The 72,089-nt window shown below is 27.6% G+C and overlaps 2 protein-coding genes across 2 annotated transcripts; one reads left to right on the top strand and one right to left on the bottom strand.

Annotated features, from left to right (window-relative positions):
• Nucleotides 1-36,288: 36,288 nt before the first annotated feature.
• Nucleotides 36,289-71,091, top strand: LOC145835137 (general transcription and DNA repair factor IIH helicase/translocase subunit XPB-like). Its single transcript, XM_082942683.1, has 14 exons — nucleotides 36,289-36,429; nucleotides 37,250-37,443; nucleotides 39,491-39,653; nucleotides 41,434-41,556; nucleotides 44,673-44,825; nucleotides 45,378-45,539; nucleotides 45,898-46,061; nucleotides 46,503-46,704; nucleotides 47,486-47,641; nucleotides 48,120-48,308; nucleotides 48,475-48,630; nucleotides 62,889-63,125; nucleotides 69,890-70,051; nucleotides 70,441-71,091. Exons 1-14 carry the CDS (start codon nucleotides 36,316-36,318, stop codon nucleotides 70,561-70,563), a joined length of 2,298 nt encoding a protein of 765 aa, XP_082798809.1. The 5' UTR covers nucleotides 36,289-36,315; the 3' UTR covers nucleotides 70,564-71,091.
• Nucleotides 51,189-61,309, bottom strand: LOC145834464 (uncharacterized). The gene is made up of 16 exons (XM_082941899.1): nucleotides 61,199-61,309; nucleotides 60,256-60,445; nucleotides 58,080-58,261; nucleotides 57,706-57,854; nucleotides 57,319-57,484; nucleotides 56,957-57,054; nucleotides 56,507-56,729; nucleotides 55,613-55,803; nucleotides 55,459-55,546; nucleotides 54,990-55,118; nucleotides 54,593-54,736; nucleotides 54,289-54,415; nucleotides 53,944-54,086; nucleotides 53,782-53,853; nucleotides 52,780-52,852; nucleotides 51,189-52,037 (listed from the first exon to the last, which is right to left on the bottom strand). The coding sequence occupies exons 1-16, from the start codon at nucleotides 61,278-61,280 to the stop codon at nucleotides 51,536-51,538; spliced, it is 2,559 nt and encodes an 852-aa protein (XP_082798025.1). The 5' UTR covers nucleotides 61,281-61,309; the 3' UTR covers nucleotides 51,189-51,535.
• Nucleotides 71,092-72,089: the final 998 nt, after the last annotated feature.

Here is a 72,089-nt window from a genome sequence, read left to right as displayed (position 1 = left end):
CACAACGCATAAGCATTTCAAAAATAAAGCTCCGCTATAGCATGAAAAATTCTCAAGCTTTATATTTGCTTAAATAAAAGTTTTAAATTTAAGTGTCAACTACAGTTTTTTTTGTGCTACTTTATACTTTTATACGTAGTTTCTTATCATGGTTGATAATCATTTTAAATTAAACATTACTATAATACTGCAAAATTGAAAAAAAAAATTGTTACTTTTTTTTATAAGAATTTTAAAGTAAATTTTTTTATAAGCAGTTTAAAAAATACTTGGAAAAGTTTAAAAATAAGACACACTTAAACAACAAACGTAAGTTATCTCTAGTGATACTACTAACGCATTTGCAGTTTAAAAAATACCTTTGATATCGACTATTTAAGTTGCAATAAAAAATGGAAGAGATATTTTAAAATTAAAACAAATTTGTATAACCTGGAGTTCTTGTGTCATATATAACAAAGTCTGAAACAAACTTAAGATAAAGATTTAAATAAAAGTACAGTAACTACTACTTAAGTTATAAACTAAATTTAGTTTTTTTCTTAAAACAAAAACGATACTACAAAAAGGTATATATGTATTTATTGAAAAGTTATCATTTATTTTTACTTTAATTTAGTATAGTTTACAATATAAACAACAACTCCATTTTAAGATATTAGAACAAGTAGAATGTCACCATAATGCAAATCGCATCATCGGTATGTTAACTCCCTCGAAAGTTGAAGTATTTCAAGATTTGACAGTAAAAATAAAACACAGTGTGCAAATACCAGGTTAGTTCAGTTTTTGTAAAAACTTATCAAAGTTACAATAAAGTTTTTAAAAACCAATAACAATCATATATTCACACAAGTTTAAGGTTTTAGAATAAAGTCTGTTAAGATATAGTTTTGTTTAAATAAAAGAAAATTATTTTTATTTTTCAATCATACAGATTTTTCAAGTAGTGAAGATGAAATTATTGAAAGTCGTGTGCCTAAAATAACTTATAGAAATGGTATAAAAGACTTTTTTTTAATCAAGTTAGATCAAAATAAATTCATTGCAAATTTATCTTTAGGTAAAAATTTTTCTAAAAGACAATGCTTTCCAATAAAAGAAGAAACTGAAGACCAACTTAAATATCTTCAGTCAGAAATTTCCGTAGACACTTTTGCAGATTGTGAGAAAGCTTACATTCCTTACGAAACTGTAAGTGTTCGAATTATATTTTTGTAGTTTTATTTATCTAAACTGCTAAAAGACTACTCTAAAATACTTATCTTTTTTGAATAAAACATGCGTAAATTGTGTTACGTTATTGCCATTTAAAAAATAAGTTAGAAAATATTATAACATTTGCAAGTTATCATTAAAATCGTTGTACATTGAAATAAAGTACGAAAAATGTACAGAATGACAAAGCATCGTATGTTCCGACAAAGGCCACAGACATTTTTCAAACTTGTTTGTTATTAATGGAGACGTTCTACTGCAGCCAAAAAAATTCAATTGACGAGAAAAGCTTGATAAAAGTTTTGGACCAAGCTAAAAATACCCGCTTGTACTTTTACGAAAGGCTTCCCGCCGATTTTCTCTATGGTGAAAAGAATCTAAAAATAGTAAGTAGTATACTATAGTAATTTTTACCGCTTTTTTTAAGCAGTTTTTTAAAACATTTTTCAATGTTTACTACATTATTGGTTTTAACAATTTATATCAATCTTTTTTAACTAGATTCATTTTATTTTAAGGTCACGACGATTTTAGACGGCTTAGATGAAAATCCCGACTACAGGCCAACAATCAGTGGTGTCGTTGCTGGATTCAATTGTAGTTCAGTAGAAATCGACCAAATTATTGAACATTATGAACGAAACAAGTTTCAAGATGGCAAAAGCGGTAATGAAAAGTGATTATCAGCTGGTAATATATCGTTGTGAAAACTCTGTATAAAGTTTAAAACAATATGGTATTTTATGTTTTAAGCTCTTGTTTTTGTGCAGTTAATAATTTTGTTATATAGTGTTTTTTGATCATAAACCGTTAAAAGATGATCAAAATTTTAATTATTAGTCTACACAGCTTTTGCTCGATTAAATGCTTACATTATTTTGTTTTAAATTTTTTTTTAATGAATAGCTTTTAACTTAACAGTTTTAATTTTTTTAGTAAAACTAAACCTACATAAACAATAGTAAATACTTTTTTTCTTAATTAATGGTAAGTTTTATGAATGAACAAAGTTTACAAACAATATGTACTAAACTAATTAAGTTTATTGTTTAAATTTTTTTTTATTATTATCATAATAACACTTTATTTATAGTTTCTTTAAAATTTTCTGTTAAAACAGTGTTATTTAAAACAAAGTATGTCATCTGTTTATCATTTACAAACATTATTACAAATAAAAACTCCAATAAACTTTTTTCCGAAAACTCCACTTCAAAACTTAAATTACTCGTAATACAGGTTTTATGCATGCTTTTTAATTTTTGTAACTATAATTTTCTTAAAGTTAAGTTTTTTTTTTTTTTTTCTAAATTATTCAAGAAAAATTTCCAAATTTTGGTAACTATTACAAGCACAAAACTACTTAAACTTACAATATTCAAGTCACAATAAAATTTAGCTTGATTAAAATGCATCTTAACTTAAGCCCACTTATTATTATTAACCTTATTCTTATTTATTTGTGTTGTTCTTTGATTTTTAAATTTAACTAGAATTTAAACTTTGCCAAAAATTCAAACTTAGTACCATAATTTAACTTGTTTTGTTTTAAGGTAAAAATTTGTTTTAACTGTAAGCTTTCATATAAAGCATTTGAGCGGGAATTTTAATTTTAATAACGATTAAAAGCACAAGATTGTTCAAATTTTCAATAATTACGTCACCATTAAAATAAGCTACACCAATTTCAATTAAATTTTAAGCTCATTTCATTAACTACACTTTTGCTTAAGCAATGTTTAGTCTCTAAATTATCTAGAAGAAAAAAGAAAGCTACATACAGCTTTGATTATTATTATTATTGTTGTTATATTGATTTTAAAACTTAGCTAAAAAATTTAAACTTCTACTAAAACTCAGTCTTAATATTAAAATTTGATTTGTTTAGTTTCTTAAGTAAAAAAATTTTCAGTAATAATTTGTTTTTATTTTAATTTAATTGTTTAAATGCTATTTTCCATGACTGTCACATATCTTTTTTTAGATTTATTTAAGCACTGACGAGGTCTTTGACCAAAACTTAGTTTGCAAAATAAATTTTTGAAAGAATAAATATATTAATTCTCCTCCAGCAGTTGAGATCTCTCTATTTGTTTTCTTAAAACCAAAACATACAATATAAACTTTTCTTATTAAAATTGTGCTATGTAGTAAATTGTTTAAATTTCAAAGTAGGCATTAATTTGTTTTGCAGTTTGAGAGAATTTACTAAAAAAGAAAAAAAAGTGCAAAACGTTTTTTTCTTATAACTATGACTTTTTTAAATTTTGAAGCTAGTATTAATGTAATATTTTGTTTCGTATGTTTTTTATAAAATTACTAGAAAGAACTTAGTCTCCGTTATCAGCGACTTGTTACTTTATACATATTACTATCGAAATTATATAGTAATATATATTATACTGGTACGTTTTTAAATAAGTATCTTAAGCAGCTAATAGCTTACTATGTGCAAATAAGTAAAATAAGTTTTCAAAAAAAAAACTGCTTTATAAAACTACAAATAAATAACAAAACTTTTTCAACTAAATTAATCTGCAGTTCTTTTAAATATGTTAAACTGACATACTAGTTCTTTTCAAAGATTTAAAACTGAAATAAGCAGCTGCCTAAAGTTTCTAAACTTAATCTTTATCTGAGTTTTATTAGAACTTTTTAACTTTGTTTACTCAGAACTTTTTAACTATGTACTTATATGCTTCTAAACAATAAGAAGGACCATTGTTAAGATACTTATAGTATTAGAAAAATAAGAACAGTGTTTAAAATACTTAATTATTACAATGAATAAAGACTATAAAGTTATAATATAATAAGCATTATAGACTGGTATTAAATGAAAACAATGCAGGTTTTATACTTAAACTTTGTAACTATGGTGCTTATTTGTACAGTAATCTGTTACATTGTTGTTTTTTAATTAAGTAGATAATCCTTAGTTAAGCAGTTAAGTATAAACTTATGAGCTACATTAAAAGAAATTATTTTTAGTTAAATTAAACATGTAAGTTTATTGTATTAGAAATTATGTAAGAGTATGTAATGTTGAAGTATTACCAAAACTTTATGTAGAGTACAATGTAACTGTTTTTTCAAATAAGTAATATAGCTTGTTTATAACAAATAAGTTATTTCTTAAAGTATTATTTTTTACGATACATTTCTCTATACTTAAAACGAACTTTATACTAACAAACAACAGATTGTTAAAATATTTAAAATAAAAAAGTGTTTTTAATTTACGTAAACAAAACTAGAAGTAATAAAAGCCTCTTTGATTAGTTATATGTTTTTATAAATTTATCAAAAAAAATATTGTGCAATACCTTGTAAAATATAAAACTTATTAAAGACTGATATTACAGAATACAGTTTGAAAACTTTGTCTTAAATATATTGGATCAAAGTTTAAAAATGTACACTTGTAATAATGTAAAGTAACAAACTATACTTTAAAAAACCGTGCCCTGTATTAGTTTTTTTTAATTAAATAGCTGTCATTAAAGTTGTAAATGCAATTTTTTACACAAAAAAAGTTTTGGTCAAGTTAGTTACTACCATATTAAATGAAAATCAAAAAAAGTAGTTGTTATAAAAAGTTCTTAAAAGTCTAATTAAAGTTCTTACTCAATGTAAAAAATAGTAGCTAACTCAAAAATATGAATTAATGATTACATTTAGTACTTTTAAGAAAAATTTGAAAATATTAATTTTTGTTTTGTTTGTTTTTATACTTACAAATCAATTTAATCCACGTTTCTTAAACTTTACACAGCCAATCATTAAATTTAATATTTTTGTGCAAGCAATAATATAAACTTTTTTTTATGTTAGCAAATGTTGCAGTGGTTTTAGTTGTTGAGTCGTGTAAAGAATGCTATTGCTTGTTTAGAAGAGTCAATAACTATAAAAATAACTTTAAACATGACTCAAACGTTCCGTTCACCCTAAAAATAACTTATATGCAAAAAAATATTCACATGCGTTACATTGAAAACACTGACTTTTATAAATTTGTGCAGTCATTGTACTTACTAAATAGTGTGCCGGAAATACAACTGAGCCATATTCTCCGCCGGCTAATATTTACTTAACAAGTTAACCTGCAAAAATTTTTTAATGGTAATTACCCGCCCTACAAATTAATAACTATTAATTTTACAAATTCTGAAGCATAATGTTAAACATTTTTTCAAACTATCTTTGTAAAATGATATTAACTAAAAATTACTAAAAAATTATAAAAATGAATCTTTTTATCTTTTTTTTTTGGTACAAATATTATTTCTTTATTAAGAACTTAAAAAAATAAAATTATAGTTTTACTTTATATACCTAGAAAGTTAAAAAACCTATAAGTTTTCTACAACTGTAGTTACTTTTATACGCATTTTTTACAAGATTGCTAACCGTAAATTTTTAATCTGGTATTAAAGTGATAATGTGTTTTATTTAATTTCATTAATTACGTAAATACCATCCAGTTATAAAACGAGTAACTTATATTTTTTGCTTTTGTTTTTATAAAATTTTAAAACAGTATATAGTTAAATAACTACTCGAAGTATCTGAATGTAAGTATAGTAATCTACCAAAAATTGCATTTGTTAAATTTTTGTTTAGAGATTGATGTAAATATATAAAACCTTCAGAGGTAAACTCTTCAACAAAGATTTTAGTTTGTTTTTTAATAATCAAGATCATTAATCAAGATAAAAGAGAATATACATGCGTCTCTACGCTTTATTTTTTGGGTCGTTACTGTAGAATAAAATTACAATTTAAACAATTTTTTATTTAACTAAAACAGTAAACATTATGTAAGGAAAGACATTTACTTGATTTTAGATACCATTTAATTGCAAATAACAACGCTTTTTCCAAAAAAAAGGTTATTAAGCACTACTTTCAAAATTTAACTAATTTCTTTTTGAAATCAAAACACAAATAAAGTTAAAAACAATCATTATAAAAACAATCAAGTTAATAATTAAAAATAAAAATTCTAATAAAAAACAAAAGTTGACTATTTAAAAACGTTAAAAGTACTTCTAGATCAGTGGTGGACAGGCAATTGGTGCTCGCGGGCCAAATTTCAAGTTTCAAAATCTTCGAGGGGCCGAAGTTTTAGCTTTCGTCACACTTTAATAATCTTTAGATTTTAGTTTTAGTAACACACAATAGAACATCATTTTAGTTTTATTCAACGTCTTACTTTTATTTACTTTATTAATTTAAATGACTTTTAGCTATACAGAGAAGGCTTTTTAAAATTTTAGATATTTATTAAACTAAAGCTTACTTTAACTAATATACTTTAGTCTTAATAATCAATTTACTACTTTTAAAACCTAATATATTTAACACTACGTGGCAAACCTATAACAAAATATTAATGCTCTATAAACTAATGAAAGACAAAAGCATGATTTTTTTAAACTTCTAATAATCAATCAATTGAAAACCGATTTTGTTGATTTCATTAAGTATAAGTAGTAAAATAGCCTAAATCTTTCAAAAAAACTTCAAACTAGTATAAGCTGGTCTGAGTTTTGCAAGATTTAACACAAATCTGAAAATTTCTAAGTTTATAAAAATATTAAAACTATTATTATATACTAAATCTTATAAATCGTTCAAATTGACAGAAATCTTTTTCACATGATAATACAGAAAAAACAAGCCAAAAATGTTAAAAGTTTTATTAGTTTTAACCATAGAAATAGTAGTTTTGTTATATTTTTTTATTTATCATCTTTTTTTATTGGTTTATTTTGTGAAAGCGTGCTTTTCCTGTCCGGTAACCTGGGCGTACGTAAAATAAATAGATATTTAGATATCTTTTAATTTTAATTTTAATCATTAGACAAAATATCAGCACAAAATAGGCCATCAACACTGTGTTATTACATTTTCTTATTCTTAGTAAAGCTAGTCTCGTAAACTTTTATTACAAAGAAAGGCATTGTTAAGTAAAGCGTTGTTCTGTAAAATAAATTTTAAACGTAGAATAGTAAATTTAAGTTGCTTTTAAAGTTTAAGACGATCAGGACTTACACTATTTTAAGGCAAAGGAAAACTAGTTTTAGTGAGTAAAACCTAGCTTGAATCAGCCTGGGTTTATTAAAGTACTTTAAAAAAAGTTTTCAGGCTTAAATGCAGTTGCCTTTAAAGCCAGTGTGCGTATTTTATACTTATATGTATTAGATTAATACGACTAATATAAATATTATTTTAATAAAAATAATCTCTACGACTTAAAGTTTTACATAAAATTAAACCGTTACTGTAAATTGAAAAATATATACATCCTAAGTTTTATTTGCCAAATTTCAAAGCAAAAAAGTCAGCCTGATAATTAAAACCTAGTCGGAAATTTTAGAATTAAAAAAGAATTCAACTGATTTTTATAAATCAAGTAGTGCCATTATAAAACTCTTAAATTAGGCATAAGTATTTATGCAACAATTGTCGCATATAAAAAAAGAAAACAAACTCTGAGGTCCTATATTTTCGGTCCTATACAGTTTGCACTGGGGTGGTTTTAAGAAAATCGAATGAAAGTCGATGAGATGAGAGTTTCTTTATATCATCTAAAATTTTACATAGGGTCTTTTTGTGGTATTTACCCCTAAAAAGTTAGCTGAAAATTCAAAGGTTCCGCCACCATATTTACAAGCTCCTTAGTGTGCATAAGAATTAATATTAAGTGCACAAAAAACTTATGTAAAAAAAATCAAAAAAATTCAAAATAAAATAAAAACAAGCAATTTTACCTTATGTCTTTTTATTATGATAGTTTAAATGCTTCTTTGTAGTTTTAATTATAATAGCATTATAGCATTATTTACAGATGATGCCAAAATCTTTAGTCAGTCAAATACTTTATTACAACTATCTTTAGATAATATTTACATATGGTTAAAAACTAGAAAGCTAAACTTAAATCCTAGCAAATGTAAAATTCTAACCATTAACAAAAAAAATCTTCTCCAACTGACCTCTTAATCAATAACATCAAGTTACCAGAAGTTAAAGTTTTTAAAGATTTGGGAATTTATATTCCACAGATTTAAAATGGAATGAACATATCAACTATTTATATAAGATTGCAAAAACTACATATTATCAAATATTAAAAAGTTTTAAAACTAATTCTGCTTCAATTCTGACAAAATTATTTAAAACATACGCTCGCCCTAAACTTGAGTTTAGTACCCAAATTTGGTCACCCCATTTAAAAAAGGATATTAATAAAATTGAATCTGTGCAAAGGAGTTTTACCCGTCATATTTGTAGTCGTTGCAACATATCTAACACATCATATAATGATAGAATGATTAAATTTGGCTTGAAATCACTGGAATATAGAAGATGGGAATTTGATCTATTAACTCTTTACAAATTATCAATGGCAAATATAAAAGTTTTTTTAACCAGTTTTTTAATTTTTCCCAAAATAAATATCAACTAAGAGGAAATAGTTTGAAAATTAAATGTAAACATGATTTTCAAAACAGTCAGCGGCAAGGCGCATTTTTTCACAGAACAAAAGCTATGTGGAACAGACTACCTCAGGATATAGTATCTTGTGAGGGGGTAGAACAATTTCGTTTAAAGCTAAAAAGATTTGATTTAAATACAATAAATACCAGTAAAATTCACTAATTTTCCACTATAAACAAAAGAAAAAATATTCGTTTCCCTACGCCTCCCCCCTACATACTATTAGTTTACTTATTTATTTTGCAATTATGAATCTTGTTTTATAAGCGATGATTTTAGACAAACTTCTTTATTGTGTGTACTAAGTGGTATATAGGTTTGAAGTTTTTAAATAGAATTTTTAATTTAGTTCGTTTGTATATCATATTGTGTTTAACTTTGTGTTTTCATTTAAATTATGTTTTTATATATATATGTAATTTATCTTAAAGTTTTGAATATAAGTTTATTTTCTTTTTCTCTTTTTGTGCGTCCTGTTTAAGTGGCTCAGGTTTTGATGCCTGAGTCCAACATTGCACAATAAACAATATAATAATAATAATAATAATAATAACACATAATGGAAATATCTCTTATAAAAACTTAGGTATAAATTAGATGCTAAAAAATTACATGCTCGTCCTGGATAAGACGTTAAAAGTATCCTTGGTGTGCGACTCGATAACCGAGAGGTTCTTCGTGCACCAGCTCCTAGGACTAAATATTTTGATTGTCATTTTGTTTTCGTCTAATAATAAAAAACAAAACATCTAAGTTTTAAAGAAATCAAATTTTAGGTTATTACTGTGCATTACTTTTTTTACGAAATAGTAGACTTTCGCATTTAGTTAGTTTATTTAACATTTATTTTATACATAACTTACTGAATCCCAAAACTATTAAAACTTATCTTTAGTTTACCAGTTCCTTTGAAAAGAAGAAAGTTGTTATCTAAACGAGAAATAATACTGTAAGAAAGCTAATCTGTAGTTTTCACTTTTTTAAGCCTAAGCAGTAATTTTTTCTTATGGGTTTTAAACGTTTTCCAGTGACTTAACAGAACAAATAATCAATTACATTATTTTACTAAAAAGAAATCGACTTAAAAGAAGTTTTGTACGGCGGGCCACATTTAGATGGCCGCAGATTTTTTTTCGAGGACCGCATTCCATTTAAAACAAAATGTGCTCGCGGGCCGCATATTTACCCTTTGCGGGCCAGAGTTGGCCCGCAGTTTACCCGTAGTTTGCCGACCCCTGCTCTATATCCTTAATCAGGACCCAGTGGATATTTAAGTTTTCGTTTGAATTTTTTAACCATAATTGCCTTAATTGCTAATAGATTACTTTGTTTTTAACAAAATTTAACTACTTTAAAACAATTAAAAACATTATCGTAGTTTTGACAAACTTGCATTGTTCATTATAAGAAATACTGCACTACTAACAAAAGGCTAGTTTCTAAAAAACAAAGAAACAAGTAGAATAAAGACCTTCTTTCAAGATACGGGTATCCAATAAAGTTTATATTTAACAAAATTGAAAAAAATATAAAAATTAGATGTTAAATCTAAACCAAACACTCAAAACCTTTACATTGTTCAATACAAGAAATACTGCATTACTAACAAAAGGCTAGGGTCTAAAAAACTACAGTATAAAGTAATAAGTAGAATAAAGGATCCTCTCTTAAGAAACGGTTAGTAAAAGAAATTAAAAAAAAATAAAATAAAAAGTTAAATCTAAACCATACACTGAAAACCATCATTATTCAATAGTAACTTACATTAATATAATTTCAGAAAAATTTAGCATAAATATAACAAAAACATTTAAGACAATTTATATTGATATTAAAGTTGCCTTCAGAATAGCCAAAGTTGGAAACTATTTCTCATTGAAAGATCAAATTAATAAATTTTACAGAATTTGCTTTGTTAATAAGTTTCAATGTCCAGGTGCTAATTTTATAATCAAGAGAATATAAGTATAAAATAAGTCTCAAGATTCGTGTTTTAAAGTCCTACTAGATTAAGTTTGTATTTCTGTTTAAAAGTTAACGGAATTAAGTTTATTTTTATTTAAAGTATTTAAAATTGCTTTAACTTAAAAAAAAAAAAAGTGCTTATCTACTTTATTTTAAGTAAGAATAAAACTATGATTAAAGTGATTCGTAGTACGTTATTATATTGTTCTAGGTAAAACTTCAAATAAAAGCATTTTACGATAAAACATCATTAAAAAATCATTACATTTTATTCTAAAATAGTTTGCATTTAAAAGCAAATTTTATTTTTAGTTTATCTATATATTTCTAATCAAAATTAGAAGCGTGCAAAAGTGAAGCTCCGTACAAAATTGACCTATTGTTTATAATTTTCGCAGTGCATAAATATTTCCGTAAAAATCAACGCAATGAAAAAGTGACCCTCTGTGCAAAATTGTCACTATGCAAATGTTACTCCGTGCAAAAAAGTCCCCTTGTGCTAAAGTGACACTCGTGCAAAAGAGTCACGGTGCAAAATTATCCACTCATTCAAAAGTGACCCTGCGTTCAAAAGAGTCGCCGTAGTGTCCCCTTGTGCAAAAGTGACACCAACAAATAGTAAAAAGAGGGATTTAACGTTTCTTGTTTTAGATTCAAAAACTGTTTTTTTATCTAGAAAACTGTAAAAAAAATTGTAGTTTATATTGACAAACAACAATATCAATTTCATCTGAAAAGCATCATGAGAAGCTAAAAAAACATACTTTATTTTTATTATTTACAGTGTCGGCTGCTTTTTATTTGTTATGGCAAGTTTTCCTTGAAAATTTTTCTCGCGGGCGTCAGTGTGTAGAAAAGTTTTTCTACAAGTATTCAAAATAAGACCCTATGAATTCTATATATAATTTTCTAAAATACTTTATTAATTTTGTACAAAAGTAATGATAATCAAAATACTGCAGAATTAGAAGTAGTAGCTTTTAATAAACGCCTATAGTAATAGTTCAAGTTAAATAAATTGCTCAAACAAGTTTTATTTTTATATAACGATTAGTTGCTTTTTAAAAAAGTACTAATTTTTTTTACAACAACCAAACACCGCAATCAAATATTATCTGTGATCTTATACCAGCACAACATTAGTTTTCTATTTTGTTAATATTTATCTGTTTCACTTTTGTTTTAACAAACTTTAGTAATTTTGTGAAATTAATGCTTAACATATCCAAGTATTTTTAAATATCCAGTTCACATTTTAGGAACTAGTATTTCATGCACTTAGCAGTTTTCCAAAGCAATTAAAGATATTATCAAAGATAACTTTTCGAATCATTTGAAATTGGAATCACACAATAAAAACAATTTGAATTATTATTGTTTATTGATCGGCAAAAAAAAGCGCTAAAAATGTTTGGTCCCAGGACCTGGTGTACGAAAACTTGTTTAGGTTATCGAGTCGCACACCACGTATAACTTTGAACAACTTTTCCAGGACTTTAATTATGATCACCAGTTTATAACAAAACAAAATTAGATATAAGTTATATGAACTTTCTGAAGAAATTTATGAAAACAAACTTAAGAAAAAACTTATTTTTATCATAAAACTTTAGATTTGATTTATTTTTCAACTACTCGAATCAAAGAAATTTACAATTAAACAGCAAATGATTAGCTATATATAATTAACCTCATGTAGAAGTTAGTTACCAATAATAATAATAAACACCAATAATAAACTTACAGTACTACTGTAATAAATAGGTACGTTTAACTTTCTTTAGTCAATTTTTTCAAAGATTTTTAATTACAAGACGAAACTAAAATACTAAAACAGGTTTCCCTAAAACAGGCCATTTAAGAAAATTAGAGAGCTATAAGCTGCAAAGGGGTCAAAAGGGAGGGCGTAAGTAATAAAGGGACCGTGAGGCGATAATTTGAAACTTACACTAAATATTCTGGAGTTGATGATGATGAGCAAAAAAAAAGGTCTTATCTTATTTAAGTGTAGTTTTTTGACAAATCTTGTCGGAATGGCTATGGCTTTTATATTTCTTTAAAAGCAGCCTTATGAAAAAAGAGGTATGGGAAACCCTGGTCTAAAATGTTTATTTAAGAGAATAAGCCCTTACTATGTGGAAACTGCCTTTTTAACAGCATTAGTAATCTACTAACTAGCTAAAGTTATAAACTAATTATGGTCTGATTAATAATTAATAAAAATTATATAAGATATCACTTTAAAAGAACAATAACAAACGTTATATCATTCTATATACGTATCTTACATTCAATCAAACTACTGCTTTTTTAGCCTGATTGTACATTATAAATAAAGATGTACCGGGCTCACTATCCGGGTCCGGATCCGGCCGGATATTGCCATTTTGTCTGATATCCGGATCTGGCCGGATCTTGATATTAAAAAAAGTTTCAGATCAAGTTCCGGCCGGATCTTGATTTGAAAAAAAAATCCGGATTCGGTTCCGACAGATTCTAATTTTGAAAAAAAAGTCCGGATCCGTGTCCGACCGGATCCTAATTTGAAAAAAAGTCCGGATCTGGGTCCGGTACATCACTAATTATAAACGGCTATTTACTCTATACAAACAAGTAATCTCATTGGTACAACGATTTGAAAAGTGATCATTGAATGTTTTGTAAGTTTTGACACATTTCAAAACGTATCATATTTAATTGAAATAGTATATAAACTTTTGTATATTTACTTATTAACGTTTATCAATAACTTTATAATGGCTATATCTAATAACTATATCTAATGGCTATGTCTACAACATACAGTACTATTACATTATCGATTATGTTTTTACTGTTCATAACTTTTATTCATGACAAATTTCATTTGATTTAATTGACTAATGCAAAAAATTAGTCACCGGATTTCAAAAGTTATTTTATAATTTAAATATATATAATAAAATATGTTACAAGGTTTAAAAACTTTCTTACAATCGATATCTTGTTGTTTCTATGTTTTTACAGTTTTCATAAAAATTTAGATTTAAGCAATTTTTAACAGTCTGATAAGGTTATCATTTGTTTAAAACGTATAATTATACCATACTATCATCGTAAATGATTAAATCAGTTTCAGTTTTACTACAATTTTAGTAACGTTTAAGAACAACTTATCTTTTCTTTGAATATTTAAGAAAACATAATCTTACAAAGTTTTATACGTAAAATCAGTCGTGCACAAACAAATTTATGAAAGGTTGATAAAAACTAACATTGGTGAAAGTTAAAAATGTTTTATTTTTTCAATATTGGTGTAAACCAATAGTTATTCAAGTTCAACTTGCAGTAATATTAAAAACCAAGCACTGAACAAAAGCAACTTTTTTACATATCTTAAGCACTAAAAACTTAAATACTTTTGTCAAGTTAATAAAAAAGTTCTATATTTATATAATATAATTTATAAGATGGAACTAAAATGTTTTTGCGTTTTTCTACTTATTTCAACAATTTTATAATGTATACTAAAAAAAAATATTGTGTTTATTTTTGTTTCAGTAATAAAAATGCTTAATGTATAGAATAGGGCTTCACAAAGTGGGCCAAGTGGCACCTTAGGGGGCCATGACAGATACTCAGCAGGCCATTAGCAGCAAAGAGTGTTATGTGCACTTAAGGAGCTACAGGGGAGCAATGAGGTCATAATTTTAAACTTACACTAGATACTCTTGAGTTGTTGATGAAAAGAAAAAAAAGGTCTTAGGTGCTTTTAGTGGTAGTTTTATGAGTAATCTTGTTGAAGGGGTCCATAGCTTTTTTAATTTAATTAATGGAGACCATAAAAAGTTTCGGAAATCCTGGTCTAGAATGTATAAGATGTTTTGTTCATTTTAACAGTTTACTATGCACAAGGATCAAGGCAAACTTAAACAGTCGTAAATACATATTTATAAACTATTGGTATTAGTTAAAAGTTATTAACAAACTTTTTACGTGTAAATTAGTCATTAAAGTATATTAAATTATATATTTTGTTGTTAAAATTTCGAACTACATATTTAAATAGATTTTTAAGAAGTTTTGGTATATATTTATTATTTAAGGGTTTTAAAGTTTTAGTTAGGTAAATTATAAATTAGAATTAGTTTAGCTACGAAATCAAATAAAACAGCTAAAACACAAAATATCAGAAGTAAAAAGTTATATACTAAGAACATTTGACCATATAAATCAAAACAAAACTATTCAAAATATGTACAAATGCATTATTAAATTGTTAAAAAAAAATCTAAGTTTATTTATCTATTATATTTTTTATTGTTGTCGTTGAAGACTTTCTTAAACTTACGTGTTTTACTTTTATGACATAATGTACATAAAAAATTTGAAAATTATTTGTCAAAGTTTGTTGCAATTTATAACAGACGCAGTGTATAATGTTTATAATAAACTTAAAGTAAGTTTTTATTCTTTTTTAAATGCAATTTTATTCTACGGATACAAAAACAGTAAATAAATATGATTGAAGTTATCTAAAGCATTTTAAATTTGAATTAGCAAGTTTTTATTACGGCCATCATCAACAAAGTTGAGATGCTTCGCACCATTGTAATGATATTAACATTTAATTTTCTTATTTTAAAGCGTGTGAATAAATACGGAATTTTCTGTAACAATAATATTAATGATATGCTTTCTCAAAACAATTATACCAATTCCCAAAACAACTCAAGGGAGTTAATTTCATTCCGACGCGTATATATCGGCGTTTTGTCTTTCAAATACGCGTTAAAGTTAGTTGCAAAGTTATTACGCGGTACGATCAAGTAACGTTTTACTTCAATTATTGAGAATCAAGAAAACGTCTACATAGCGGAGTTGATGTTAGTATTTATGTAACTTTACGATTGTTGATACTTTTTATAGATTTTATTTGTGTCGTGATTTAATAGTTTCTTTCTTCAGAACTAAGAATTATTATTGAAAATAAAGTAAATTGCATTTATTCAAAGTGTGTTTTATTCATAACTTAGGAAATAGTTTTGTAACTTATACTGTTAGTATATTATTTACTTCTCGTAAGTATAGCAGTTAGTAAGTTACTGGAGACCACGTAGTTAAGACAAAAACATAAACATCATTAAAATAACCCATTTGGTTAAACCATCAATAACAGATAATGTATTTTACTATACGACTATCAGCAACAGTTACCAAAACAACCTATGACCGGTTTTGTCCTTATTAGGACTCACCAGACAGGCATAATCGCGAGAAACCGCTGCTGAGAGCTAAACCAAGCGGGCGTAAATGCATATGCACTGAAGCGACCGCTTGTGGGTAAAGTCCGAAAAATTGACGCATCCTAATCGTTCACAGCCCAACGTCTCAAACATTGTCAGCTTATTGTGAGATTTTAGTCTATGCTCGTTTGTTAGTTTTAACCAGTATTTATTACGGCCATCACCAACAAAGATGCTTCGCTCCATCGATAACAGATACTGGACTTTACCACACGTAATTTTTTTTCGTAAATGTTTAATTTGATCAGTCTAAACAAGCAATTATAGCAAAAAACTTAAAGGTTTACTTTTATAAATGGAATATTCATAGTTTTATAGTGTGTAAATAAAAAAGGTATCTGTGTGATTAAAACTTTTATCAAGAAGTTTCAAAATCACAACTTATACGACTTTAATTGGCCAATACAAAAACCTAAAATTTACAAGGTTGTAAACCAGAAAAGATGTTGTATTAGAATGAAAAAATGATACCTAGGTTCTAAAAAATAAATGTAAACAATTTGCTTTGAACATTGTCTTAATATTAAATGCTGAATAAAAATTGATGAGTAATGTTTAAAATAAAACTGTCATCTAACTTTAAGTATTAAGTAAAATATTTTGCTGTTGTTTTTTTCCAAATAACATTTTTAAACAGATCTTTTTGCCAAAGAATAACTTTTCAAATATGCCATTAAATACCGACTAGTTATAAGAACAATGTTTTACTTTATATTAGATTTTACAATAACTATTATTTTGGCATAGTTTTAAATAAGTAAAACAAGTTTATTTCAAATATTCAAAAATATTTACTTAGACTTTTTAATTTTATAGAAAAACTATTTTAAACTAAAAAAACAAGGTTGTTGCAGTTCATATATGAGCCAAAGTTTAGAAAATATACGAATTGTTTTATACAATAACTAAAATAAGTTAAAAATAAAACTATATTTGTAAGATAACATTTTTTAATCAGTATTTAGTTGTATTCCATTAATTATTTTATTTAAACAAAAAGACCTTGTTGAAAATAGGCTCGAATAAACTGTTTTTATTTCACTATGAAAATATATCATTTTTAGTTATTTAAAGTATTGATTGTTATCAACAATTCAGGTGCTTTAAAGTAAAAAAAAAAAAACTAAAACGATTATCAATTTACAATAAAAAAATACATTTCATAAGTAGGCAATATAATTGTTGTTTTAGTTGAATTTTCACAATTTAAAACACATTCTTATTAAACTTGATGTAATGGAAATTACGAAAACTAGGTCAAATGTTAAATATTCAGCCATGAGAAATTTTTTGTAATTACTTTTATTCCAGACATATGTTTGTCAAACTAACACTTTATCTTATAAAAGCTGTTTCGGTTTTCTTAAAAAACTCAAATGTTTCATTTTTGATTTACAAGAGCAAAAATATTTTATTGTGTATGTAAAAAAGTTTGTTGACGTGTTTTATTTAACATTTTTCCAAAACTTTTGTTGTTTTATATTTAGCCAGTATGATTTAGGAAATTATTTAGTAACTTAAAAAGAAAACCTTACTCATAAAATAAACTAACAACTGTGTGTAAAACAAACGACTTTACAAAATTTAAAAAGTTGAAACAAATATTTTTGCTAAGCTAACGTTTTAGGTTAAGTTTGTTTTAAATTTTGAATTTTTTGTTTTATGCTTAGAGTTTTTCGTTTTTCAGCTATCTATAAGTAGTTTACGAAATATTAAAAAAGTAAAAGTTTTAAACAAAAGTTAGTTTGTTCTACTGCACAAACACCCTTTATCAAAATTGAACTCCGTTTGAAAGGTAAGTCGAACGTTATAAACAAAAGTTTTTATTCTAAACTTTATTTTCCTTTACGTAACGTATAACACTAGTTCATATAAAAACTAAAAGTTTTTTTTTTGGTTATGTTGAGTAACTTTTTGTATTAACCAATTTTAATGCTAAAATATGTCTTGCATTTTTAAAGTACTTTCAGACAGAAATTACGTTTCGGTATTGCTATTATTTACGCAATAAAGAGCTAAATAAAAATTTGAAATATATTGAACTTATGCACTTAAATTTTCAACTAAAAGTAAATATAATAGCTAAAGCATGTAATACAAACTTTTATTTTAGTTTTAACAATTTGTATATAGATAACCGTGTTAGACTAAAACTTTTAAATAACTGATTTTAGGATTAAAACGATCTTCTGCACATAATTAAAGCTATGTTAAAGTTTAATTTAATTATTTTCAAGCTTATGGTTACCAATTTTATAATCTTGCTGTCGTCTTTTAATACAATTAGTCTTATGTGTTAAAGATGAATTCTTTTACCACATTGCGTAGAACAAAAGCAAACACTTTGTGCTTGATAAGTAAACAGGTGATCGAAAATACTTAATTAAGATTGAATACTCAAGTGTTGATTTTTTTACAAACTTAAATGTCGCGTTTTATTTTGGTAATAAATACATTTTTTTTAATTGCTGTGCTATCGCTTTGATACATTTAGTAAAATGAAATGTTAGTAAAAAACTCAAATATTTTAATTAATACCATGAAGTTGTCTTAATAAAAGTTATTAAAGTTCTATTCAAGCTTGACTTATTATTCTTACAAAAACATATTTAAGTACCTTTAAACAGAAGCTAAATTAACTTTATACTGCAAAAGTTTGGTTCCTAGACTAACGTAAAAAGGTCTATGTTTATATTAAATGTACTACATTAGTTGAATTTTTAACTAATTGATTTAATTTTATTTGTTTTACAATGTTTTCCATTTTTTTTTTCATTACCCTAAAATATACTAACTATAAAACGTCGTTTAAATTGTAAAATGTGCAAATAAAGTAGAAAGTGTTTAAGTTAACAAAACTTGTTAAATGAATAAAGGCTAATTTTAGCCTCTATTTAGTATTTTAAATTTACCCATTTACCCTATACTTTTAAAAACTTAAACGTAGTTCTTATGACACTGGTGTTACTTAAGTATATAGTATCAAACTAAAATAAAATTAAAAAAAAAATATTAGAAAATTAATTCATGTGGTTGTAGGTAGAATGTATTATTTCAAAAAATCTAAAAACAACTGTAGTACACACAGTTCGTTAAAAATATTAAAAATTTAGAAAAGAGCATTAAAAAATATCAAATATCGAAAATACTTTATTTCAGAAACATAAAAGAAAATAAACACAAACTTAAAAAAAAAAAGTTAACTTCGATTTTGAACAAAAATAAAATCAACATATTTTTTAAATTTAAGTAGAATAATACTCTTTAAGAAAAACTATTTTCAATTTTTCCATATCTTTCTTCTCCTTTCACGTTTAACTCACTTCCTGCGGTTTTACTTCTTTTTATTTTCAACATAAACATGATACCAGCTATAACAATGATCAAATTTCCACATGTAAACAAAACACCGTAGCTCATATTGTAAACAAGACTTTTCTCAGTAAGAGGCTCGGCACAGACACTCTGCGTGCTTGGCTTCAAGCAGATATACCTTCTTTTAGAATTTCCATAATCCTTAACAATGGCCATTTTATTTGCTAAAGGAAAAATTGTTGCAGAGTTTATGTCCTTCGTTTCATGCCCTCGTTTCAAGTATAACGGTCCATGCTCGGTATCGTTCCAAATTACGTTATTTGTGAACAAGCGGGTCTCAATTCCGGCATAATTTTTCCTAACATCAAGCCCTATGTGGTACTTTAAGTAAACACGATGAAATTCGCACGTTCCGTTTCTTGAATCCGCGATGCTCAGCAAGGCATCGTAATCAAACTTGTTGGTCACAGGCGCCAGTATCTGCTGTTTCTTGGCACACGCCACTTTCGCTTGATTATAAGTTAGGTCGCCATCGTAATAAGTAAACACTCCCGTCGGAGTTGTCACACTAGTTTCGCATGTAGGCATTATTTATAGATAAACAGTTCTGTTAAAAAAAATTATTGAAAATAATAAACTGAAGTTTTACTTTCAGGTAAGCTGCTCAAGTGAAAGGCTTCAAAAATGAAGAAAGTTTTACGCTTTTTCTTGATCTATTTTTTTGTCTACCAATGTGAGTTTAAACGTTATTAATTTTAGATATATACAAAACAGACTTTTATTAATTGTTGTTTTTAATAACTCAACGTGCATAAGGTACTTAATAAAAACAAGAAACTTTAGTATCAGCTCGAAAACAATATTTATTTGGCGAGTGTCACAAAAACACCTTGTGCAAAGTTTTAGCATAATAAAAAATATTTTTAAAGGCTGCTTTCGATTTTGTGAAAAAAACCCCAATGTAAACTAAATTGGAACTAAAAATGCTTCCTTAGAGTTGTAAGGTGATAAATTTTAAACATGTGCAAATTATCACATAAACATATCTAGAAGAATTTAAACGTTTTGAAAAAGTTTTACGGAGATTATGCTTGTTAAAAAAAATAAATAAACCAGCAAATAATGATAAAAAACTAGTTAAATTGAGAAATGGTTTTTTCTGATATTATCCAAATAAAAACAAGTTTTCTAGCTAAAAACTAAAAGGTCGCATTTTTTATAAGCATCCTTATGTACATTCAGGAAAAATATTATTTAAGAAATGGTTTAATAACAAAAAAAGATAAAAAAATATCTGATATGTTGTAGCATTGGATTGTGGTACACTTAACTTATTAGTACTACCCATCATAATTAAATCCTACCTTATTTAATTAGTATCTAATAAATACTAAATTCTTTTTAAGACTACTTTATATAAATCAGACAATACAGTTTGGAGTGATGAATCTTTTATATAAAGAAGAACCACAAAACAATACAAACAAAATATTAAAAATATAAATTATTATGATAAACACTTTAAGAACTGGAAGCTATTTAAAACTATTTCAAGACTTAAAACAATAAACTAAAAATTAAATAAACTTTTAGTAAACAAGAAACTTTAAAAATTTAAAAAACTAACAAACTATAAACCTGGCTTAAATATTTAAACAGTTAAACACTAGATGAAATATTCACTTTTAAAACAAAAGAATACTTACAATTAACATTCACAAAACAAGTTCAATATATGTTGTTGCTTCAAGCTGCACACCATAACTAAACTCTGCTTACATGAAACTGCCTGTCACGCCTTGACGTCCCGTTGCATCAGTATTTAGTTTAAAACATTACATCAGATGATTCTCATTGGCTCGTGCAATGAAGCGTATCTAACTCTAAATATTCTTCAAAACAATGACAATGCAAGGAATTTTTCACTGTCATTACAAAATACTAATTTAAACTATTTAAAATGCAGTATCAAATATTTTTAACTTTTTAAAACACTTATACTTAAATGAGAACTTTTAATAGTAAAAACTTTAAATATATTACAAAATGAACTTTAAAAAACATTATGCATATATATTTTTTAGTACTATATAAGCTAAGTTTTATTTTAACAATGTAGCAGTGTAGCTGTACTTAATTAAGTTATAATAACTATATTTGTACCAGTAAAACTTTAAGCCTTAAAAACAATCTGATTTAACTGTTAACTAAAATTTTAAATAGTATAACATAGTTCATTTATAAATTTGATATAAAAACTTAATACGTTATTTTATTTTATAGTACTATGTATTAATTTTAATCTTTAAATAATAAAAAGGAATTTAATTTATCTTATCATAGATATTATTTTAATTCATAAGTAACACTAACATCATTACTAGCTTAAATATAAAGTATTTCATGAGTAAACTAAAACTCTAAATATATTTTGAATTGTGCTGATAATAAACTTTAGTATAAACATAAACTTGAAATGTAAAAAAAAGTCTAAATAGTTTATTAAAAAAAATATATATGAAGGAAAAAAACATTTTTATGAGTAATCATTATCAATTTTTTGTACCTGAATTATCTAATGTTAATTTAGTCATAATAACAATATTTGATAAATATTAAATAGTCTTAATGACAGGATTATGTTGATATTGACCGATTTTTTTCTTCTCAGACTTGTTAAGTTTTATAAATACAACTTTTTTGAAAAGTAAATAATTTTTAACTTTTACTTTTATTGAAATAAACCTGTTTATTTACTCTATTGTTAAAATTATAAAATAAAAATAAAATGCTATGTTATTAACTTTAACATATTTCCTTCTAAAGAAAAAGCAAAATAGAAAACTCTAGTATATTCTACCAAGTTGTAACTACAGGTAATAGTTTAACGCTTAATGATTGCAACAAAATAGTCGACGGTAAGGAAGTTAAAGTCTTGGAAAACAGGAATAAAACATCGTACTCATGTTTGAATCCAAACTTCAAATTAGTTAATTTAGAAGAAAAGAAATATGCTGAGATGAAAAAATGTTTTTATGAAATTGATGATGCAAATGATACAGATACAGCAAGAAAAATCGAGGTTTTTGTAGACAGCAAAATGTGCAACAAAAACTGTTTAAAATGTCGACGATTCTACGACATTGAATATAAATACTTTGACACAATTTGCGAAGATAATAATATCATAAACTATCACCTTTGCGTAGGACCATTTAAGAACGCTTTTAAAGAAAATGACATTGTTAAAAGAAAGAGCTTTGTTTCATTACTAATTGTAATAATTTCAGTATTGACTATGATGGCGTCTACATTGCTTTGTTATCATAAATTCAGAAGGAATAAAAACCCCAACATGGTTAGTAAAATAGTCTAAAAATACTTAACTATGATTTAAAAATTACAGAGTAGTTAATTTAGTTACAAATAAAGAATAGTAATCTAAATCAGTACTTTTTAAATAGACTTGCGAAGTCGAAAGCTCTTTCAATCAAAATGATGGTAGAAACTCTATTGAAGAAGAAACATTATTAATCAACATCAATGAAGAAGTAGAAGAAAAACAACAACAACAACAACATCAGCAACCGTGTACTTCTCGATCAGTTATTAATAAAGATTTTCCATCCCAAGAAAGCTTTGATGTTGAAAAAAACGCTGAAAAATATGATAGAGATAGTAGTAGTTAGTGGTGTTTTAGCAACTTTTTTCTACCGTATATAACAAAAGTTTTTAACCAAATTATATGTAATATATTTATTCTTTCAAAAATTTATTTTACAAACTAAGTTTCGGTCAAAGACCTCTTCAGTGCTTAAATAAATCTAAAAAAAGATATGTGACAGTCATGGAAAATAGCAATTGAACAATTAAATTAAGATAAAAACAAAATATTACTGAAAATTTTTACTTAAGAAACTAAACAAATCAAATTTTAATATTAAGACTGAGTTTTAGTAGAAGTTTAAATTTTTAGCTAAGTTTTAAAATCAATATAATCAAATTATATGTAATATTATATTAGTGATTTATTAAAAATTAAAGTTCAATCTTTGAATAAACCAATACTAAACCATGTGTTACAGTTTAGATAAAGTATATACTAAAAAATTAATAAATGTTTTTAAATCACAGGTTTTAGAAAATGTTTAAACTCAATGAATTTGAAAGATTTTTTGGAGAATAACACGTGTCTTAGAAGTGCATGTCACCTAGCCAGCCAGGTATGTACAGTTTTTATTATTTGTTAAGCAAAATTTAAAAAAAAGTAAGTGTTTTTTACAGTAATTGAGTCTAAATTTCATTACAATTTACAAAACTATTCTAAAAATAATTTTAAAATTTTAATGGTTTCATTAAACTCAAAAAGTTTACAATAAGTGCATAATCTTTGAAAAAAATAAAATTTCGCTACAGTAGGATAACTCAATGGTTAAAACTGCTTAAATTTTTAAACTGGTTAAATAAAAACTTTAATATTTACTACAGTTTTGCTTGTGCAAATTTTATATTTTGTATGTAACTTCTTATAACAGATGAAGATTTAAAAATTGTCATTTAACTGTTTTAAGCATAAACCATTACTATAAAACTATTTTGAAATACTTGAAATTTTATATCCTGTTTTTCATTAAATAAGATTAAACTTTTCCATATGCAATTTAAAAAATGCTTTAAATAGTTGGAAGTAACGAACAGTTAAAACGTTAATAAAAGTAAGTTTCCTCTACTGTTATTGTTAACCCATCTATAATAAAAAAACCTTTTGACATTGACTGTTTTAGTTGCATTAAAAGTTTGACAAAACATTTTAAAACAAAATTTGTTTTGTATATTCTGAATTATGTCATATATATTATTGTGTGAAACGAACTTAACAGTTTGAATAAATTTTTCATAATGACTAGTTAAGTTATGAACTCAATTTAGTTTTTTCTTAAGAATTAACTTTAAGATACTTCAAAAAGAGGTACATCTGAATTTATTAAAAAACAATAAACTATTCTTTCATTAAGTCTAGTTTTATATCAACACAATACAAATCCATTTTAAGATATTAGAACAAGTAGAATGTCACCATAATGCAAATCGCATAATCGGTATATTAACTCCCTCGAAAATTGAAGTATTTCGAGATTTGACAGTAAGAATAAAACACAGTGTGCAAATACCAGGTTAGTTCAGAATTTTGTGTTAATTGAATGTATAATAAGTATAATATGTAACAAAAAAATTAAACTAAAATCCAAGTTTAGAATAAAAAGTGTTTAGCAACATATATATATATATAAAACAACTTATTATGTTAATTTCTTAATCTTACAGATGTTTCAAGTAGTGAAGATGAAACTATTGAAAGTCTTGTGCCTATAATAACTCGTAGAATTGGTATGAAAAACTTTATACTTTTACGAAAACACACTTGATGGCATTAAAATAAATTTATAGCAACTTTTTCTTCAGGTAATAAATACAATAAAAGACAATGCTTTAGAATAAAAGAAGAAACAAAAGAACAATTAGACTTCATTAATACAAAAATTTTAGTCGAAGATTTTGCAGATTGTGAAAAAGCTTACATTCCTTATGAAACTGTAAGTTTACAAACTACACTTGTATTTGTTTAAATATACTAATCGGTGTACAAATATTTAAGTTTTTTGAAAAAATATTTTTAGATTGTAAAAAGTTATTTGCAATTAAGAAACTATGACAAAAAGTATAACAGAAAACTTGTAAGTTATCATAATTAACATTATTTTTTGAAAGTTTAATGTAAAATATATGAAAATTTTATAGAATGACAAAGCATCGTATGTTCCGACAAAGGCCACAGACATTTTTCAAACTTGTTTGTTATTAGTGGAGACGTTCTACTGCAACCAAAAAAATAAAGTTTCAATTGACGAGAAGAGCTTGATAAAAGTTTTGGACCAAGCTAGAAATACTCGCTTGTACTTTTACAAAAAGCTTCCCGCCGATTTTCTCTATGGTGAAAATAATCTAAAAATAGTAAGTAGTATACCATAGTAATTTTTACCGCTTTTTTTAAGCAGTTTTTTAAAACATTTTTCAATGTTTACTACTTTATTGGTTTTAACAATTTATATCAATCTTTTTTAACTAGATTCATTTTATTTTAAGGTCACGACGATTTTAGACGGCTTAGATGAAAATCCCGACTACAGGCCAACAATCAGTGGTGTCGTTGCAGGATTCAATTGTAGTTCAGTAGAAATCGACCAAATTATTGAACATTATGAACGAAACAAGTTTCAAGATGGCAAAAGCGGTAATGAACAGTGATTACCAGCTGGTAAAATATCGTTGTGAAAACTCTGTATAAAGTTTAAAACAATATGGTATTTTATGTTTTAAGCTCTTTTTTTTTGTGCAGTTAATAATTTTATTATATAGTGTTTTTTGATCATAAACCGTTAAAAGATGATCGAAATTTTAATTTTTAGCCTACACAGCTTTTGCTCGATTAAATGCTTACATTATTTTGTTTTAAATTTTTTTTTAATGAATAGCTTTTAACTTAACAGTTTAATTTTTTTAGTAAAACTAAATCTACATAAATAATAGTAAATACTTTTTTTTCCTAATTAATGGTAAGTTTTATGAATGAACAAAGTTTACAAACAATGTGTACGAAACTAATTAATTTAATTGTTTAAATTTTTTTTATTATTATCATAATAACAATTTATTTATAGTTTCTTTAAAATTTTCTGTCAAAACAGTGTTATTTAAAACAAAGTATGTCAACTGTTTATCATTTACAAACATGTATACAAATAAAAACTCCAATAAACTTTTCTTATTAAAATTGTGCCATGTAGTAAATTGTTTAAATTTTAAAGTAGGCATTAATTTGTTTTACAGTCTGAGAGAATTTACTAAAAAAGAAAAAAATGCAAAACGTTTTTTTCTTATAACTATGACTTTTTTAAATTTTGAAGCTAGTATTAATGTAATATTTTGTTTCGTATATTTTTTATAAAATTACTAGAAAGAACTCAGTCTCCGTTATCTGCGACTTGTTACTTTATACATATTACTATCGAAGTTATATAGTAATATCTATTATACTGGTACGTTTTTAAATAAGTATCTTAAGCAGGTAATAGCTTACTATGTGCAAATAAGTAAAATAAGTTTTTTCAACTGTCAAAAAAAAAAACTGCTTTATAAAACTACAAATAAATAACAAAACTCTTTGAACTAAATTAATCTACAGTTCTTTTAAATATGTTAAACTGACTTACTACTTCTTTTCAAAGATTTAAAACTGAAATAAGCAGCTACCTAAAGTTTTTTAACTTAAATTTTATCTAAGTTTTATTGGAATTTTTTAACTTTGTTTACTCAAAACTTTTTAACTATATACTTATATGCTTCTAAACAATAATAATAACCATTGTTAACATACTTATAGTATTAGAAAAATAAGAACAGTGTCTAAGATACTTAATTATTACAATGAATAAAGACTAAAAAGTACATGTAATAAGCATTATAGACTGGTATTAAATGAAAAAAATGCTAGTTTTATACTTAAACTTTGTAACTATGGCGCTCATTTGTACAGTAATCTGTTACATTGTTGTTTTTTAATTAAATAGATAATCCTTAGCTAAACATTTAAGTATAAACTTATGAGCTACATTAAAACAAATTATTTTCAGTTAAATTAAACATGTAAGTTTATTGTATAAGAAATTATGTAAGAGTACGTATTGTTGAAGCATTACCAAAACTTTATGTAGAGTACGATACAGCTACTATTTAAGTAAGTGATATACAGTACACTACCGCTTAAGTACGCAAATTGAACCCGACCAAAAAGTGCGTACTTTTTAAAGACATATAATAATATGAACTTTAGTTGTTTGTTTTCTTTCTTACAACTAGCCACCAAATAATTAAGCCAAATAAACAAGTCTTTTTATTTTAAATAACATTTAATACATAATTCTAATCTGCAAAACTTTTTATTAGATTTAAAAAAAAAAGAATTTGTCTATAAAAAGTTTCTACATAATTAATACATACTATTAATATAGAAAGTCAATGTAAGTCAATGGTATAAAAAAGAATATTAAGCCATATTTTGTTTTGTTAGAAGTAAAATACCAAACTACATTGTGTTTACCAAACATTTTGAAAACATCAATGTTTGTACATTTTAATAAAGTTATGACTTAACTATGTTGTATTTGTAGGTTGTTTTAGCTTTTTCATCTAGATTTATTAATTTAATAGCATTACAGCTCAAATATCATTATTCTTCTGACTTTTCTGCAACCATTACATAAGTATTTAGTTTATTAACATATAGCAACAGGACTGTCACAATTGGTTACTTAGACTACTCAGGATTACTCACCCTAGTTTAAAATTTGTGAAATTCTTAGGCTAACTCAGCAGGTTGGCCATTCTACCTTTCTTGATAAGTGCGTACTTAAGGCGTGATGCGTACCAAAAAAAGTGCGTACTTAAGCGGTAGTCTACTGTAGTTTGTTTATCACAGAAAATATTTTCTTCTACGAATCTTTTCTCCATACTTGTTAAATTAACAAGCAATAAATTGTTAAAACACTAAAACTAAAAAAAAGTATACTTTAAATTTATGTAAACAAAATTAGAACTAATAAAAGCCTCCTTGTTTAGTTATACTTTTTTATAGATTTAACAAAAGAACAGTTGTGCAATACCTTTGAAAATATATAACTTGTTAAAAACTGATATTATGGAAGATAGTTTGAAAACTTTGTGTTAAATATATTGGATTAAAGTTTAAACATGTACACTTGTAATAATGTAAAGTAACAAACTGTACTTTAAAAATCGTAGCCGGTATTATTTTTTTAAATCAAACAACTGTTATTAAAGTTTTAAATGCAATTTTTTACACAAAAAAAGTTTTGGTCAAGTTACTTGCTACAATACTAAACAAAAAATTAAAAAAATAGATGTTACACATAATTGTTAAAATGCAAGGTTGATAAAGTTAAACCCTCCAAGTAAGTCTAATTTAAGGTCTTACTTAATGTAAAAAATAGTAACTAACTCAAAAATATAACAAATGATTACATTTAGTATATTTAAGAAAAGCTTGAAAATATTTTTTTTGTTTCGTTTGTTTTTATACTTACAAATCAATTTAATCCTTGTTCTTAAACTTTACACAGCCAATCATTAAACTTAATATTTTTGTGCAAGCAATATTATAAACTTTTTTTTATGTTAGAAAATATTGCAGTGGTTTTAGTTTTTGAATTGTGTAAAAAATGCTATTGCTTGTTTAGAAGAGTCAATAAAAATAAAACGAAGTTTTGATATGACTTAAACGTTACGTTCACCCTAAAATAACTTATATGCAAAAAATATTCAAAGGTTTAGCATTGAAAGCACTGACTTTTATAAAATTTGTACAGTCATTTTAATCACTAAATAGTGTGCCGGAAATACAATATGGCTACATTCTACGCCTTCTAATACTTTTTTAACAAGTTCAACCTGCAAAATGTTTTTTCTGGTAATTCTCACCCGCCCTTTGAATTGACGTTATAAATAACTTTTAATAACAGTAAATTTCAAAAAAATTGGAGCATAATGTTGAACATTTTATCAAATTATCATTGAATAATTTAATTGACTAAAAAGAATTAAAAACATTGTTAAAATTCATCAAATTATCTTTCCATTTGCACAAATATTATTTTTTTATTACGAATAAAAAAAATTACTTATAATGTTTTTTTATATCCCTTGAAGGTTGAAAAACCTATAAATTTTCTACAACTGTAGTTACTTTTATACGTATTTTTTTTAAAGATTGCTAACCGTAAAAATTTTAATCTGCTAAAAAAGTAATGATATCCTTTATTTTATTTTATGAAGTAAAGAATAACAACCATTAATAAAACGAGTAATTTATATTGTTTGCTTTTGTTTGGATGAAGTTTAAAAAAAGTATATAGTTTCATAACTACTCGAAGTATCTAAAAATAAGTATTGTAAAAAAATTGTATTTGTTAAGTTTTTAGTTAGAGATTTTAAAATTTAGGTATAGAGTTAAGATATATAGACTTTAGAGTTGAATTCTTCAACAATGGTTGTAAGTTTGTTTTATAATATTAAAGATCAATAACCAAGATAAAAAAGACGGTTGGGTGTCACTTTTGCACGAGCGTTTTTTTTTCACAAAGGGTGTTTTTTGCACGAGGGGATATTTTTGCACGGCGTCACTTTTGCACCCAGGGTCACTCATGCACGAATGGACAATTTTGCACGGCGACTTTTTTGCACAAGCGTCACTTTAGCACGAAAGGACACTTTTGCACGAAGACACTTTTGCACAAGTTGAAAAAAAATTGTTTTATTTACTTGAATTATTTTTTTACTTTCTCCACTACCCCTAACTAAACCTTCGTTTGGTAAATTTCATTTTACTTTTTTTATAAATATTTAAAAAAAAATTTTTCCTGTTTCTTTTTTGGATAATTTTTATTTGGTATATATATATATATTTTCTCTATTACTGTTATCCCTACGGTCGGTCAGTTTTTTTTTCTTTTTTGTTATTTTTATTAGTTTCTTTATTTTTTTCTAGTTTTCATTTAATTTTTTTATCTTGTTTTTTAATTTTGTTATCAATATTACCACTAACCCTTACCCTCGATTGATAACTTTTATTTTCATTATTTAATCTTTTTTTCTTTTCTATCTTGGTTTTTTTAAATAATTTATTTTCTTTTTCTCTTTCTTTTTTTACTCTCGTGCAAAAGTGACCCTTCGTGTAAAAGTGACCCTCCGTTCAAAAGTGTCCCCTCGTGCTAAAGTGACCCTAGTGCAAAAGTGACGCTTGTTCAAAAGTAACCCGTTCCAAAAAAAATATATATATATATATATATGCGTCTCTACGTTTTATTTTTGTGTCGTTACTATAAAATAAAATATGTCATTCAAACAATTTTCAATTAAATTCAAACAGTAAAAACATTGTGTAAGGAAAACATTTACTTGATATTAGATACCATTTAATTGTAAATAACAACGCTTTTACAATAAAAAAATTGTTCTTCACACAATCATTATAAAAATAATTAAATAAATATTAAAAATTAAAAAAGCTAGTTAGAACAAAAATTCATTTTGTAAGTGTAACTCTAGATCCTTTATCAGGACCCAATGGATGATTAAGTTTTCACTGAATTTTTTAACCATAATTGCCTTAACTGCTAATAGATTACTATGTGTTTTAAAAAATTTGATTACATCAAAACAATCAAAAATATTATTGTAATTTTGACAAAATTTACATTGTTCAATATAAGAAAATACTGCACTACTAACAAAAGGCTACTGTCTAAAAAACAAAAGTAACAAATAGAATAAAGGCCTTCTTTCAAGAAACGGTTATCCAATAAAGTTTATAGTTAACGAAATTAAAAAAAAAAACAAAAATTAAATGGTAAATCTAAAACAAACACTCAAAACCATGATTATTTAACAGTACCTTAAATTAAAAAGGTTTCAGAAAAATTAAGCAGAAATATAACAAAAACGTTTGAGACAATTGATATTGATACTAAAGTAGCCTTTAGAACAACCAAAGTTGGAGACTATTTCTCATTGAAAGATCAAATCAATATATTTTACAGAAATTGCCTTGTTTATAGGTTTCAATGTCCAGGTGACCTGGATACCCAATATATTTGAGTACCGGAGCAACAACTGTTTGAAAGAGTTAAATATATAAGTGTACAGTACATTACCGTATATAAAAAATGATTTATTGGCACAGAAAACTAAATTTAAAAAATAAAATGTACATTTTGAAGATTTTTTTTTTCTTATGTCGTACTCTTATTATGTTTGAAATGTTGAAGCCTAGTGAAAAACAATTCTAAATGAAAACTATGCTTAAATTACACTATACCTAACTTAAGTAAAAGTTAAAAATGTGAAAATGAGCATCTGTGTACTTGGTGTGCATAGGAATTAATTAAAAGTGCACATTGCACACAAATTTATTTTTAGAATTTACATGTGTTCTGATTAAAAACTATTTTACTTTATGTCATATACTTATTTCGTTTGAAATGTTTCTGTAAACATTATAATTGAAATTAAAAAGACAATTATAGTACAAATAATGCATAGATTACACTTATTCTAACTCAAGTATTAGTTTGAAAATCGGTTCAAAAAATAAGTATGTATATGTTTATTGGTGTGCATAATAACCAATTTAAAATGCAAAGACGAAACTTGTTCCAAATTGTTTCGATTCGTGGTCGTTCAATGCGGTCTAGTAGAGCTAATTTACTTTATTTTTTTGAGCATTAAAACAAAAAAATAATAAATAAAAATTAAGTTATTTACACATATTAAACAAATAATAATAAATAAATTTTTACATTTAACATTGAATAGCTTAAATAAAAAAATGTACTTAAAAGCAAAGCTGTCAGATTATAACGAACATAAAACCACAATCGTTCTTTTTTAATTTATTCTAAATTTACTCTAAAAACAGTTTAAAGTTTGTCTAATTTTCAGAACTCCTTTTTTTAATAGTTTTTAAATTTTTTTTTACTATATTAATGATTAAAAAAAGACTGATTAAAAAATACAGTACTTAAAAAAAGTTTATTTATTTTTAAATATTGTTTATCTTCATAGGAGAATTTCTAGATGTTATAATTTAATATTTGTTGTGGTGAAAAGAGAAGTCTGTTTGCTGCATTTGTGCCTTATTATTGGTTGTTTATACCCTTATTTATTGAAGGTTGAATTTATACATATTCACTCAACCATAACCCATAGCTAACTTAATAGCTGTTTTAGTTGTATAAATGAGCAATATCAAACTGTTTGCTGTTAGTACAGTAGTTAATAAAGTTACACTTTAAGTGATCAGGCTTATTACTAAGTTTTTAATTGACTAAAAATAGGTTTAAGCCTTTAAAAACCATGTGGATATACTAGAATAACTGTTCTGCACTCAGCTTAACCCTGTTCATAGCAAATACTTCTCACTTAATTATCACAGATGGTTCACTGTGTTCACAAAAGTTATTTGAAAGCAAACTTAAAAACTAAAAGAAGAAGAAAGTACCTAAAAGCAGGGGAAAATCAATAGCTGGTCAAGTCAATAGTTTTCTAAATAATTTTCTTATTGGAAGATAGTTTTGATTCAAAACTAGACCCTTAATTTTAATAAAGTTTTGTGTATATATGAAATTTAAACTGCTATGTAATAATTTTGCCAATAAAAACATAGTTCAAAAAGAGTACTGTTTTAGACCATTATTTTACCTTATCAAGTTTTAAACTTGATCTTTGAAATATTTATGACACCATAACATAAAAATATCAGTTTTATAGATCATTATAACCCTATTAAGATATTGGTTTACTAAAATTAAAAAACTTGTAAGGTTATATTATATTCTAGATCCACAATATTACCGTATTTCAATTCTAACCTCTATATTAGTAAGTTAGAGTTGAAGCTACAAACATTTTATAAACTAGGCACATCAAATGAATTACTTTATATTATTGTAAACCACCAAAAACAAAACACAAATTTAAAAACTTTATAAATACATTATATTGAGTCAAAACCTTAACGCATAAGTTAATTCTAAGAGGAATAGTATTTAAAGAACGTATAAACTAAAATGTGAATCAACTACTTGAACTTGAAATCAAAGAACACTTATGAAATGTAAACATTGTTAAAATAAAAGCTTTATATTGAACAATAATTAAGTTCTATTTCTGTAACTACATAATTGTGCTAGAACTTTCCTTTAAGTATAAAAATTAAGATTACTAATACTTACAAACTAAAATTATATTTAAATTCCTGTTTGATAAAAATAAAAATGAAATTATTAGTATCACTCAAGTTAGTATCATTAGAAACTTTAAAAACACATTAGTTTTATACCCCTGTTATAAAAATATCCTGTAAAATTTTCCAAATCTAGTTAAACAACTACTGTCCCACAAAGCCTCAGTAACCTAAATATTATTTGTAGAGATAACTTTTAAAAGTATAATAAGTTTAAAATTAGTAACAATTCATACAAGTAATTTTAGATAAGAAAGAAGCAAATTAAAAAATAAATCTGAACTTTATGGCAGACAAAACTTATTCTAATAATTTGTACTATGTTTTTGTTTTCCACTTGTGGATGTTTTTGAATATTTTGTTGGAACCCTCTGCTTTATAATCACTCTGAATTGTCGAGTTTAAAATGTTGTGCTCCATTAGCACCATATTTTATGCTAAATTAATATTTAGTAATGTTTTGTATTTGTGCAAGGGAATCACAAAAACATGATTTTAAAAATGTTAAAAATTGTGTTGTGGTGCCCAAAGTAGATTATGGTTTTCATTGTAAGAGGGTTGCCACACACTCAGAGAAACTCAGACAAGTTTTATCTTTTTTAAAGAACTCAGGCTGACTTGTAACTTATAAAAAAAAAACAATTAAAAAAAAGTTTTTTTTTTGTATTTTTCTTATAAAATTTTTATTTTATAATTTTGTTAAATTTGTTCTCACAGAATTTTTTAAATATTGCAAGGAATATTTCCTAAAAGTATGAATTAGTTATCTCAAAAAATGTAGGAGAAGATATATTTTTAGTGACTTCTAGTTATTTGCAGTATTAGTTTGGGCCTCCCATAAGGAACCTATTGTAGTCTTCAACTTTGACTGGCTATATCTCAAAAAATATTTTGAGTTTTAAAAATCTGTAAAAAGCAACTTGTAAGTTACTTAAAACTCAATAAAATAAGACTAAATTGTTAAAAAGGTTATTTACCTCTCCTATGCCCTTACGTTACTGTTGTTATTTTGGTATTTTTAGGTATTCAAGCTCTATTAAGGACATATTTGGGGTTAAATATTTAAGAAATAAAAGTTAACATTGGTTCTTACATGAAGTCTTTAAATATAAACAACAAACCAGTTTATAAAGAATTTAGAGCTTTATTTCAATTTTAAAATGTTGTAATTTTTGTAGAAAGATTTAATACTAACATATGGACCGTAAAAGTTTAAAGAAGACAAGTTGAAAATGAATAGATTATTAGTGAAATTGTTTTTCACGTTTTTGGTTTGCCTTTTCTGTTAAGAACTTAGTTAGCTCACATAATTTGATCGCTTATATCTCAAAAGTTGTTTTGAGTTTTGTTTTGCTGTTAAAACTTCTGATAAACAAAGTAAAACTTCACAAAACAAAATCATCTTGTAAAAAATAAGGTTAACCCCTATGCCCTTAATAGTATTTTTATTTTCAGCTTTTTACTCTTACTACTTTTAAATTGATATTCTCATAAACTTAAGCTGACTTTTTTTTTCAAGAGTGATAGCCCAGTGACCATTATTTGTATCAATCAGTTTAAAAAGGGTACTTACTGCTTGCTGTTTAGAAAAAAGTTGAAAAAAAGTTGTTTTGTTCGTTAAAAGTTTTATGTTTGTTTTTAACTTCTTTTAACCTTTTTAATTTCAAGTTTTTAAATGTTATTTCAAAGCTTAAAAAGATTAAGGACATAGGGGGGCCACCTTGTTTTTTACAAAATGATTTTGTTTTGTGAAGTTTTATTTTTCAGGAAGTGTTCCTTAATATAGTGTTCCAACAGAGTTTTCTAAATATATCAAGGAACACTTCCTGAAATTTTGAGGTAGTTATCTCAAAAAACGTAGGAGAAAATAGATTTTTAGTGAAAAAGTCTTTTTTTGACGTTTTAGTTTGTGCCTCCCATAAGAAACCTAGTGTTGCCTCTGACTTTGACAGGCTATAACTCAAAAATTATTTTGAATTTTTTTAATCTGTAAAAAGCATCTTGTAGCTTAGTAAAAACTATATAAAATAAAATCAAATTGCGAAAAAAGTGTTAACCCCCCTATGCCCTTTAACTGAATAAATTGTCTATAGCTTAGTGATTCTTTTCTACTTAATGTGCATTGATTTTAGTTATAAGGAAAGACAACATTTTTTTAAGTTGCATCAGGGTTGCTTCTTTGTTTATCGTTTATTTAGGAGTAGTTAAAAATATAAATAAAAGTAGAACAAGCCAATTTTTGTACAGTTTTTAATGATAGATTTAAATAGGATTGCCAAAAAAAACCAGAAACACCCGGAGTTTGACAATTTAGGTAAATTTACCTGGAAAAACTTTAAATTTGACAAACTAAAAAAAACCCCCCTATGCCCTTTAACTGAATAAATTGTCTATAGCTTAGTGATTCTTTTCTACTTAATGTGCATTGATTTTAGTTATAAGGAAAGAAAACATTTTTTTAAGTTGCATCAGGGTTGCTTCTTTGTTTATCGTTTATTTAGGAGTAGTTAAAAATATAAATAAAAGTAGAACAAGCCAATTTTTGTACAGTTTTTAATGATAGATTTAAATAGGATTGCCAAAAAAAACCAGAAACACCCGGAGTTTGACAATTTAGGTAAATTTACCTGGAAAAACTTTAAATTTGACAAACTAAAAAAATCTGGAATATAAAACAAAATAATTTAACCCTAGGATATTAAACAATTTTTAGTTATTAAGCTTAGATTAGACACAAACATATAAAATACATGAATATATTTTTGTATTAGTTCAGATTTTTTATAATAAAACACAGATAAAGTAGGATTACATAATCTTTTCAATATTTTTTACCATTTTAGGACAGTTTTTTACCTTATATAATGTTATACCAAATATGAACATACAACTTGTACTTTCAAAAACCTTTAAGGAATTTAGAAAACCTTGATAAAATTTTCAAAATGTCTTTGAAAACCCTGTTTAAAGTTTACATTTTAAGTGTTATGTAGGTGTTTTTAACTTTTACTGTTTTACAATTTAATATTTTACATATATATTTTGGATTACAAAATCTACTATTTAAGACTTTTAATCCAAGCTACTTGTTTGTTTTTATATCAATATTTAAAATGTTTGAGATTTTAATTAGTAGTTTGTTAAAGCACAATGACGGGCAGAAGCAAGTCGAGGAAGCGCAAGCATCAAGAAGTGGAGGAAGAAAACTACTCCGATGAAGAAGAGGTTGCCACTGAAATTCTGCCCCAAGCAGCTTCAAAACAAGTTAGTTATATATTACTTTATTTACTTTATGTAGTTTTATAAAACCAGTGAGTTTAAAATATCTGTTACTTTTGGTTGTATAAGCTATACTTATGATAAAAAAAATTGTTCATATTCAGTTTAAAAAGACCTCTTTTTTTAAAGTTTTGTGTTGTTGTTTATTTTAAAGGTTGTTGTTTCAATATTAATATTTTTTGTTTAGATACTATCATTTATGTAAATCAAAATTAAATTATCAACAGTGTAAATATTTTCGAGTTTTATTTTTGTATTCATTTAAAGTATCATCTGAACTGTATACTTTATAATTTTTATTTTTTAAAAGTTTTATTAAAAGAGTTAAACTAGTGTAAGCAAATACAACAAAAACACATATGTATTTTATCTTTCAAGTTCTTTTTTAATAAAGTCTATACACTAAATTTTATCTCAGTAATACAGATCCTTTATTTTGATCTTAAATTGTCTATTAAGAAAAGTTGTTTTAGTTTTAATTTTTAAAGTTATTTTATACAAAAATTGTTGTTAAATATTTTTAGTTTTTTACTTCAAAAAATACACAAGACTCAAATTTCTTAACAATATTTATTTCATGCTTAACTCATCATTAGTTTTTTAAACATTTCTTTGTTTTTTTTGTTTATAATTTTTGAGCTTTTTAATAAACATAAAATAAAATTAAAGAAATAACCTAAAGCTTTTTATAAGTTTTAAATTTAAAGCACTAACAAATTTACTTTTTACAGCTGTATTCGGTATAAGTTTTCATTTTAATGGCAATAATTTACAACAGCTGTAAACTGATTAAAACAATTTACAGATTCTTGAGGAAGATGTAGTAGACACGGGGTTTGGTAAGGACTACAGACAAAACCTCCAGCTGAAACCCGACAACAAGATCAGACCCATATTTGTCTGCCCCGACGCCAACATTTTCCTGGAAGCTTTTTCTCCCATATACCAGAAAGCAAGAGACTTTCTCATTGCCATTGCAGAACCCGTATGCCGACCTGAGTGAGTATAATTTTACAATTACAAAAAATCAGTTTTCTGTTAATACAATATCTTGTTCGTACAGCAACTACTTTTAAGTTTTTAGTGTTTTATTTGTTATTAACTACTTTGTCTCTTCACTTGCTTAAAAAAAGATATAGTTAAAAATTGTAATTTTTTTTCCTATAAAGTAGAACTTTTTTCTCAAAATAGGACATCTGATCTTATTTCAATGAACTCTTATATTTAAGTTACTACTCATAGTTACTACTTATAGTAGTATTATTAAATACCTTAAGAGCCATTTAGATGTAGTTAGTTAAAAAACTCAGTTACAAATGTGTGATTTTATCAAAATTTTAAAAACATTGTTTTAACTGTTTTATGCTGCTGTAGACTTTAAAAATATTTAAGAAACGTGTTTCGCATCTTCGTATGGAACTTACAGCAGAATAAAAAAGAATGGTTGAGTAAAAAATAAGTTTTTAAGTGTGTAATTGATTTTGTTCCTATAAACTGCTTATTAAAAACTTCAATTTTTAATCTTTTGTGTCTTAAAAAGCAGCTAACAGAAGCTGTTGTTAGCTTTGTTTGAACTTTGCGAAATAAGACAAAGTTGTAAAAGACTTACTACATGACCTCTACCGCATTTAAAAAATTTTTTAACATTTTGTGACTATAATTTTTATTCCAGTTATGCATTTTATATTTTTTGTTTTCATGTGTTTTTCGTAAACGTTTTATATGTGATTTATATGAAAAATTGACATACATAAACAAAAGCCCAAAAGCTATTTGAAATAAATAAAAGTGCTTTGTATGTTTCATTTTGATTACTCAATATCAGTTTTTAAATTTAATTCCAAAATTATGGCTGCATATAAATATTTTAATTTTTTTACAATATATACAAGATATTTTACAACAACTAATATGAGAACAGATTAAGTAGTTTGTTTTTTATGAAAATGAAGCATAACATTTTAAAAAGTTTAAGTAAATGTAGTTTTTAAGATCTTATGTGTAAATTCAAAAACTACTATAAAAAATTACATTTAGTCTAAAAATTTTTATTTAAGTATAAGACTATTGGTTTGGGTCAGCTTAAAAAAATATTTCTTAGATTTTTTGTAGCTGAAATGTACTTTTTGTACTTGTTTTATATCTTTTGGTTTTCCACATCAAAGTTTAAAACTAAACTATTTAAAATGTGGTTTATAGAAGAATTAATTTAAAAATCTGACTACTTTATTTCAAAAACTTTTCTACCTAAAGTTTTTAAGCAAGTTTTTAGTTATATATTATATTCCTCTATTTATTTTAGTAAGAGATTTAAAAAAATAAAATTATTGGCTTCTGTTAAATTTGCATGTGTTAATTACAAAAGTTTTGTTATTTTTTGATATTAATGCCAAGTAAGTATTAAACATTATTCTCTTACTTTTTTTAGAAGTTTTAAGCTAATTAGCAGATAATAAAAATGGTTTTTAGTTAAGAAAATGTTGATTATTTAAAATATTGTCAATAAGTGAATAAGTTAATATTTTTACAAAGTATGTACGACAAAATAAAAATAGGATTTTGTGTTCTGTAAATACAATATTTTTAAACATTATTTTTTAGAACCTTAATCTGATGTAAAAACTTGGAAGCCAATACTGTTGAAAATTCTTTTCTTTTGCTTATATACTTTTTATTGAAATCTAAAATATATAGTTGAATTTCCCTTTTTTGTTGTAAACAATACTAGAATATGCAAAGTCATTGGCAGTTATAGTGATTGAACAATGAAGCAGTTTAGAAAAAATATCATATGTAATGTACAACTTTATTGCTTAAGTCAATTCATAAAATCAAATTAAAAAAAAAACTATTTTTTTGAACTTTTATTTTGTTTCTATAAACGCAATGCAGTTTTTATCTTACATCTTCAGGGATTTTTCTCATATGTCGTTTAGGATATTCGAACGCTCATTTCCAAAAAACCTACAGAAAGTAAACACTTGTAAAAGGGCAGAAACTTGACGGTTCTTAGGCATACTTTTACAAGATTTTCACATTAACACAGGCACATTCACCAGTTCAAACTGACGCCGTACTCGCTGTATGCGGCGGTGAGCGTGGGAATTGAAACGGATCAAATCATCAAAACGCTGGAGCTGTTCAGCAAAACCACCATACCGAAAGAAATCGTCGAGTTCATAAAGACCATGACGATGAGTTATGGCAAGGTGAGTTGGAATGCTTTGTTCGAATACAGAACAGTTTTAAATTTCAACTAGGCTTTTTTATTATGGTTTGTGATATGATTTTATTTAAATTAATTTTTTATATAAGTTGACCACTAGTTAAGTTAGAAATACAATTTTGCTTTACTACATATTTAGATAAACAAATATATATATATATATATATATATATGTATATATCTGTGAAACAGCTGTTTGAATTATAGTTTTTATATAATTAAATAAATAAATACATATGTGTATATATATATATATATATATAACTGTACAATATACTGTATCATTACTACGTCACAATTATTATAGAAAAATTCATAATCTAAATTTCTGTTTACTATTGTAATAAACTGTAGCTTACTGAGGATCACATGAAGTTTTACATTTCGATGTGTGAAACAGCTGTTTAAATTATAGTTTTTATATAATTAGATAAATAAGTGTATATATGTATATATAACTGTACAATAAACTGTATCATTACTACGTCACAATTATTATAAAAAAATTCAAAATCTTAATTTCTGTTTACTATTGTAATAAACTGTAGCTTACTGAGGAGTACATGAAGTTTTATATTTCATGTACGAAACAGCTGTATAAACTATTGTTTTTATATAATTAGATAAATAAATAAATAAATACAGTAACCTCTCGCATCTTTACGCACTCATGACGTTACGAACTCTCGTTTACTTACGCATTTTAGAATTCTAAAAAACTCAAAAAAAGAATTATTATTTCACAAATTAGGTTTATTGTATATTTTTTATTTAAATTGTGATTTTAAATGCTAATTTAGCGCTCTATTTCTTTAGACTTTATAAACTTATGTTCCTTAACTAATTGATAAACATTTAGTTATACTTCAGTATATCAGAAATTTTGTTAACAATAAGAGATTCTGAATAAGAGAAATATGACTGTGTTAAATAAAGAAAGTATAATTAAATAATGAGAGTTTAAAACACAAATAAATAATACATCACTCTTGCCCTATTAATGAATAAACATCTGAAAAAGAAACCTGATGAAACTTCCTAGCAAAAAGTAGCAGTAATACTTGATAAATATAGAGCTTACACTTGGCACAAATCTCAATTGTTTTTTAGTAATTATATCACTAATTTTCATTTGGCGTTTTTTTTTAGTTTAAGTTCCTCTTCTGTATTACCTGCTTTGCACAGCAAATTTATAATTAAGCATTTCTTAATTGTAAACAAATGCTTAATTATAAGTTGAATTTGCTAAAAGAGAATATAATATAAATGTTAAGTATCAAATAAAATAAGTCACAAATAAATAAAGATAAAATCTACTTATTATTGAAATTAGTGAAATTTTTCTATAAGTATTATTATTATTTTATATAAATTTAAATCCTTTTTTAAAATTTATGTATAGTTTTATCTTTTGTTTTCATATTCATAAATAAAGTAAACAAACTGTTAAAAGCGGTAAAGTCCCCAGTCTGCTTTTAACTAAAAGTAATATCAAAAAACAGCCATTATAATAAGTATATTTGGTACCTCTCGTATCTTTACGATCTCTCGTATCTTTATGCATTTTTTATGTGGACACAATGTGCGTAAATAAGCGAGAGGTTACTGTAAATAAATAAGAAAATATATAAATATACATATTATAAAACTAACGGCTGATTTTTAGTTTTATTAAAATTTATTTCAGTTATTCGCAATACCTTCTTTCATTCGTATAAGAATATTTTAAATTTGTATTTTAAAACACTATTTTAAAATTTCAGATAAAGTTAGTACTTAGACACAACAAATACTATGTTGAAAGTTCACACATTGAAATAATTCAAAAACTACTGCACGATGATGTTATCAACAGCTGCAGAAAAGACCCAAACGCTAATATGGAGGTTTTTATTCAAATTATTAGTACATATTTTTCAGAAATATATTAGTAACAGACGTACATTTGGAATTAAGGGCATAGGGGGATTCCAACATATTTTTTACAAATTTATGCTTAAAAAATAAACTACAAGCTAGTTTTTATGGTAACGGGTCTAAATTGCACGAAGACAAAATTGCACGAAGCCAAATTTGCACGAGGGCACAAAATTGCACGAAGATGATTTTGCACCAATATGAATTTTGCACAAGAGTAAAAAAATACAAAAAAAACAAAAAACAAAAATAAAACTGACCGAGAGTAAGGGTTAGGGGTGACAGTGATAGTAAAATAAAAAAAAATAAAAATAAAAATAAAATTAAATAAAAAAATAAAAAAACTTACCGACCGAGGGTAAGGGTTAGGGGTAACAGTGATAGTAGAAAAAAAAAACTGCAAAAATATCTCTGTGCAAAAATGTCTGCTCGTGCAAAAGTGTCTTCGTGCAAAAGTGACCCTTCGTATCTTTGTATAATTTTATCCCTCGTGCAAAAGTATCTTCGTACAATTTTGTGCACTCGTGCAATTTTGTCCCCTCGTGCAAATTTGACAACTACCCAGTTTTTATAGTATATAAAAGTTAAATTAGTTTTTGAGATTAGATGTTTCTGTAAAAAAATTCTAATTGAAACGTATGGACCGCGAATCTTTTACTGTCAATTTTCTCAGAAATTTAAAAAGTCACTAAGAATATCTTATTTTTCGTTTTTTGAGCTAGATACCTCAAGTTTCCAGGAAACGTTCCTTATAAAGTTTAAAAGACTTTTGATGTTGTGATTTTAAAAATATTAGAATATTAGATAAAATACAACGAAAAAAGTAGATGTTTTTTTTAATAAAGTTTTTATTTTTAAAGTTAAATAAATTTTTACACTAAATCAATCTAAATATTAAAATGGACTTACTATGAAAATTCGAAGAAGATTGGTTGAAAAATGAAGAAGAATATAGATTTTTAGTGTGAAATAGTCTTTTTTCGCGTTTGTAGTTTGCGCATCCTATAAGCAACCTATTGAGGTCACCGACTTTAAACTGATATATCTCAAAAGTTACTTTGAATTTTATTAAGCGGTTAAAAATTTCTAATAGCTCAGGTAAAGTTCTACAAAATAAGATCAACTTGTAAAAATAAAGGTGAACCTCTCCTATGCCCTTAAATTTAGTAATTAACAAACTTTTACAATTCATTTATTATTTAAACAATCTTTGGCTCACTGTGTTTACTTTAAAGCATAGTTCAAACTAGTTTTCTGTTGCTATTCTTAGATTATTATTATTACACTCAGACAAACTTGTTTTGTTTGTATCTTTTAGTATAAAAAAAAAGGTTAAAGCTTCAAACAACAAATATAAATTTTAATTTAGGCTTGATTTAGATCAATTTAAAAGCATTAAAAAAAAAAATCTTACTTTTAAGGTTTTTTTTTTTATTTGGTTTAAAAATTTTAGCACATATAATAAATACTTGTTAATTTAGTAAAAAACTAATAAACATTTGTAATTTTTTGTATATATTCTGACTGCTTAAGTTGCGACTATTTTTGTCACTCAAGTTCTTTAAAAAGTTCAAGTAGTTGGTTTTTGAACTTAAGTAAAGAACCAAATTGTTAAAAACTACAAGTAAACCTTTTATTGCATAATAATATGTTAATCTAAGTTAATTTAAACAGACTAAAATTTAAAATTTGATTCTCACTTTATAAATTGATTAGGTTTTTAAAAGTTAGACAAAATGAAACTGCTCAGAAATAGATAATGGTTTTCATAATTAAAAATTATTTTTATAAAATTACATATTTGCACAAAATTTGTAGTTAAAAAAAAAGTTGTATACTGTTTTGCAGTTACTTATTTGCTAACTTAACAACAAAAATTTTAAATTTTATCTAAACATCATGATAAAAAAGAAGTTTTTAACACTGTAAAAATATAAGAATGTTAAGTTTTGAATTACAACTTAGTATATTTAACTTTAACTTAGTTGAAAAGAACTCTTTGTTTATAATTCTTTAATAGTGTTTTATAATTTATAACTAAAAACTCAACAAAGAACAAGTTAAATTTAAAACGTATTAACAACTTAGTATGTTCAGTGTTTTAAAACAAATTTATGTTTATTTTTTAAAGTAACTTTTTTATAACATATAGTCTACATAACATAGATCCTTATATATAATATTGTTCACCACTAATGTAACAATTGCGTTGACTGCATAAAATAAAACTGGCTCTATCTTTTTTTTTTTTTCAAATCATTTATAGTACTCTACGATGGTTATTTCTAAATGTAAATTAAATAAGTATCTTATACTATTTGTTTACTTCTTCTTAATTTGTTATCACAAGTAATGAACGATGGGGTCGATGTATATTAAACTTCAACTTGGTTGAGAACTGTTTGCTTACCATTTTTATAATATATTTTTATTATTATTTAATTTTGTGCTCAACAATGAACAAATTTTTTTTCAAATAGTAGAAATAAACAAGTAATTTAAAAAAATTAAGTAGTTATATACTTATTTTTTTATGATAAGTTATTTTTAACAATTTAGTTAATAGTTATTACGAATATAATTATTGACTGAAAAAACAATTTACTCATATTTTACTAACATTTATTTCTTATCACTTTTACTTCAGCACTCAACGATGCTTATTCCTAAATGTAAGTTCAAATACCTCTTTTGATTTACTGTTATTTTAAATATTTTTTTCATATTGTTTTAAGTACTCTACAATGCTTATTTCTAAGTATACATTTTTTATTTATTTATTATTTTCTAGTACTCAACGATACTGAGCGAGGCCTTGGTTTTAATCGTTTTTTATTTTTTTCTGTTTATACTATTGTTCATTATTAAATAATTTTTTCCAAGTAAATTTGATATATGTTTTCGTAACAACTTATTGTTAACTAATTTTTATTCTTCTTATATTCTTTGGTTAAGGAGACAGGATATATATTATACTATTAAAAAAAAAAAACAGTTTTCACTACTAACAATTGCGAGTGAGACCACAGACCGCATCTAATATAAGTTAGACGCATGTTCTTCAATTTTATTTATTTCTTTAAAGTACTCAACCATGGTGGCCGAGACGGGTTTGAAGGTGAACAAGGACCAGAAGCTGGACGAGGAGGTGGAAAACAAGGAGGAGCTTCCCGAGGACATCAAGAACATGTACGATCAGGTCGACAAGGAGGACAACGACCGACCCGTTTCCTCCAAAGTTGGTTGAATGTTGAGTTGTGTTTGACTAGGTAGTGGAATTGAATGAGTATCTTGCAGTATATGCATGCAATTTAAATTTGAACAGCTGAGGATGGGTAACAAGAAAATTTTGTACCTTTTTTTTAATCTAAGACAATATATATATATATATATTAATAAAACACAATGTTTTATTAATACAATTGTTTCACTATTCTTTTAAACAGACAGATCTTCAGTTAGTTTATTGTGATAATATTTTAAAACATAAGTCAAAGTGTACATGTATATATATATATATATACAACTCAGTAGTATGTTTTTTCATTTATATCTAGTAGTCTATATAGACACATAGTAAAAACCCATCTGGCAAAAGTCAGTTTTTATTCAACTAGTAGAATGCAAGTAGAGTTATGACTATACCGAAACAAGGTTAGCTGGTATAAAACAGATGTCTGTTTTGCGTGTTTACTCTAGTCGTTTAAAGCTTGTTGTTTATAATATTTTTGGGAAACCTTATAAACTTTGTTGTCCAATCCTGGTTGCAGTAACTCACACAACACTGCAGGTGGTTTCGTTCGAGATCGAGCAGAGCATGGTGGAGAAGCTGCAGCAGAGGTGTAACGAGATGGACCACCCCCTGCTCGCCGAGTACGATTTCAAGAACGACGCGGTCAACAAGAGCCTCACCATCAACCTCAAGTCGTCGACTACGCTCAGACCGTACCAGGTACAAGTATACGTAGCTGATCTGAAAATTTTGCTTTAAACTTGTTTTTGATGTTTTTTTTTTATGGATGAGAAAAAAAATAGTTAAGGTTTTGTTAGTTAACTTTCATAAAAATAACTGGTTTGTTTGTAAATTAATTTTTTTTAGTTATTTTAACATAAAGTTTTACACTGATTACTTTAACTTTTTTAAAAATTAAGCATTATTGATATTTTAAACCTATTTACACAACTCGCTATTTTAAAGCGCGTAAAGTGTTCTGCCCAAACAAGAGCAGTTTTACTTTGGAAAATTCATCATGTTACAACAGTGTTAGCTTGCTTCAATTTTTATTAATTGTTTTGTAAAAACACCACAGCACGTGAGCCTGAACAAGATGCTGAGTAACGGACGGGCGCGAAGCGGCGTCATAGTGCTGCCTTGCGGCGCGGGAAAAACTTTGGTGGGGGTGACCGCGGCCTGCATGGTCAGAAAGAAGACCATCGTGCTGTGCACCAGCGGCGTCGCCGTCGACCAGTGGAAGTTAGTGGGAAGTTTTTGTTGGCTGAGCAAGTTTTTGTTATTCGTTGAAAAGTTTGTGTGTTGAGAGGTGGAGTGAGGGCTGTGGAAAATAAATCGGTTTCAATAAATTTTATCAATGAATGTGCGGAGTGTTTGTTAAACTAAATACATATTTTTTGATTGTAAAGTAAAAGTTGTGATAGAAAATAACTTTTATCAATGCTTATAAAATTGAAGCCTTTAAAGATTCGTTTAGCGCCAAAACAATCAAACAAACAAAGGCAACTAAATTTTACCAATGCTAGTAAAATTACAAACTACAAAATATTGCTTAACTTAACTGAAAATCAAAACCATTCAAAACAGGCAGTATGTGGAGCACTTACATACTTTAAATAGAAATTGAACGAAAAGTCATTAGAAATAGTCACGAACGTTACATTTGCACAAATAACCATTCAGGCAGCAGTTCCTGATGTGGAGCACGGCGACTTCCGGCATGATCTGCCGCTTCACCTCCAGCGAAAAGGAGAAGCCGCACAACTGCGACATCTTGATCTCGACGTACAGCATGATGGGCCACACCCACAAGAGGGCGTGGGAGAGCAAGCAGGTCATGGACTGGATCCAGGGGCAGGAGTGGGGGTTGTTGGTTCTCGACGAGGTACGTGACGTTGCGTCGAGTTTGCTTTCTAGTTTTTGTAGTCAAGTGTTTGGTTAAACCTGTTTGCCAATATGCTGCTATAATTTTTTTTCAAAATCCACTAATTTGGGAGCGGGTGCTGTTGGTTCTTGATGAGGTTTGTGGAAAAAAAAACAGTTTTTGATTTTAATGTTGAATAACAATTCGGTCTGATGTAATTTCTAAACTTTTTTGTTCAAATAATTACTTCTACCGTAATTGTACCCTCTTAAATAGTGGGAGCTGCTAGTGTTAGTTGTTGTTTGTTGAAAACTTTTAAACTCTGTTTGTTTTGTGGGAGATTGATTGTGAAGATTGTTCTATTTTACTTAAATAGTTGAACAAATATTTGGTTTACTGTTCATTTTGAACTTAAAAATTAACATTTTTTTACTTGAAATTCCTCTACTTTAGTTTATTTAATTTAATTAAAAAAATATGCGAGTGCAGATCCGATTATGTTTTAAAAAACAAAAGCCCGCTGGAACACTAATTTTAAGGCCTAAACTTAAAACGTTCGTAACATTTTACAAACTAAACGATCAAAAAAACATTAATAAATTTATAGTCTCGAAGTTTTTGTAGACAAAACTGATCATAATTTTATGAAAATATTTGCACCTGGTTGCATCCTAGTTTTTTTATCCGGTAACTCGTTTACCATATTTATAATAGTTTAATAAGCATTTGCGATTGTGCACACGGTATTTCTGAAACTGATGCATATGAAGTAGAAGATAAATTATACATAACTTCCATCAAGGTGCACACGGTGCCGGCCATGCAGTTCAGGAGAGTTCTGACCGAGGTGAAGGCCCACTGCAAGCTGGGGCTCACCGCCACGCTGGTCAGGGAAGACGACAAAATATCCGACCTCAACTTTCTCATCGGGCCCAAGCTGTACGAAGCCAACTGGATGGTTTGTGATTTTTTTAAACTAAAGTTTGAAATATCCAACTATACTTCACTCTTTCATTGTAAAGCACTTAAATTAGGCTACGTGTCTAAGGTTTAGATTATGAGTTTGGCTTACAGGAAACTTTTATGATATTTTAATAAAATAAGCACTGAAAGTAAAATTACATATTTCTGAACCAATACTATTTTAACTTACATAAAGCACGTTCGTATATGGAAAATTAATTTGAAATAAATAATTGAATGGAAAATAACTATCACACTTTTTACTAAAAATTTCACAGGAGTTACAAAAAGAGGTACATAGCGACGTTGTTGTAAAACAAAATTTATAAAGAGTATAAATACAAGTATTGCATTTTATTTTACTATATAGTAACTATGTAGCGAAGGTGTTGTATGAAACAAATAAACAAATATAAGTTTTATGACATATATAAATCTAAAAAACAAGTACGTTCAAAATGATAAAATTTCAGGAGCTGCAGAACAAGGGGTACATAGCGAAGGTGCAGTGCAGCGAGGTGTTCCTCCCCATGACGCCCGAGTTCTACCAGGAGTACCTGAACATATCGTCGAGGAAGCGGATGCTCTTGTACGTGATGAACCCGAACAAGTTCAGGGCCTGCCACTACCTGGTCAAGTACCACGAGAGGAGAAACGACAAGGTTTGTTGGTTGTGAAGGTTTTGAGCACTTTCAAAGTGTTTAGGTGCGCATAAAATTATGTTTGCTAACTTTTTTGTGAATAAAATGTTAGTTAATAAAGTATTAGTAGTTAGTAAGGCCCAGTAATTAGTTGATAAAAATCACCATTTGTAAAATCTTCCGCCAGATAGTGGTGTTTTCCGACAACGTGTTCGCGCTGAAGGAGTACGCCCTGATGATGGGCAAGCCGTACATATACGGGCCGACCAGCACGGCGGAGAGAAAGCAGATCCTAAGCAACTTCATCCACAACAAGGCCGTCAAAACCATATTCATTTCCAAGGTTGGTCCAAGTTTGCTGGTGAATACAGCGCGTGTTGAGTTTTTTTTGTTACAACATGTCGCACGTATTTTTGGGGTAGCTTCAAATTTCCACTACTGTTTTTGAATTGCTTGAAAATCATGCAAATAATTTGCGTATTTGCTGAGTCAGCAAAACACTTTTAAAATTTTTTGAATTTTTTTTTATATCTATACCCTTAACCCTAACCCACCTTACCCAAACATAAAAAAAATAAATCAATAATTAAAATTTTATTAACAAAATAAAATAAAAAGCAAGAAAAGAATACTGACTAAGCAAATATGCAAATTGTTTGCATGATTTTCAAGCAATTCAAAAAAGTAGTGGAAATCTGAAGCCACCCTATTTTTGGTATTAGTTTTACCCCACTTGGTCTTTATTCCAATTTAAAGAAATTTTTTGTTCAACCTTTAGTATTTTAGTGCTTAACTTTGAACGTTGATTACTGTGATCATTGATCATTTGAAGGATAAAGCAGTATCGAATACAGCTCACAATACTTCACACTTTTATTATGAATCTGTAGTTTAAAGTTAAATAGCAACACTGTCAAATTCATATTTATTTCCAAGATTTGTTTAATGTTTTATCCTTCCAACTGTGCCAATTAGTGACAATGCATAATTATAAGGTTTTTTGGATCTAACCTCGCTTAGTCTTTGTTTCAAGTTAATGATAGGACCTAACATCTTGCATTTTAAGTTCATTATATATTCTAAATCCATAGTATAAATTAAAAGTGTTAAATTGAAAATATTATAATTTATGCATTGTAACTAATTGGCACAGTTGGAAGGATAAAACATTAAACAAATCTTGGAAATAAGTATGAATTTAGCTTATTTCTAAAAAAATTCAATTAAAAAGGTTTTATCCTAAATTCTTATGATGTATTGACCACTCTTGCAAAGTCATAATTTATTGTAAAGCTGAAATAAAAAGTAATTAAGTTTTACTAGTTAAGCATATTGCTTTTAAATTCACAATGGTAAATATGTGTTTAAATTTTGCTGAGTTAAAAAATAACATATCAAGATACTTTTAGACGTACATTAAAAATATTTTAATAGTAAGGGATCATTTAAGTTTATGATTCTTTAGAATTTTTTTAAGACTTTTATAAGAAAGTCATTATCTTTAAGCACCTATGACTTGCTTTAATTTATTAGCTGAGTTGACTTATGTGCTTGTCTAAGCTTTTTAGAAAGTTTTTAACATGTCATTTTAAGTCATGCAAGACTGTTTGTATGGTGTACGTTATTTTTGCAAAAATAAGTTGAACTGCTACTAAGCAGTAGGCATACCTTATTGGGTTATCGCACACTTACTGAAACTTTGTATTGAAACAAACAAACAAAAATTTATGTGCTTGGTATGATTGTTATGCAGTTTTTAATTTATTGCAACCCTGCAACTGAGCAAACTGTGATCTAGTGACAAGCTCGTTAAGAAGTTTTTAACTGCTGGCACTTTCACTCTGTCAGTGCATCTGATGAAGCGAATTCGTTTGTTTTATTTCTAACTGCAACTGTTGCACCCTTATCAAAACGTAACTGAAGTGTGTATTTGAAGCATGAAAGTATTTTAGATCGTTTTTATTTATTGAAATACAAATAACTGAATTGCTTCTGGTAAAGAGCTAATGGTAGATTAGCTACTAATTTTTGTATTGTGGCTAGATACGTACCTTGCTTGTACGTCATACAAACTTATAAGCACGTAAAGCTTTTAAAAGTTCAGTTGCGTTATTTGTTTGAACAGTTTTTAGTCACTATTTGAATAACTACTGCATTTTGTAGTATGACCAGGTGTATAGCTTTTATTTCATAGGCACTTGAGCTACAGCTTAATTTTTTACAATTTGCATTTATGTTTCTCGCATGATGTTTGGAATTAAGTTGATATTATGGTTATATGATTTACAATTTTTTCAGTATGCTTTTCAACTGTTGTATTGTTTATTGTTTCTTATTACCTTAGCTTTGCGGATAATGCATTTAAATGGAAAAATAATAGTAAGGCTTACGAATAAAAGATCTCCAGGAAAAAAATATCAGATAACTTACAAATGAATAAATTGGTTTTTCAAAGTTTATCATAACTACAATTTTTTTTTTGTAGTTAATCTTTTTAAACTATAAACAAGTTAAATCATTTTTTATAAACTATAAATATATTGTAGACATTTTAGTATTTTTTATTGTTTGCAGCACAGTATTTAAACACCTAAAAAATATAGTTCCACATTAAAATAAAATTTAATAAAATTTTTTTATTTATAACTATTTAGAATGAAAATATTTGCGGTTTTTATTCTCTTTTTAATTGAAAAAAGTTAACAAAAGTTGTTTTTATACCAAGTCAAAATAATAAGATTCGTTTAGTAAAAAATAGAGTTGTTAAAAATTTAGTTTAACAAAGCTTGAAAGTATATTAAGTACATATTTGTATATAATTTTTAAAGTACCGAGGCAAATAAATGTCCGCTTTACATTAAAAGTTGAACAGCAGTTCATCAAAATTTTTAAAATGATGGAATGAATTAAAATAAATATATATTGACGCAGAGAGATCTAATTCGCAAAGAAGCTTGTAAAGTTTTAATAAACAGTTTTTGATATCCTTTTTAAAATCACAAAAAGTATATTTTTATAACTAAAACGTTAAAAAGTTTAAAAACTATTTAAATTAAAGTAATAAATTACTCTAGCGTTAGCCTTTTATAGTTTTGTTACTTTTGTTTAATGAGGTGAAAATACAAAAACTTGGTCTTGCTGTGCTATAAAAGCTCAAAACAAAACCCAAACTAAACTTCCAAATAATTTTCACCGCTTTGTGGCGACAACAAGCAGCTCTTTACTAAATGCAATTCAATCCATTCACATCACCGCAAAACGTCTTCGCCGATGTAGGCTTCGCCACTAGTCGGCAGCAGATGTTTGTTTTCTTCGCTCCCGAAACTTTCGATGTAAGTTGTCATAGCAACCCTGCTCGAACTCGCATCCTGAGTGACGTCTCTTTTGTCTCTTACGTCATCATGAAATATAATATTTTCGCCGCTGACGTCATCGGGTCTCCCTCCCAACAAGATCTCGTCGAAATATTCCATGACGTCGTAACCGCTGTTCTGCCGTGACGTCATCGCAAACTCGGCCGTGGGAATTTCCGAAGCGACGACGTACGGCGACTCGTGATTGGTCGGTTCGTTGGTTTCCCGCCTTTTTACGCCTTCCCGCCACTCATCCAACGTTTCTATCAGTTCTTCCTCGCTGCTTATTTTTCCCGCCTTTTGTTCAATTTTTCCCGCCTTCTTTTCGATTTGGTTGAGGCGGATGCTTTCCATGACTTCGCGGTTTATCTTCGGCTGCAGATTTGCCTTTTTGACCCTTTAAATTTTGATAGCATTAATTATTAAAACAAACTGTTTAGCTTTTAAATTACTTTTGAATTGTTTAATTAAAATGATTTTTTTTTAATATTTAGCTGAATTAAAACATTTTAAATACACTTGTATTTTTTGCATTATACAAAACTTATTTTAAAACCGTTGATATAACGAAATTTATTTTTTTATTAATATCAGAATAAAAACTAAAATTTTTTAACGCTGATCACTGGTATTAGTTGACATTTGAAACGGTGAAAAGCAAACGACAGTTGATTTAAACAAACAATAAATTTTATAATTCAATCATCGTTGGGTGTGTGGGCATTCAATCGTTTTAAATTTGTCAATTTTTATATCAAAGTCGTGAGAATTCGCACACAAAAAAGCGCAATGTTCTCGCCGCTGCAGCGCGAACAATTAATAATTCACGAAGTCGCTCTACGCGATAAATACTCCGCTTCTGCTGTTTTATTAAATCAGCAGCGTTTAACAATCAAGCCAATTGGCGAGTACGTCTCGCAAAAGAAAAGCTGCTGACTGTTTGGTGTGGTGAATGGAGATGTTTATGAGTGCTTTTTTATCTGAAGTAAAGTCAAGCAATTTCTTGATCAATGCGTTTCCTTTTTTCAAGGCTTTTTAAATGAACGTCTAAACAGTGATGCGCACTTTTCAGTACAAAAAATGATTGCAATTTATAAAGTCACATGCAAAATCTGTTTCAAGACACAAGCTCAACGAACCTTTTGAATTTTCTCAAACAAACAGCGAGTAAAATTGCTCCAAAGCACGTAAAAGCTATCCATATCGGTGCAACTGTATGATGTTTTATATAATGTTATATAGTTCTTAATTAAAATAACCGTAAGTTTTCAAGTGATTTATAAAACATATTTTTACTATAAAGCAACTTTTTTGTTAATTCATTCTTTGCTGCAACTTTTGAAGTTAAAAAATATATTTGAATTATAACACTTTTAACAACTTTATTAGTTTTAAGGGGTGCACGACAATTCAAATTCAAACAATTCAAATTCTGACGATTCAAATTCTTTAAAAAGTGTTTAAAGGGCCTTAAATCAAAAATTTAAAATATTTTTGAACAAAATAAAAAATAATTTGTCGGTCTGATGTTTACCTACAGACCATTTTTTTCTTTTTGAAAAATTTTAAATGTTTTAAAAGATATCACTAAAAATTATTTAAAAACTCTATTTGAATAAAATTTTAAACAACTGAAGATCTCGTCTTAAAACAAGTGAAACATTGTTTTGTTTAATAAAATTGAAAATTTATTATTGATTTAAAAATATAGTATTTTTTAATAATTTAAAGAAATCTTTTTTAATAATTACTTTTTTCAGTTTATATTTTGCTAACATAGTTTTATCAAATAGATCTACAACCTTTTTTTTATTTGTGTTAAAATTATATTACTGTTGAGATATGGTTGTATAAACATTTTTTAAAGAATTTGAATTGTCCAAATTTGAATTGTCATGTAACCAGTTTTAAGCTATTGCTAAGATAATCTCATGTAAGATTTGGAGCTGTTGCAAAGATTACAAGCAAAAAAAAAAACACAAATAAATTGCTAGCATCTGTTGAAAACAAGTATTTATTTGAAATCGTTTACTTTCGCTAATAGATTTTTTTTAATTAATTTAATTTTGTAAAATTACTTTTTAATTTGCATTTATTCAATTTTTAGTTTAGATCTTTTTAAAATTATTCATTTTACTTACGTAATTTTTTGTTTTCCGTGTTTGCGACCAACTTTGACTCTGACCATTTTGAACACAATTCATCGTTTGAATCTAAAAATTAACAAAAATTACAATCAACCCAGTCATGAAGTGAAAATTCCAAAAGAAAAACTCATTCTTTTTGATGTCATAATGACATACCTGCGTTGCAAGCCGACATTTGCAATCCGGCATTGTGCGACAGATTGAAGTCAGAGCTGAACGTGTCGCGATCGAAACTGCATGCCAAGGTGGCCGCGTCCAGTTTCGTGCAATTCTTACTTTTCAAATCGTTCGCCAGCTTGCTGTTTCAGAATTTTTGTGTTTAGTTTTTTTTTTTATCACCAAATAAAAATGTATTAGCTGTTGGGTTGCACCAGTTGAAGCATTGCAGCAAGATAATTTTTTTTAAAGCATTTATCAGAAGTGTTTATAGCTTTTGTTTAAATTATTTTAGTATTTATACATTTGAAGGGTTAATTTTAATGAAAAAAAAAAAGTATTTACTTGTTTGTTATTTTTATTTTGTACGATGAAATTTTTCCGCTTTTTTCAGTCGGCTCATACCAAGTAATTTTATACAAGTTTTTTGTGCTCGTTTCGTTGAAGTAGAACACTGGTGTGTTTTTAGGTGCTGCAAATTGTTTGATTGGATTATTTTTTGTCGTATGTTCATAATGAAAAGTAAAAAACATCATTCAAACTAGCTTTTGAGTTTTACAAAAACTTCAAATTAGCTTTAGTGTTTAGACCATTTAGAAAATGGTAGTGTTGAACAAAGTTAAAATTAGAATTTTGTTGTAACACCTACCTGTCATTTTTGTTGTGAAATTGTAAACAGTGAAACCTCCATTTTGCTTGTTCTTGTAATTTTGCTTAATTTTCAACTCGTAAAGTGTATGTGGTTTCAAACCACCTATGATAAATGTTCTTCCTGTAACTAGCGTTGCATTTTCTGAAATTAACACATACTATTTTCACATAATTTTGTTTGTTCCAGCAAAACCCATAAGTTTTTAAATTCTGCTTTTTAGTTATCATACAAGAATTTAACAAATTAGTTTTAATATTCAGAACGAAAACATTAGGCTGTTTTGTACTAATTTTTTCATTCCAAGCAAACACATAAATCGTTGAATTGGTTATTTTTTGATTAAAGCTTAAACATGCACGAAACTTGGTCAAAACAAAAGTGCTCGTTCACCAACTTTTCGCCACTGTGTCACCCCACCGCGTGCAAAAGTACTCGTAGCTGGATTGCAGACATTTTTCCTCGTCACCTATCGAAACCTCCACCCCGTTTGCGGAAACTCCAACGAAATCCAGTTGTACGCGGCCTGTCAATACAGTCGCGCGTTAGATTTGCAGCGTTTTGTCACCGGCCACCGTGAGAATGGGCTCGGCCGGCGTTGAGGCGAAAGTAAAACAAATAGTTTGGTTTTTTTTAAAAAGAGTTTGTTAAAGTTCGCTTTTCTCAGCTCACATCAATTGTTTTGGTCAGTTCGAATAATAGTTTAGGTGTATATATTATTTATATGTTATGTATATTATGTATATATTTTTACAAACCAACTAACAATTTTAACAGCTAGTGAGATATAATAAGTTTGACTTCAGCTGTTGTTTATCGTTAGCTATGTTATCTAAGTACTACTATTATACGTTTAGAAAACAAACTTTTAAGTTGCATGTAATCCATTTGGCAAGGGTTCACAAGTTGACCGTGGTCTTGTGAGTACAAGCTCATATTGTAAACGCCACATTCCTGTAGTTGTAATTGACCATTTAGTAATAAAAACAATCGTGTTCAGTTATTTGAACAAAAAAAAACTTCTAGGTCAGTGATCATTTTGTGCTCAATAAAGTTTCCGTTGTCACTTGATTCGACGAAAATGTCTTTTGACAGTTTTTCGTTCTGCAAACTGATGAGGTAGTTGTCGGGTTTGTTTTCAGGAGCCTTCCAAAACAACGTGGCTGATTTTTTGCCCGCCTGCTCGATTCCGCACTTCTCGATTATGAAATCTGTGTTAGGGGTAGTTTGTGTCAAAAAGTAATTTCAAACTTTTCGTTGATAAAAATTAATCATAAACTGCAGTTTAGCTGTCTGTTTTGAAAACAAGGTCGGTTATTATTACTAATTCTTTCTTTTCAAGTTATTAAATTCTAATAAGGAATTTTGGAAGTTTAACAGAATAGATTTAATTTATTTTAGTATTATATTATGCGTCCAAATTATTTATTATTTTTGATTGTTTACAAATGCTAGTTGTGTCGTTACTCTTATACGAATAATCATTGGAATGTGCAGCTTTTGTATATTATTTAGCAATTTAAACTTAGTAAAACGTTGGTAATTTCTAATCTTACACTGCTACTGTCAATATCAATTTTCTTAATCAGGAAACCAATAATATTCTTTTACATCGTACACCTTTTCAAAACTATAATACTTTAATAATAAATTTTATACTGTATTTTTATTTTATGAAATTTTAAATTTCTTATATTGTTAAATAGTTGAACTGTAATTTTCCAATATAAAAATAGTTCATATTCAGTTTATAATTTTTTGTGCTCACGAATTTATCATTATGCAACTAAGTTTTCAGTCTTAGTTTATCACAAACGTATCAGCAAGTCTGATTTCATTAATTCTTTTTCGAACCGATAAATACCACTAGCTATATTTTTTCTTAAAGCAATTTTTTTATCCAACGAAACCCACTTTGAGAAATGACGCAGACGTCGTAGTCGATCAGCTGAGATTGCTCATTTGACATTCCCGCTCGATTGAAGCTTTGCAGCGTCACGTTGACGACAGTTTCGCCGGGCGCGTAATTGTCGACTGTGACGTGACTGTTGTTCGTTTTAACTTCGGTGCATTCCCACTCCTGCGACCCGTTTTTTGTTTGCAGCCGAACGAGGTAGTGGTCGACGAACCCGCTTTTCTGTTTTCGTAAATGTTTCCTTTTGTTTGTTAAAACTTTTTTTCCACACTGTTATCTTACAATTATTGATTTCTAAACAAACTGCAACTGCAAGTTCGCGCTAATTATTTTATGGTACACAGCTGTAAGAAACGCCTTCAAATGCGCTGAAAGCCAACGGACTCGGCTGAAAAAGTAAAGAAAAAGCTAACTTGCGAAACTGTTACTTATCAAGTTTCAGTTCTCACCTGCCAGCTCAGCATCAGAGCTCGTCCTTCTTTTTTGTCTGAACAAGTCGCTTTGACTATTGACCGAAACGATGTCACATCCACTGCGGTCACGGGAGCTGTGCAAACAAAATAAGTATTCTAACGACTTGTTCACTATATGCTGAACGCTTCGAAAGTTTCGAACTGTTCGCGCATCAAAAAACTTAGTACGTACCGTGTATAAAGTAAGCATCTGGTTTTGCTCAGCATTAACCTAAAAAAATTTCACAGGTCGCAGTTTTTTTAACTCAGTTTTAATCAACGTGCGTGTCAATAAAAGTCACATAAAAATAGTTCTAATTCTCAAATAACTCATAGTATTTTAAACACAATCGCAGTACCGGTCACGTGTTCCAACTGCGCGTATTCGCTCTTCAGCGTGGGATGCTCGTTGTGCAGCGACGCGTACCTGACTCGTATCGTGTACATGGACGCCTCGTCCAAGCTGATCTCCTCTCGCGCGTAGTGCCGATCCGCGAATTCCAACGTGGTGTTTTCCGACTGTTTCTGTGAGAAAATATGATTTGACCTGAACACATTCGAGCCTGAAGCGTTTAGTTTTTTTTTACTTCTAGTTATAAAATTAGAGTTCTCAACTCAGCATAAACGTGATTAATAAAAGTATTTTACCTTGGAAAATTATGTTGTAAAACATTTTTCATGTGTTTTGTTCAAAATGTTTTTTTATTAGCAAAACGCGTGATAAAAAACGAGGAGTTGAAGCTTACTTGCGATGACTTCCAGTAAGTGACGTACCACATCGTGGGGGGTTTTCCGAACTTCCAAGCCTCGCTCATGCATTCCGGCAGTTTCATGTCGATTCTGACGCTCGTCGTGTTCAGGCTGGTCAGCAGTACGTCGGGCGGCGCTTTGTCGACTGAAAAAACAACTTTTATATTTTCCAAGACGCTCCTGATTTTATCAAGGGACACTTAAATTTATACACGCTTTCTGAATTAGGACTTATTTACTGCTTGAATGACTCGGTGAGTTTTTCGGAAAAGTGTTTTTTTTTTAAAGTTACAGCTCGCTGTCAACATGCACGCATAAAAACGGAAATTAAAAAAACGTTGCGTCGGTTGACGAAATTTCAAAATCTCACCGAACTTGCAGGGGTCGTACGTGATTTTGGTGGGGCACAGCTTGCCCCCACTTTCGGGCCTCACTTCCACCAGGTGGTCAGTTCTCTTGTCGTGCTGCAGAAACAAGCCGCATCCGGGGTCGTCCGGCGTCATGACGATGCTCCCGCTGCAACTTTCTCCCTCGCATCTGACACTCGCCATGCTGCAGTAACAAACACATTGTTTACCTTCTATGATGGAAAGTCTAGGCTTCACTTATTAAAAAAATATATCATATTATTGGTTAATGAAGTAAATAGATTAATTTAAACTTTAGAAAGTATGTATTGTCTGGTGTAATTTTTTTTAAATTCTTTGTAAAGAAGTTGTATGATGTTATTGTAAAATTAAAAGCGTGTATTAAAAGTTAAAAATAGTAAAAAAAAAACATATTTATTATTTTTTAAGATTGATAAGAGTTTCGTTATAAAAAAAAACTTTTATTGCTTAATTTTATTTTATTGAAATTTATTTTATGCTATTTGTCACCATATAAACAGCTGATGAGTTATTTGATAGTTTGTGCTAAAAAATACGCAACATCTTTGCAAGAAAACGTTGTATTGTAGTTTATGTGCTTTTACCAAAAATTATCTATTAGTGTTTTATGCAAATGGAAATTGGTAAAACAACTTTGCCCCTATACTTTTTAAAATTCATTATTGCCTTCAATTAATAGTCACAAACATACTTGTCGTTATTTATAGCTTTTTTGTGAATTAGCTTGTTATTTACATAAGTGAAAAAAACTGTCATTAATGGCTTTTTTTCAATTTAGTTACAGTATAGAAAATCATATAAATATGTTTACCATGTAGATATGTAAAACTTAGATTTTTTTTCTTCATTTACTTACTATCTATTATTTTTACCCATGTAAGCCTTTATTTTTTTTTTATAAATAGCATGTCATTTACATAAGTAAGTATGGTAAATATGTTTTTCAATTTTTTTGCACCGATAAGTTTTATTAGATTTTGTTGCTGCGTTAAATAATACTTTTATTTAAATTAATAAAAGACATACGTGCCACACATGTTGATTGCTGTTAGTTTACTATCCCACGCTAAGTGTTGAAAAAAAAATTAATTTATTTAAAAGTACTCCACTAAAAATATTTAAAAAATACCTGGTTAAATGTAATATTTGGATATAAAAATTGAAATGAAAATTTTTAAAATGCATTTGTTTTCTGAGTAAAGTTTATAAGTGTAAACCAGCAGTTTTATTTAGAAGTATTAAATTTGTTTCTCTGTTGGCTAGAAATATTGATTATTCTGGTTTGGAAACAAACAAATACGACGCGCGTTGAAGCCACAATATTTTAGTTTGCTTTTAACTTTTTTTTTGTTTTTGAAAAAACTTCAATTGCTTACATCATTTGAATTTTAGTGTGTTGTTATTAGAGTTTTACAGTTTCTTGCTACAGTCTTTCCTAGAGCTATCAAAGCATGAGTGTTTGTTTTTACGATAAGTTTGTTCAACTTAATTACAGCCAAGTAAACAGACTTAAAGTGAAGCAATCATATTTTTTAATAGCTTTAGTTCACACAAAATTTTATTATGTAAAACATAGTTTTGTAGTTGGTATTATAACAAAATATACATTTAGAAAACACCGTCACAAAGTTTCATCTGCTATTTACTTGGCGTTGTTTTCAATGAAAAAGTTTGTGTTGAAAAAAATTAAAGTATATTTTTAAACTTTTACACATCGACATCTTTCCGCAAACGAACATTTTCCGCAAGTGCGGCCACTTGACAAAGTAAATTGCTAATTAGCGGCGCTAAACCACTTTGTGTGTAAGTTGTTATTTTCAGCCGCTTGTTCCGTGGCGAAAAGTGAGGTGGTTAATCTGCCACCGCTGTTTATTTGTTAATAATTATCTAAGATTGTTTATTGCAGCAGCGTTTACTTTGTTAGCAGTGAGTACAGTGCTTTGGCACGCATGTACAAAAAAGTTAGTAACAATAAAAATTCGGGGGCAGTAGTAACATTCTAAACAGTTTAAAGTCTATACGAGTTCTAATTGACCTTGCTTTTATATTTTATTTCGTTTTAACAAAAACTACCTATAACTAAACAATTATCATAGTAAGCAAAAGCATGCAAAACACTTCATCAAAACTCAAGCAATTTTATTTCACCCAACTCACCACTCCATCGAGCTCCAGTGGGCGGCGTCCTTCACCAAGTAGAGCTTGTAGTCGCCGACGCCGGCCAGCCCGCCCCACTCGCACGTCAGCGTGGTGCCGTTCCTGCCCGCCCCCCACAGGCAGCTGTGCGTGTAGTAGCCGCACGGCATCCGGCACCTCAGCCCCTCCACGTCCCTCCTCGCGCAGTTTTCTGAGTTTTGTTTTTTGTTACTCCCTACTCGCGCGGAGTTTCGTGGGTTTTTTAGAAACCAAAAGCGTGAACTAGCACCGGAGCTTTTTAGACGCCCGACACGGTTTTCTGAGCTAGTTTAGAATGTGTGTTTTACCAACTAGGATGAATGGTATGCAGGCAGTGTGCCTTTTTTAGATTAGTATCGGACAGCTTTTGATAGCTTGATGATATTTTTATTTTTTTTCAAAAACCAAAAGTTTTTTGTTTAAAGAACTGAGACAGTTTTTCAATAGTTTTTATCAGCAATTTTTTTGTTGGTTCTTATTTAGAAAAAAATTATAGGTTTTAGGTACTAAAATTCCATAAAGTAATTTATTATTTAGCCTTTTTATATATTAATTGCATATATATTTAAAAACGCATGCATTGCTGAATTTTAAAACATTTATTGAATTACATAGTTTTTTGGTTGAGAACTGATATGACATTAGCTTGAAATAGAACAAACAGAAAAACTGGCTGCGAGTAATTAAATAAAAGCAGGCACGTTGCCTTTAATTAGCTGTAATAAATTTAGGCGATTTATCTTCATTATACGTGCGTTGCAGTAAACAACTGTATCTTAAAAATTTAAATTTTTTCACCGCACTGTTTCTGGTTTAACTTATCATAAACTTGCGTACGGTCAAGTACAACAACCGTAAGTGCGAAACGCATTATTTTTGCAAAAAAATTATCAGTTAAAATTTAGTTTATAAAAAATAAACTGACCACAAGTTTGCACAGACTGCACTAGTTTTATAACGACCAGGAAGGAAATGAGTTGGTGAACAAAAATATTCAGGTTCTTCATCTGGTAGTTTTGTATATGAATAAATTTATTTTAACTCTAATCAACGCTTCTGAAAAAAATTTAAAATTAATATTGAAATATATAATTTATAATAAACATGAAAAAAGTCTCATAAAATATAAAAAAGTTTCCAATGAAGTTCAAGCGAAGACTATGCTGTTTGTGTAAATTAAAAATAAGCAAAACATAAAATCAAAGTTTTTTTTATATAAAAAACAAAACTCAACGCTTCACTAAAAGTTCAGCTGTTTTTTTTTCATTCAACTAAAACACTGCGTTAAAACAACAACAAATAATTTCCACTTCTGAGCAAACTTTACTACAGTTTCAAACGTGCTACAGACATTGAGCGCCGCAAACATTAGTTAATAATCAACCCGCGCTTGAAAGGCGACGCGAAATTCGTTTCTCCACACCGCATCATGTGCTTCCATGCTTTGCTTCAGTCCGAAACAGATTGGGCTTTCGTGAGCTTGGAGATTTTCCGATCTTTTTAAAAGTTTTTAGGACGTTGTTTACTTTGTCATCGTTTTTTAGTTTGTTCAGCAAAATTCGAGCTTGATTTTTGCCACAGATAAGTTCTGAAGGCTCATGAAGAATTTAAAGAAAGCTTTTGAGAACTATGCAAATATTTGCGTTTTAACTTGGTTGTTCATCTAAAGCTGCTTTTAAATGTTTTGATTTTTTTGTAACTTGTATGTACAGTAAAAGTAACTTATGTAACATTGCTTTTATTACTTTTTATTTTGATCTAAGCTTCTAAATATAGAAAAGCACAAGTAACCACTGCTAAAACGTTACATATATCTTATATTTTCAACAGCTTTTGCATGCTAATGAAAATTGATTGCACCGAAATGAGCAACAGACGCCAACGAATTCTCTTTTGTTTTTGTTGGTTTCACGTGTGATTTGTTGTGAATAATTTTTTTTCTGCGATTATCGATGCGCTACATGCGTTTTTCTAATGTTTTGAAAAATATAATTTATAATGGCCAAGTGCAATTTAGCGCTTGTCAAGCATAAACACACACATGCGATAATTTTTCAACGATGTTCAAAATAAAATTACACCGCGTGTTTGTTTTATGTCTGGTTGGAAAAGCTAAACAAAAAATAATTTCAAACTATTTGCATACTGTTTTCAATATGAGTTAAAAAGTTGAAAATAACTGTTGATTACATCACCTAAAAAAGTAACAGGTAAGTTGTCCAAACAATTATCTAATTTTCAATAGGGGTTGACGCAAAAAACATTTTTTTTTGGTAAACAAATATTCTGACAAATTAATCCACAAAATCTGACTCAAATGACTGACCTTCCAGCAAAAAATAACTTTTCTCAAAATTATAGCAAACTTTCAATGACATGCGCCTTTTGCCCATTTCAACAATCTAACCGACTAAAAATGAACAAATAAAAAGTTTCAAAAACACACACCCCATCTAAATCAACAAAAACAACAAACCATTTTCAAATAGCTCGAAGAAAAACAGTTTTTACCAAAAAGTCAACCCGTTTAAAACTAGAACCAAACTCCCAGCACCTTTCGCCTTTAACGTATCTGTACCAACAAAAATAAAAAAATACAACAAACAATCGACCAGGTGGGCGACAACTCGATCGACCTGCCTGAAGCCAACGTGCTCATCCAGGTCAGCTCCCACGGCGGCTCCAGGAGGCAGGAGGCGCAGCGGCTGGGCAGGATACTGCGGGCGAAGAAGGGCAGCCTGACGGAAGAGTACAACGCCTTCTTCTACTCTCTCGTTTCGCAGGACACCGTCGAGGTGGCGTACTCGAGCAAGCGGCAGCGGTTTCTCGTCAACCAGGGCTACGCTTTCAAGGTTGGTTTGAATTTTTTCTTTTTGTTAAAAATCTTCTTTAAGTTTTTGGAAGTCAAATGGTTTCAGTTATAAAATGAACTAATTGTAGCTCTTCAATCAGGGAACGGGTCTAAATTGCACGAAGACAAAATTGCACGAAGCCAAATTTGCACGAGGGAACAAAATTGCACAAAGACGAATTTTCACCAAGGGGCAGTTTTGCACAAGTTACATTTTTGCATGAGAGTAAAAAAATACAGAAAAAAAAACTAAAAAAAAAAAACTAAAATATATTTTAATAAAAATAAATTAAAAAAAAAAATTAATGACCGAGGGTAAGGGTTAGGGGTACAGTGATAGGTTAAAAAAAAACTAATGAAAATTATAAAAAAAAAATAAAAAAAATAAAAAAAGATAATTTAAATTATAAAAAAAAGATACCGACCGAGTGTAAAGGTTAGAGGTAACAGTGAGAGTAAAAAAATTAAAAAAAAAAAAAAATACCAACCGAGGGTAAGGGTTAGGCGTAACTAAAAATAGTAAAAAAAATAAAATAAAATCCCGTGCAAAACTGTTTGCTCATGCAAAAGTGTCTTCGTGCAAAAGTATCTTCGTGCAATTTTATCCCCTCGTGCAAAAGTGTTTTCGTGCAATTTTGTGTGCCCTCGTACAAATTTTGTCTCCTCGTACAATTTTGTACGCTCGTTAAATTTGACAGCTACCCCTTCAACCAAGCATGTTTTTTTTTTTAATTTGCTTAATTTAATCAAATTGTCGTCAACCAGGGAAACGCCTTAAAAATTTGCCAGTTTTTTTTTTATGGTCTGAGAATTTGTTTAAAAACTATTTAAAACTTTTGTGGTACGAACTGTTTATTAACGCGATATAAAAATTTCAGTTTAGTTTAATTTTTAAAGTGTTAATTTTTTTTTGATTTCTTTTTTATCTATCACTGTTATCCCTAACCCTTACCCTTGGTCGGTAGCTTTTTGTTTTAAATTAATATAATTTTTATTAGTTATTTTATTTATTTTATTTTTTCTATCACTGTTACCCCTAACCCTTACCCTCGGTCAGTAACATTTTTTTAACTTTTTTATTAAATAATTTTTTGTTTTTTTTGTTTTTATTTTCTATTTTATTTATTTTTTCTTTATTTAGTTACTCACGTGCAAAAATGTAACTCGTGCAAAATTGACCCTTGGTGCAAAATCGTTTTCGTGTAAATTTGTTCCCTCATACAATTTTGTGCTCTCGTGCAATTTTGTGCACTCGTACAGTTTTGTTCTCGTATAATTTAGTCCGCTCTTGCAATTTAGTAAACTCGTGCATTTTTGTCTTCGTGCAATTTAGACCCGTTCCCGTTTAAACACCTTTCTTTTTATGTGATTCGAGTAAACTTATTTTTGTAGTTAGTAGATTTAAATTTAAATATAACTAAAAATTTATGTTACTTTTAGTATATACCAGTGGCGTAGCGTGGTATTTTGGTCAGGGGGTGCGCAAATTTTTTTTTTTCAAAAAATTCTCTAAATTAAAACTTTTGTAATTAGCTATAAAAAAACTTTTTATAAGTAATATAATTGAAATAAATTTATTAAGTAAAATAAGTTCGTTAACTATGTTAAAAAATAATTATATATTACAAAATTAAACAATTAAATAAAATTATAAATTTCATTAGAATTACTTATACTTGCAAAAATGTAAACTTACTAAATAAGAATTGTTTTTATTACTTATAGTAAACTTAATATCTTTAAAAATTAATATATTCAATAAAACTAAAGTATCTGTTTTATTTACGAAAAAAATATCAATCTCTTTGATATACAATACAACAGTGATAACAACACCTCATTGCACATAATTTTAATAAAGTTACACAGAAGTTAAAATAGACCAACTTTATAACTGTTATTACAGTTTATTACAACTTTGTAAAATAGTTAAAAGTACACTTTTTAAATTTAATATTTGTTTAAAATAAAAATCACAAACAAAGTTTATTTCTCATAGGCCGACACGCTTATCTTGTATGTTTACAAAAATAAAGTTCAGAAAACTAGCAGTAGTCTTAACAATGTAGCATAAAAAAATTTTTTGTAAAATTGTTTAATTTTTCTTTAAATGTGACGTATTTTTGTAAACTTTTTGTAGAAAAATAGTCTGCCATAAGGTTATACTACAGCGGTGCGCTATATTAATTGCGTGCTTTTTGAGTCTAAATTCTTATGAAGTTAATGAACTTATAAAATTTTTCCTTATGGAGTTTTTCATCAACATCGGTGCGCATTTGCAATTACGCACCGAATCAGTATATTGAGTAATAACATGTACTTTCCTAACTTGTCACTAATTGGTATTCAAAATTTCGTTTAACTTTTTGAATACTAGATAAACATAGTTGAAAAAAGGCAAATTAAGCAGAAAAAATAATCTTTAAAGGATAAAGATATTACATTCTTTTTTTTACATTTTTCTTTTTTTGGGTGGCACGCATGCGCCAGTGTCCCTCCCCACGCTACGCCCTTGTTATATACTGTAAACAGATTTTAACAAAACATGATTGCTCATTTTTATATTTCACGTATATTTGTTTATTTTCAAGCTAGTTATAGTACGATCTTGTTTTTAAAAAAAAAAAAAAAAAAAAATGTTTGTAATAATTCATTTAAATGATTGACATAAAAAGGAAGTATTAGTTGTTACTATGATACACATATTAAAGTATGGTTTCCCAAATAGTATGATATTGATTCCCTTTTGGGCGACTTTACTATAGTAGTCTAGTGAGCAATAGTGTTTGTCTTCTACTTTTTGTTAAAAAAAAACTAAGCTTACTATTTTATATTCTTCCATGGGCAAAGTTAAAAAAACACGTTTACTTACGGGAAACTACTAAAATAAAAAAATAAAAAACTTTAAAACTTTATTTTACTATCATAGTATTACCAAAGTTTTTTTATGAATTTAAAACTACTCAAAGACAGAACATAAACCTGACAAATGCATCATCTGTTTCGATCTGAGACTTCATCTTAATTTTAGTCAATAAACATACGTAAATGAAAAATAAGCAATCAAGCACTATTTAAAAAGTTTTGAAACTGAAATTTTGATTTTTATAACTTCTTAGCACAATTCATACAACTACTCACTGTATTTACTTTAACGCATGCCATATAACTACCCTGGATAAACATGAGTAGCCACTCGGAAGATTACTCAACAACAAACATAAACTTGAAAGACTAAGATTAACATAAAAAATTTCATGGAAACAGCGCAATTTCAGTAAAATAAAACTACGGCATCATTAAAATTAAATACTACAAAGAGTTATACCAGGTTGTAAGTGTTCCCTAGCCTTTCTACTGGTTAAAATGTATTCATGTTGTGGCAATTGTTTTTAGGTAAAACTTAATTTTTGCCCGCACTTCAAACTACTACAAACCAGTTGCTACAATCAAGCACTTTTGAAACGGTAATAAATAAATTCTGCCTTCTTTAAAACTTAAAGCACTGTAGTTCTAATGCGCGGTTTTGCTCTAACCGTTGTATTTTTGGCAATTCGTATTTAAAGTTTCAGGTTTTTATAACTTTTAATTACTTCTTTTATACATAAAATTTATTTCAAGTTATAGGTATTATATTCGTATCATAAAATTATTTTACTGGTATGAACTGTTTTGTCAAAACATAAACAGTTTTACCTTGTTTAAATTAAATCTAGTAGAAAAGACTAAATAAAAGTATACGGCTATACTTCCTTCTTGATAATTGCAAGATCTTTTAAAGAATTCTACAAAGTTTGAATTAAGTGATTTATAAATTTTTCATTCGGTTATTACAATATTTATTCCATAATTCACTATTCAGCTGTGTAACTTTTGGTTTTTGAACAACTTAGCACAATTCATACAACTACTCACTTTATTTACTTTAACACATGCCATATAACTATCTGGTTAACCCTGGCACAAAATGAATATTTGGCAGATTGCTCAACAACAAACATAAATTGAAAGAATAAGATTAACATAACAAGTTGCATGGTTTTTTTATTAACTTCAAATAGTGCAATATTCAGGGTTGCCACTTTACCTGGAAAACCTGGAAATTGATAATTTAGGCAAAAAATACCTGAAAAAACCTGGAATTTTTAACAAAAATCACCAAAGAAACCTGGAGTTTTAACAATCTTCACCTGTTCAGTTGTAAAATTTTGATTTGACTCAAAAATCTATCATTCAAATAAAATATTTTTGTCATCCTCAATTTTTTTTTTATAAAAAAACACATTTTAAGTAGCTTTACAGTATCTTTTCAATGTTTTTATACTATTTAACACAGTTTTTTACCTTAAACTTAATTTTAAACTAAAATACACCCAAAAATGTGTACTTTTAAAAATCTGGAAGAATTTTAGAAAAATTTGAAAAAACGAATGGCAACCCTGAATATTAATAAAATAAAATTACGGCATCCTTAATATTAAATACCACAAAGAGTTATACCAGGTTGTAAGTGTTCCCTGGCCTTTCTACTCGTAAATAATGTGTTCATGTTGTGGCAATTGTTTTTTGGTAAAACTTAATTTTTGCCCGCACTTCAAACTACTACAAACCAGTTGCTACAATCAAGCACTCTTGAAATGGAAAAAAATAAATTATGCTTTCTTTAAAACTTAAAGCACTGTTGTTTTAATGCGCAGTTTTGCTCTAACCGTTGTATTTTTGGAAATCTGTATTTAAAGTTTCAGGTTTTTATAACTTTTAATTGCTTCTTTTATACATAAAATTTATTTTAAGTTATAGATATTATATTTGTATTACAACATTTCTCTACAAATTATGAACTATTTTAGTTTTACCTTGTTTAAATTAAATCTACTACAAAAGGCTAAATAAAGAGTAAGCTAAACTTCTTTCTTAAAAACTGCAAACATTTTTGAAGAGTTCTACAAATTTTAATTTAAGTAACTTATATATTGTTTATTTTATTGTTACAATAAATGTTTCAAATTATGAACTATTTTAGTTTTACCTTGTTTAAATTAAATCTACTACAAAAGGCTAAATAAAGAGTAAGCTAAACTTCTTTCTTAAAAACTGCAAACATTTTTGAAGAGTTCTACAAATTTTAATTTAAGTAACTTATATATTGTTTATTTTATTGTTACAATAAATGTTTCATAACAAACTAGTCTACTGTGTACGCTACTTGTAATATGTTTTATTATTCCTTTATTAAAAAAGAACAATCAAATTAATAAGTATTGATATAGTATAAAATACTATATTTTAATATAAGCTATTGTGATAATAGATACATATAGGTTTATTATACGTTTTTTTTTAAATTTAAGATCAATAAAGTAAATTGTAAGACATAAAACTTACTATTTTGAGAATAAAACACTGTAAACGCTTTTTGTTCACATAATTTTGCTATAACATAAGAAAAAAATCATTACTCACTGTTACTTGTAAATTTGTACAGCAGTAACAGGAGTGAATTCAAAAAATAGATTTAAGACAATTTTTAATTTAGACATTAGAACTACATTGCTTTATGTTTTAAAAAAGGCAGAATTCATATATTACCGTTTCAAGAGTGCTTGATTGTAGCAACTGGTTTGTAGTAGTTTGAAGTGCGGGCAAAATTTAGTTTTACTTAAAAACAATTGCCACAACATGAATACATTATTTACCAGAAGAAAGGCTAGGGATTTAAAACGGCAGCATTATGATTATTCATATTTTAAAAATAATAACATAATACTGTTTAAGTTGCTCAAATCGTCCTTTTGGTATGTCAAACTTTATTTGTGATTTTTTTGTCTATATAATGTTATACTTTTTATATTTTTGTCTTTATATATATACATAACTATGTCAAAATAATCAACAAATCATTTATTTTAAACTCATTATTGTTGCTTGAAGTACTTTCAAATGCGTCGTCAGCAAGCAAGTATAAAAAAAATTAGTCATACATTTGAAAGTTTTCAAATAAGTTCTGATATTCAATGATTTATTTAGCCAAGCAGCTTAAGTCACGTTTATAATTCAAATTCAACCCCCTTCGCTCACCTGATCAAATATAACTTGATTGATTTCCCTTTGGCCTGGTTTAATCATAAATAGCTAATTGTAAAACCTGATTAATATTGTTTTGAGTTTAAAGGCCATTTGGTTTGCAAAAAACTAGTTTAGCTCTAAATTTACTTATTTTAATATTGGTTAGATTGAAACTAAATAATTATTTAGATAGTCAACTAAGTTTAGCTAAAACTTACTTAGCTCAATTTTTAACAATTTTTATTACGTTTGTATCAAAAAGTTTTGAACACTGACTATTTATTAAAAGTTCGACAGTTATCTTATGTTCTGCAAAATAGTGACCTACAGTTTACAATTTTCGCAAACTTTTTTCACACTCGTATTAGATTGTTAATTATTGTGAAAGTTAGCATTGACTCACTATGGCCATAGTTAAACAGTTTTATAAAAGTCGTTACATTTTGTTTATAATGTTTTTATTTATTACAAAACTTGTTTTCTTTTTATTTGAAATACTTTGCCACCATCAGTCTCATGAAATTTAAACCAAATATGCAACAGCAAAAGTTCAAGGGTTTCAAATTGCTCTCTGTTTATGATATATTTTAACGCATGGTTGCCGCAAACCAGTTTGATTTGACGCTCAGGCTAGTTGCTGGTATTTTTTGTGAAATTCAAATTCAGTTTTCGTTCAACACGACTCTATTTTGCTCCCAGGCGATCCAGTACTTGGAGGGAATAGACAAGGAGGAGGGGCTGGGGATGTCCAGCAAGGAGGACCAGTACAACATGCTGAAGAAGGTCCTCGCCGCCAACGACACCGACGCCATGGAGGAAAAAGTGCCAGCGGAGTTCCAGTCCAACAACAAGTTATACGGAGTTAGTTATTTGAAGTTTTGTGAAAAGTATTTTTTGTTTTTCTAATTAATTTAAAAAAATACCCGTGGAGTAATACCGATTTCAGTCCAACAGCAAGTTCTACGGAGTTAGTTGTTTTGTTGAATTGTGAAAATTTTGAATTATTTTTTGACTGTGAAATATTATCAAACCAAAGTTCTCATTCTTTTAACTTTTGGTTGGATAATTATAAAACAAAACTGTTTCTTCTGAGCATACACTTTCTTATATGTCTTTCAAAAATTCGTGGCTACACTCATAAAAATTAAACCAATTCTCTGCAGCCGCGCCAAAAGAACCCAGTAAGAGTGTACAAAACATTTTAAAGCAGTTTTTTAACTTACCAACTAAATAAATATTGATAAATTCAGGCAAGCAGAAGAAAGGGGGCGATGAGTTCGCTGTCGGGAGGCGACGACCAAGTGTACATGGAGTACAAGAAAAACAACCACAAGAAAAATGTGCACGAACTTTTCAAGGCTTTCAGGAGGTAGAAGCCACGAAGTAAAACAATTGTAGGAAATTTGTTTTTTTTTGAGGATTTTTTTGTTTTCTATATAAAATTTTGAAACTAAAATTGTAAATTTACTTGACTTATTTTTTCGTGCAGCTCGCAAGTTTAAATATTTAAATTGTTTTTTATAATACGATAATTTTATTGTGCTTATTTCATGATGTTATTTGGTTAAACATGAAAAATTTAGTCTTAAGACTATTGAACTTTTTTATTTATTTATTCGAGGTATTCGATTGCTCTTTTAAATTAGTTCGATTAATAAAAACGCAGAACTCTGTTAGAGATAGAAAACAAACAAAATTGTACCTGTGTAAAGTTCTTTTATTTAACTCGAAATTAGTGAAAAAAATTAAAAAAAAATGTTTTGTATGTTAACAATAAGGTTTGATAATACTATTGATTTTTAATTTTGAAACTATTTATATAGTTATTTGCCTTAACTAAAAAAGAATGCTCAATTTACTGGGATGTAAAGAGCTTATATAAATAGATTTATGCAAATTTTATATTTTATTCGCGACCGGTTTCGGTGGCAAGAGATTGCGACCTTTTCAAGCAAAAATAAAATATGAAACTGCATGTAACAATGTTAGTTAATTATACTGTTGTTTAAAAACTTATTCATGCGTGAAGAATATAAACAAAAACAAAAATGTTGCATATTCGAAAATTCAAGCATATCAGAGTATATTTAGGTAAAATTGGTACTAGTTGTTAAAAAAAAAAAAGATTGAATTAATATTAATATGACGAGTCAAAAAAAAAAAAAAAAAAAAAAAAAAAAAAAAACTGAATCCAGAGCTTTTCTTAAAAAAAAAAAATAATAATAAAATATTTATACCTTTTCTTAAAAAAAAAATAATAATAAAATGTTTATACCTTGAAATTTATCTAAATGAAATTAAATATTGTCTAGAATTGTGGTTTTAAGCCAAGAGTCAACAAAACATTAATAAAACTCAAAGTCGCTGAAGGTTTCAAAATCTAATTTGTGCTAAGTTAACATAACAGTCAAAATTTAAACGGATTTGATAACTATCTAAAAAAAAAAATTCTAAAAATTTATCTAAGTTGAATTAAGAACTGTTTAAAAAAAAAACTTTTTTTTTCCAATTTAAGTCAAATGTCAACAAAAACTCAATGAAAAAATCAAGAAAAATGACCTATTTTTTACTATAATTATGATTTGGTTTAAGTTTTGTCTGCTTTCCAGTTTATTAGTATGTATCTCCTCACTATTGTGATGTGATAGTTGTAGCTCCTCACTACTTTGATGTGATAGTTGTAGCTGCTAACTACTGTGATGTGATAGTTGTAGCTCTTCACTACTGCGATGTGATAGTTGTAGCTCCTAACTACTGCAATGTAATAGTCGTAGCTCCTAACTACTGTGATGCAATAAATGTAGCTACTCACTACTGTGATGTGAAAGTTGTAGCTTCTCACTACTGTGATGTGATAGTTGTAAACTTCTTAATGTTATAGGCCAATATAATTAAGTGA

This window comes from Thalia democratica, chromosome 4, assembly GCF_965202585.1.
Source record: "Thalia democratica chromosome 4, ktThaDemo2.hap1.1, whole genome shotgun sequence".
NCBI classification, from domain to species: Eukaryota; Metazoa; Chordata; class Thaliacea; order Salpida; family Salpidae; genus Thalia; species Thalia democratica.
Note: the sequence above shows the minus strand (reverse complement) of the source record. Positions and strands in the feature narration are given on the sequence as shown.

Coding starts and splice junctions, on each gene's coding strand:
- LOC145835137 (XM_082942683.1), top strand. CDS start 36,316: ATGACGGGCAGAAGCAAGTCGAGGAAGCGCAAGCATCAAGAAGTGGAG. Junction 41,557..44,672: donor ACCCAAACGCTAATATGGAG/GTTTTTATTCAA, acceptor ATTTCTTTAAAG/TACTCAACCATGGTGGCCGA. Junction 47,642..48,119: donor TGTACGAAGCCAACTGGATG/GTTTGTGATTTT, acceptor ATAAAATTTCAG/GAGCTGCAGAACAAGGGGTA.
- LOC145834464 (XM_082941899.1), bottom strand. CDS start 61,280: ATGAAGAACCTGAATATTTTTGTTCACCAACTCATTTCCTTCCTGGTC. Junction 57,855..58,079: donor GTACGACCCCTGCAAGTTCG/GTGAGATTTTGA, acceptor TTGTTTTTTCAG/TCGACAAAGCGCCGCCCGAC. Junction 56,730..56,956: donor CTCTGATGCTGAGCTGGCAG/GTGAGAACTGAA, acceptor TTACGAAAACAG/AAAAGCGGGTTCGTCGACCA.